Here is a 72,089-nt window from a genome sequence, read left to right as displayed (position 1 = left end):
AAGAGGCTGATGATATTATGAAACATGTACCTATGCATGAGACATTCATAAGCATATGCATGACGTTAAAAGTAATTTATGATTTACAAAGCTATTCAAACTTACAAGTTGAGTCATGTACTCTATATGTCTTCCATATCTCATGTATTTATTTATGTGCCTTACATACTCAGTACATTATTCGTACTGACGACCTTTTTGCCTGGGGACGCTACGTTTCATGCCCGCAGGTCCCGATAGACAGGTCGAGAGCCCTCCAAGTAGGCTATCAGCTCAGCGGAAGATGTTGGTGCACTCTATTTGCTTCGGAGTTGCTCGTTTGGTTAGTATGATTTAGACGTGTATTGATTGGTACTCTGTCCCGACCCTTATGACATTTATGTATTCTTAGAGGCTTGTAGACATATGTCGTGTACATAAAAGATTGTACGGCCTTGTCGGCCTATGTTTTGAGTTTATAAAGGATCATGTTGGCCTATTAGGCCCGTATGCATGTGTATATGATGATCTATTAATAAAGATACGTTACGTTGGTACTCACTTGAGTAAGGTATCAGGTACCCATCTCGGCCCATCGGTTTGGGTCGTGACAATTTACCACATATAAATCTATTGGAGGTGGAGTTTTCTTGATGGGCAACAATGCTGCTTGCAAAGTTATTGGAAAAGGTACTATCCGAATCAAAATTCACGATGGTGTGGTGAGAACTCTCACCGATATTAGACATGTTCCTCACTTGAAGAAAAATCTCATCTCTTTGGGCACTCTAGAATATCTTGGGTGCAAGTACACATGTGAAGGTGGAATTCTGAAAGTTTCTCATGGTGTTCTTGTGATCATGAAAGCAAGCAGATCTAATATTTTGTATACTTTATTGGGATCTACTATTACAGGTGATGTTGCAGTTTCAACATCAGATAAATCCGATTTTGACATCACCAAATTGTGGCATATGCGATTGGGGCATATGAGTGAAAAAGGTCTTTTCATCCTCAGCAAAAGAGGTCTCTTATGTGGCAAAAGTACTGGAAATATGGAGTTCTATGAACACTGTGTATTTGAGAATAAGAAAAGAATCAACTTCAAATCTCCAGCAATTCGTAGAACAAAAGCTGCTTTGGATTACATTCAATCAGATCTTTGGGTCCTTCACGTACCCCATCAAAAGGTGGTGCCAGGTATATGTTAAATTTCATTGGTGATTATTCAAGGAAAATTTGAGTTTATTTCCTGAAAAATAAAAGTGATGTTTTCTTAAATTTCAAACAATGGAAAGTTTTGATTGAGAAGCAACAGGAAAACAGGTTAAGCGACTTAGAGCAGATAATGGCTTGGAATTTTGTAATGATAAATTCAACGAATTTTGCAAGAATGAAGGAATTGTTCGACACCGTACTGTGAGAATGACACCTCAAATAAATGGTGTGGCAGAAAGAATGAATATAACTCCTTTAGAAAGGGCTCGCTACATGATTTCAAATGCTAGGTTGACAAACGTCTTTTGGGCATAAGTTATCTCTACAACTTGTTATATTATCAATCGTTCTCCTTCTGCACCCTTGAACTTTAAGACTCTAGAGGGAATGTGGTTAGGTACTCCTGCTAATTATTCTGATTTAAAGATATTTGGTTGCCCTGCATACATGCATGTAAATGATGGAAAATTAAAGCCAAGGGCTAAAAAGTACATTTTCCTTGGGTATGTATCTGGGGTGAAAGGATACCGACAATGGTATCTTGATCCGATGGCACCAAAATTTATAACTAGCACAGATGTAGCCTTTGATGAATCCTCAATGTTACATTTCAAAAAAGAGTCTTCTACTTCTTGTAATATAGATAAAGGGAATAGTACACAGAAGCAGGTGGAGGTTAAGATTGGCATTCCTTCTGAGCCAAGCTCATCAACTGTCACGATGCAATTCTAGTTTAGGCCGTTATGACGCCCAACACCGTTGTTAGGCAAGCCAACATTGAACAATCTAGTGATTTCCATTTTTAATAAGTTTTTCAAACAACTAAATTCCTAAATTTAAAGAATTTAATGAATACCATATTTTAAAATAATCAAAACGAAGAAACTAAATGAAATCATAACCGTAGAAATACATCCCAAAATCATAAGCCTACTAGTATGTGCCAAGACCCGGTATCACAAGTATATGGATTACTAGTAGAACATAAAAAAGATTTCTAATCTACTGTCCGAAATGGAATAGACAGAACAAATAAACAAAAGAAAGACTCTGGCTGCTGCAGAACGGCTCAGAAGGGAAGCTCACCATATAGTCTCGTAGAGGGAATCTAATATGTGCGCCAGACTAGTATCCAAATATACATGCCTTGGATCCTGCATAATTAAGTGCAGAAATGTAGCGTGAGTACATAAACAATATGTACTGAGTAAGTATCCAGTCTAACCTCGAAGAAATAGTGACGAGATGTCGACTTTGATACTTACTATGGGCTAACAATGGTATATCAAAATTTTATACTAAGCATGGATTTCATGAATAATACTGAAAGCTCAATAACAGGAAATAGTAAATTCTTCTTTCGGAACTATTAAAACCCAAGTTTAGTTTCATCATTTAACAGTTTGCATCTCTAGGCATTTAAGCAATATCAATTATGAATAGTTCAAGGTATTTATCATGCGCAAAATATGCTGAGGTTGTACGGTCCGATCCAACATAATATTTAAATTATGCGCTGCCGAGGGTCGAAAAACACGAACCGTAGATGCATATATCTGCTACCGAGGTGTTCGGCCTGCTCCACAAATAGAAAATATTTAAGAGAAACACAAATTTTCAATAACAATCAAGTGTTTCATTTACAACATCAAGTAAGTGAAATTTAACCTTTTACAAAGTTTCTTATAAATTTCAATATGACTTAAGTAATTAAGTTATCAAGTAGGGGCAACATTGCAAGTATAACATGATATGGGTCCTAGACTACCCCGATAATAGCATAATTAGTAGCTACGTACAGAGTCTCGCCATCTCGTATGTACGTAGCCCCCACAAATAGGTATACATATTTGTTTAATTCACATATGGGGTTAATTTCCTCTTCCAAGATTAGAAAAGAGACTTACCTTGTCCTACTTTCCTGTCCAAGAATTGTGCTCAATCCCCAAATTTGGTGCCAAACGACTCGAAACTAGTAAAATATCATACAAAGTAATCAATACATGCTCACAAGTTCATATCCCATAATCTATGTATTTAACTCATGTTGTGTAGAAATTACTTACATCAAGGTGCTAGGTGAAAAACCCCTTCCAAGAGCTCCCAAAATCGCCCAAGAGTTGAAAGAAAATGAGCTAAATGGTCTAAGTCTCGCAATTAATAAGTTGTGCACAGGACTCAGATGTCGCATTTGCGACACTTATATCGCAAATGCGAAAGTCACAAGTGCGAACAATGGGCCTCCAATGCCAAGGTCGCAAATACGGAATCTGCTGAGGTCGTAAATGTGACCAACTTATCGCAAATGCGAACTTTGCCCTAGGTTAGGCTCAATCGCAATTGCGAGGTTCACAAATGCGAATAAATTCCCACATTTGCGAGACCTGCAATTGCTGCTAAGAAACACTAGAAAACTGAAGTGTTTTCTCATCCTCCGGGACGTTCGAAACTCACCCGGGTCCTCGGATCCCCACACCAAATACTCGCACAAGTCTAAAAACATCATACAAACTTGCTCGCATGATTGAAATACCGAAATAACATCAAAAACCATGAATTGGATGCCAAAACGTATGGATTAACTCATGAACTCAAAAACTTCTAAAAATACTTACACGCGTCTGCTTCCTATCAAATCAACTCGGAATGACGCCAAATTTTGCGTGCAAGTCTTAAATGACATTATGGACCTACTACAACTTAAGGAACTAGAATCCGAACCCGATATCAAAAAGTCCACACTCGGTCAAACTTTCCAAAAACTTTAAATTCTAACTTTTGCCAAAAGACTCAGAAACAACCTACGGACCTCCAAATCCACTCCTGGATGCACTCCTAAGTCCAGAATCACCATACAGAGCTATTCCCAAGCTCGAATTCACAAAAAGGTGCCTAGAATGTAAAACTCCACTTCAACCCAAACTTATGAAATTCACTCAAAATGCCAACTTTCACTATTAGGCGTCGAAATGCTCCCAGGTCATCCAAATCCCGAACTAACCATCCCCGCAAGTCATAAAATAGTAAAAGCACATATCATAATCTTATTTAGAGTAAAGGGGTTCTAGAAAGCAAAATGACCTGTCAGGTTGTTATATTCTCCACCTCTTAAACAAACGTTAGTCCTTAAACGGGTTTATAATCATACTTGTAGTGTTGAATAAGTGTGGATATTTTCTCTGCATGTCCTCCTCGGACTCCCAGGTCGCCTCTTCGACTGGTTTCCCCCTCCACTAGACCTTTACTGCAGAAATCCTCTTGGTTCTCAATAGGCCATCATGTCTAGCAACAACGGCAACTGGCTCCTCCTCATAACCCAGGCTCCCATCTAACTGAGTCGTGCTGAAGTCTAACATATGTGACAAGTCGGCATGATACCTTTGGATCATAGACATGTGGAAAGACGGATGAACTCCCGATAGTCTGGGAGGTGAAACAAGCTCATAAACAAACTCCCCAACTCGTTTCAACACCTCAAATGGGCCTATAAACCTTGGGCTCAACTTTTCCTTCTTCTCGAATCTCATGATCCCCTTTATCGGAGAGATTTTCAATAGAACCTTCTCACCCACCATAAATGATAAATCACACGCCTTCTAATCTGTATAACTCTTCTATCTGGACTGTACTGTGCGAAGTCTCTCCTGAATCAACTTTACCTTTTCCAAGGCATCCTTCACCAAATCGGTACCATATAACTTAGCCTTGCCGAGCTCAAACCACCCGATAGGAGAACGACATCGCCGACCATATAAAGCCTCAAATGGAACCATCTCGATGATGGACTGGTAACTATTGTTGTAAGCAAACTCGTCCAAAGGCAAGAATCGATCTCACTGCCCTCCAAAGTCAATCACACATGCTCTGAGCATGTCCTCTAAGATCTAAACTATCCGCTCCGACTGCCCGTCGGTCTGTGGATGAAATGCGGTGTTGATCTCTACACAGGTCCACAACTCACTCTATACGGCTCTTTAGAAATATGAAGTAAATTGAGGGCCTCTATCTGATATGATAGAAACAGGCACTCCATGCAGCCGAACTATCTCCTGAATATAAATCTGGGTCAACCTCTTTGAAGTATACGCAGTCACAACTGGAGTGAAATGTGCCGACTTGGTCAACCTATCGACAATGACCCAAATTGTATCAAACTTCCGCAAGGTCCGCAGCAACCCAACTACGAAGTCCACAGTAATGCGCTCCCACTTCCACTTCGGTATAGTCATCTGCTAGAGTAGGCCATCTGGCCTATGGTACTCATACTTAACCTGTTGGCAATTTAGGCACCTAGATACATACTCAACTATGTCTTTCTTTATCCGCCACCACCAATAATACTGCCCCAGGTCACGATACATCTTCGTAGCACCTGGATGAATGGAATACCGAGAATTGTGTGCCTCCTATAGAATTCTCCCTTTCAAGATATCAACATTAGGAACACATAAACGACCCTGGAGTCGCATAACACCATCCTCGCCGATAGAAACCTCCTTGGCACCACTTTGTAGTATTGTCTCTCTGAGGACCATCAAATACGGATCATCAAACTGTCGAGCCTTGAGCTACTCCAATAGTGAAGACTGAGCAACAACGCATGCAAGAACTCGGCTGGGCTCTGAAATGTCCAACCTCATAAGTCTGTTAGCCAAGGACTAAATGTCTAAAGCTAGTGGCCTCTCCCCTCCCAAAATGAATGCCAAGCTACCCTTACTCTCTACCTTTCTTCTCAAGGCATCCACGACTACATTCGCCTTGCTCGAATGATAAAGAATGGTGATGTCATAATCTTTCAGTAACTCAAGCCATCTGCGCTGCCTCAAATTGAGATCCCTTTGCTTGAACAAATACTACAAGTTATGATGATCAGTGTAAACCACACAAGACACCCCATAAAGATAATGCCTCCAGATCTTAAGAGCATGAACAATCACGACTAACTCTAGATCGTGCATAGGGTAATTCTTCTCATGAATCTTCAACTGATGAAGCATATGCAATAACTCGCCCCTCATGCATCAGTATATAACCCAAACGAACGCGTGAAGCGTCGCAATAAACCATATACATCCCTGAACCAGAAGGCAACACTAGAACCGGTGATATAGTCAAAACTGTCCTGAGCTTCTGAAAGCTCGTCTCACAATCATCGGACCAACGAAATGGAGCACCTTTCTGGGTCAATCTATTCAAAGGTGCCTCAATGGATGAGAAACCCTCCACATACCAGCAATAATAACCTGCCAACCCAAAGAAGCTCATGATATCAGTCGCCGAAGTGGGACAAGGCCAACTATGAACTACCTCAATCTTCTTGGGATCCACCTTAATGCCTTCGCTGATACAACATGCCCCAAGAATGCCACAGAATCTAGCCAAAACTCACACTTGGAGAACTTAGCATATAACTTCTATTCCCGCAAGATCTGAAGCACCACTCTCAAATGCTACTGGTGCTCCTCCATACTAAGCGAGTAGATCAAGATGTCATCAATGAAGACAATGACAAACAAATAAATATAAGGCCTGAACACCTTGTTCATAAAATCCATAAATGCTTCTAGGGTGTTAGTCAAGCCGAAGGACATCACTAGAAACTCATAATGGCCATATCTAGTACAGAAAGCAGTCTTAGAAATATTTGAGTCCCAAATCTTTAACTGATGGTACCCTAATATCAAGTCGATCTTAAGAACACACTAAAACCCTGTAACTTGTCAAACAAATCATCAATACGTGGCAACAGGTACTTGTTCTTGATGGTAACTTTGTTCAACTGGAGGTAATCAATGCACATCCGCATAGTCCCATCTTTCTTCTTCATAAATAACACTGGTGCACCCTAAGGTGATATACTTGGTCTGACGAACCCCTTTGCTAGCAACTCCTCAAGCCGATCTTTCAACTTTTTCGTAGCCATATGGTATGGTGGTATGGATATAGGTTGGGTACCTAGAGCCAAGTCAATGAAGAAGTATCAATATCACGATCTGGTAGCATGCTTGGAAGGTCAAAAGGAAATACATCAGCGAATTCTTGGACTACCGACACTGAATCAATCACCAAAGTCTCTGCAGTAGTATCCCGAACATAAGCTAGATAGGCCAAACAACCCATCTCGACCATATGTCAAGCCTTCATAAAAGAGATAACCCGTCTAGATGTACTAACAGACGAACCCTTCCACTCAAATCTAGGCAACTATGGCATCGTTAAGGTAACAGTCTTAGTATGACAATCAAGGATGGTGTGATATGTGGATAACCAATCCATGCCCAGGATGACCTCAAAGTTGGTCATATCAAGCAACAGAAGGTCCGCTCTAGTCTCGTAACCATAGAATATGACCATATAGGACCGGTAGATCCGATCTACAACAACAAAAATGCCTACATGAGTAGACACATAAATTGGAGTACCTATGGACTCACCAGGAATATCCAGGAAATGAGCAAACAAAGATGACACGTATAAATCAGTAGACCCTGGATCAAATAAAAATGAAGCATCCCTACCGCAGACAAAAATAATACCTGTGATCACGACATTTGAGTCCACTAAACCTGGTTTGGCCGAAAAAATATAGAACCTAGCTGGAGCGTCGACTAGCTGTCCTCCGCCTAACTGAACAGTAGTTGGCTGACATGCCTCTGCCTGGCCTGCACTTCTAGGATGGCCCCTACCTACTTGCCCTCTGCCTCTTGGCGGTCGGATAGCTGGTGATGTAATCATAGGCTGATGGTCCTACTGCACTGCCTTGCCTCGAAGCCTGGGGCAGAATCTCTGCACATGACTGAGATCTCTGCACTCGAAACAACCTCTCGGTGCGATGATCTGTTGCTCTGAAGTCTGATCCTGATGGCCTGAAGACCCACTAGAAGAAAACTAAATAGCTGGTAGGCAATATGAACTCTCTGGCATGGTACTGAAATAGGAGCTGGAAGAACCTTGAATGGCTGGTGGGCGGTAAGAACTCTCTAGCATGGCGCTAAAATATGGTCACATCGGAGCACCCCGAGGAGGTGGTGGTGCTAGATATGTGGGCCTACTAGGCTGACCCCTCCCAAACTGACCTCGGCCCCTAGCCGGGGTGCCTCTAAACTTCCCAGAATAATGGACCCTCTTGTCCCTCTACATTTGCTCTCTACCTTTCAAATGGTAACCCTCATTCCTCTGAGCTATCTCTACTACTAGCTGATAAGAAATCCCCATCTCGACCTCCCAGACCATAATAGCCTTAATACTTGAGTGCAACCCCGTAACAAACCTCTACACTCGCTCTGCCTCAGTAGGAAGTATCATAAGTGCATGGCGAGACAACTCAGAGAATCTCGCCTCATAATCAGTCATTGACATCTTACTATGCTGGAGCTGCTCAAACTGGAACCGCAAATCTTCCCTCTGAGAATGTGGGATATACCTGTCCAAGAATAGACGTGTAAAATGGTCCCAAGTCATGGGAGGAGAACCTGCTGGTGTGCTAAGAAGGTAAGACTGCCACCATCTACGGGCCCTGCCCTCTAACTAGAAGGCGGTGAAATCCACTCCATGGGACTCCAATATCCTTATGTTGTGCAGTCTATCCCTACACTTGTTAATAAAATCCTAGGCATCATCATGAAGATCACCTCCAAAGATAGGAGGGTGTAGCCTAGTCCGTCTGTCCAAAAGCTTATGCGGCTCGCTGGCCGCAGCTGGTCTAGGCTCAGGTACAACTGTAGTAAGTGGATGGGCTCCGCCCACGGGTAGTGCACCCGAGGTTTGATGTACGGTAGTTGTATGCCCTGGAGCTTGGGCAGTAGGGCTCTGTGCTCCCCCTCTCGCCTCAGATGTGGCTGGGTCCGCTGGAAATAGACCAGCCTGAGTCATATTATCCATGAAACGCAACATACAGCCCATGACCTCCTGAAAGCCCGGTGCTGACATGAAATCTACCGGGGTTAGCTCTGCCGCGGGCACCTCGGCTGCTCCTTAACAATGGGATCCTTTACTGGATCTGCTGGTGTTACAACTGGGGAAACTCTGGGATGTCCTCATCCCCTGCCTCGGGCTGGTGCTCTCCCCCATCCTTTTTCTCAGCCGCTAGCAACAGGGGAACAACTCCTCCTAGGTTCGGAACATCTGTCATGCGTGTTCTCACCATCCGTGAGAGAATAAAAAAAAACTTAGTATACCATCAACTGCACGATATGAGATGAATAAAGGGTAGTTTCCTATTAGGTCTGCCCAAAACTTGTGAGACCTATGTGAACCTAGTGCTCTGTGACACTATGTTGTCATAATCCAATTCTAGTTTAGGTCGTGATGGCGCCCAACACTGTTGTTAGGCAAGCCAACAGTGAACAATCTAGTGATTTCCATTTTTAATAAGTTTTCCAAACAACTAACTTTCCTAAATTTAAAGAATTTAATGAATAACGGATTTTAAAGTAATCAAAATGAAGCAACTAAAAAAATCATAACCGTAGAAATACATCCCAAAATCATAAGTGTACTAGTATATACCAAGACCCGGTATCACAAGTATATGGGCTACTAGTAGAATATACAAAAGATTTCTAATCTACTGACCGGAATGGAATAGACAGAACAAATAAATAAAAGAAAGACTCTGGTTGCTGCAGAACGGCTCGGAAGGGCATCTCACCGTGTAGTCTCGTAGCGGGTATCAAATATGCACGTCGGACTGATAACCAGATGTACTTGCCTCAGATCCTGCACAATTAAGTGCAGAAGTATAGCGTGAGTACATAAACAACATGTACTTAGTAAGTATCCAGTCTAACCTCGAAGAAGTAGTGACGATGGGTCGACTTTGACACTTACTATGGGCTAACAATGATATATCAAAATTTTATACTAAGCATGGATTTCATGAATAATACTGAAAACTCAATAAAAGGAAATAGTAAATTCTTCTTTCGCAACTATTAAATCCCAAGTTTAGTTTCATCATTTAACAGTTTGTATCTCAAGGCATTTAAGTAATATCAATTATGAATAGTTCAAGAGATTTATCATGTACGAATTATGTCGAGGTCGTACGGCCCGATCCAACATAATATTTAAACTGTGCATTATCGAGGGTCGAATGGAACGAACCATAGATGTATCTATATGCTATCGAGGTGTTCGACCCGCTCCATAAATAGAAAATATTTTAGAGAAGCACAAATTTTCAATAATAGTCAAGTGTTTCATTTACAACCTCAAGTAAGTGAAATTTAACCTTTTATAATTTTTCTTATAAATTTCAATATGGCTTAAGTAATTAAGTTATCAAGTAGGGGGCGCAAGTATAGCATGATATGGGTCCTAGACTACCCGGACAATAGCATAATTAGTAGCTAGGTACGGACTCTCGTCACCTCGTGCGTACGTAGCCCCCACAAATAGGTACACATATTCGTTTAATTCACCTTCCAAGGTTAGAAAAGAGACTTTCCTCATCTCAAGGCCTACTTTTCGGTCCAAAAATTGTGCTAAACTGCCAAATTTGGTGCCAAACGACTCGAAACTAGTCAAATATCATATAAAGTAATAAATACATGCTCACAAGTTCATATCCCAACATTAAAGTGATTTTCCGAGCCTATTTGCAACATTTCTAAAATTCACCCCCGGCCCACATGCCCGGATTACGCAAATTTTCGAAGAAAGTTGTTACCCATAACCCCATAAACTCAAATATATGATTTTTACTAAATTCCATAACAAATTTCGTGGTTAAATCTCATTTTTATCAAAACCTAGGTTTTCATTTAAACCCTTGATTTTCACCAATTTTTACATGTTAATCTACCCATAATCTATGTATTTAACTCATGTTGTGCAGAAATTACTTACCTCAAAGTGCTAGGTGAAAACCCCCTTCCAAGAGCTCCAAAAATCGCCCAAACGTTGAAAGAAAATGAGCTAAATGGTCTAAGTCTCGCAATTAATAAGTTGTGCACAGGCCTCAGATGTCGCATTTGCGACACCTGTTTCATAAAATGCGACAAAACCATCGCAAATGAGAACATGGGTCTCCACTGCCAAGGTCGCAAATACGACCAAGGAGTCGCAAATACCGACTCTGCTGAGGTTGCAAATGCGACCAAGTTATCGCAAATGCGAACTCTGCCCCAGGTCAGGCTCCATCGCAATTGCAAAGCCTTTCTTGCAATTGAGAGGTTCGCAAATGCGAATAAATTCTTGCATTTGCGAGATCTGCAACTGCTGCTAAGAAACACCAGAAAACTAAAGTGTTTTCTCATCCTCCGGACGTCCGAACCTCACCAGAACCCTCGGGGCCCCATACCAAACACTCGCACAAGTCTAAAAACATCATACAAACTTGCTCGCATGATCAGAACACCAAAATAACTACAAAAACCACGAATCGGATGCCAAAACACATGGATTAACTCACGAACTCAAAAACTTCTAAAAATACATCCGCGCGTCCATTTCCTACAAATCAACTCAGAATAACGCCAAATTTTGTGTGCAAGTCTTAAACGACATTACGGGCCTACTCCAACTTCCGGAACTGGAATCTGAACCTGATATCAAAAAGTCCACCCTCGGTCAAACTTTCCAAAAACTTCAAATTCTAACTTTCGTCAAATGACTATTAAACGACCTACAGACCTCCAAATCCACTTTTGGACGCACTGCTGAGTCCATAATCACTATACGGAGCTATTCCCAGGCTCGGAATCCCAAAAGGACGTCTATAATGTAAAAATCCACTTCAACCCAAACTTATAAAATTCACTCAAAATGCTAACTTTCACTATTATGTGCTGAAATGCTCCCGGGTCGTCCAAAAACTGATCTGAACATATGCCTTAGTCCAAAATCATTATACAAACCTATTAGAACCGTCAAATCCCGATTTCAAGTTCATTTACTTAAAATGTTGACCGAAGTCAAACTTAACAACCTTAAGGAACCACGTGTTCTTATTTCAATCCGAACCCTTCCAAATCCTGAACTAAACATCCCCGAAAGTCATAAAACAGTAAAAACACGTATGAAAAGTCTTATTTAGGGGAACAAGGTTCTAGAAAGCAAAACGACCAATCCGGTCGTTCCACCAACTTTGGAGCAAAATACAGTTGGAACTCCTGAAGTTGAACCAGAAGCTGAAATTCCTGAAGTTGAGACTCATAAAGTTGAACTGGACGAAGAGGAGCATTCTATAGCCAAGCATAGACCAAGAAGATAAAGTAAACAACCATTAAGGTTTGGAGATTATGTTGCATTTGCCTTTTCAGTTGCATGGGAAACTGAAGAAATTGGAGAACCATAAAAATATTCAGAAGCAGTTTCTGGTGCTGATTCAGCCAAGTAGCGGATTGTAATGAATGAAGATATTGAGTCTCTCCACAAGAATGGTACTGTGTCTCTTGTGAAGCCACTATCAGGAAGAGAATTGTTGGTTGCAAATAGGTCTTCAAGAAAAAGGATGGCATTCTAGGGGTTGAATATGCGAGGTATAAGACACGATTAGTTGCAAAGGGTATAGTCATGTACAACTACAAGGAGTTGATTTTAATGATATTTTCTCATCTGTTGTTAAACATAACTTTATTCGTGTCTTGTTTGCCTTAGTTGCCATGTATGATTTCGTACGATTTAGATTTATCTTTTTGAATATTTAATCTTCTTTAGACTTTATTCTTGAATCCCAACTTGGTTAATATCTTTCGACTCGTGTGATTATGTTTTTTTTTGTATTTGCTTAGTTTCTTTTACACTAATGTAGAATAGTTGATGGATCTATACTCTAGCCATCTTTCATATTTTCTTAATTCATCACCTTTTAAATTAAAAAATGTTTAGAGAGTTTTTCTAAGTCCTATAAAAGTAGGTATGTTATTGCATTCTACTTCTACTAGTGACTTTTATATGATATTTAAAAAAATTACCGAAAATTTACCGAACCGTATAGATACCGAAGAGAAACTAACATGATTGGGACGATTTTGAAAAGTCTAATTTTGGTTATATACATAATAGAGTAATCAAAAAATTGGTATGACATACATTTTATAATATAACCATCCGAAGTGAACCATTGACACCCCTAGATGGTGGAAAAGACTTTGTTTAGAAGATCAACACTAGAGACAATCTTGCTGACATGTTCAGAAAGCCTCATCCAGTTGGTAAGTTCAAGCTCTACTTGTCACAACCCCAAATTTTCTCTATAGGATGTCGTGAAGGCACCTAGCCTCTAAGACTAGGTAAGCCTAACAACATGCAGAATAATTGAAATGATAATAAATAAAATTCTCGAACTCAACAATTATATATAACACAACGCTTCAACTCAATATATACAAATCCAGAGACCCAGTAAAAATACAAGTCACAAGCTCTAAGTACGAATACTGGATAACCCTATACATCATGTCTATATATAAATGATAATGAAATACGAGAACTAGAGAGAGGGGGACTCCGCGTCCTGCGAACGCCGGCAGGTATACCTTGAAGTCTTCGCAGAAGAATCCCGACCAATGCCTGGGCTGGTAAGAAGTACCTGGATCTGAATAAAAAGATGTGTAGAGTAGCATGAGACACCACAACGGTACCCAGCAAGTATCAAGCCTAACCTCGGGAGAGTAGTGACGAGGTCAGGTAAGGGCCCTACTGGAAATATATAAAAGACTGAACAATTATAGACAGTGTAATAAAGACAGTAATGAAATTAAAACAATGAATAACATAATAACACTAGCTACACATAACTAAGTAAATAGTGCAATATGGAGAAAGACAATTAATAATATGCTAAGGAAACAACAATCAAAGACAAGTACAAAAGAATGGAGAAATGTCAACAAACATCACTACCGAGGTACCGCATCGTAGTCTCAAATCACAAAAATAAATCACAATCTTCCCTTATATCACCGCGGGAGCTTTTATATTTAGTTTTGAAAATCATTTTTCCCGAAATAACATCACGCGTTTTAGCCCACCTTATCACATCGCATGGCTTCTAGTAGTTCCCCTACTAGCAATGCGTATCAAGCCCACCTTATCTCACTGTATGCGTTTCAACACCTAGACCTTATACCACCGCATGTGTTCAATATCACAACATATCACAAATCGTACCTCACGTTCCCAATATCACAATTTTCCAGAGAAACCAAATAATAACAGAATTTTACAATAAGGAGTCCACGGTTCAACAACAATATACACGAAGTCTCAACAAATAACCACCTGAAGAATAACTCAATAGAATGATATTTAACAATTTAACACTTTGCCTCAATAGGAATCACGACCTTTGCAACTCAATACCAATTTCAACAACAAAATATTCCAAAAAATAGCAATTTCAAGTAAAGAATTCAACAGTTAAATAATGAATACCGAATATGAGAAATAAGAATTTCAACTAAACATGTAGAGCAATTAGCTAGCAAGAGATAAGATAAGTAGACATATGAAATTAGACTAAGAAGGATGACTATAACATGTTAAAGTAACTCAATTAAGACATAAAAGGAATTTACATAGCAAAAAACTGGTAATTTCCACATATAGCTCATGTACACACTCATCACCTTGCGTACACGGCTCTTACACATCACGATTATCACATGCAATACAATCCTAAGGAAAAAATTCCCTACACAAAGTTAGCAAGCCACTTACCTCAAACCACGCTAAATCAATCCACTAGAAGGCCTTTCCCTCGATTTTCCAACTCTGAACGGCTCGATTCTAGACAAAATAATTTCATACTATAAATATAACTATATGTAACTAATTCAAACAATGAAATTACAATCTTTGCAAAGAATTAAAAAAATCGATCCAAAGAGTCAATCCGGGTCTGCGTTTCGAAACCCGACTAAAATTACATATCCGAACACGCATTTGATATCGAGTCCAATCATATAAGAATTACCCAAATCCAACCTCAATTCGCCTTTAAGAACTCAAAAATTTAGCCTAAGGAGTTTCAACCATCCCCCCCCCCCAATTTCCAGCTCCAAAACACTAATTTAATGATGAAATCATCAATAGATTCATGTAAATTAATAAAAAATGAGTTAGAATTCCTTACCCCCAAAGTTTTCTTTGAATAACCTTCGAAAATTCGTTTCCCATAGAGCTCCCTAAGCCCAAAAATGAATTATGAATCAAAAGCCTTGAATTTCCCTTTTCTGCCCAGTGACTTCCGCTTCTGCGGCCTTTGGGTCGCTTTTGCGACTCCGCACCTGCAAAAAAACCATCGCATGTGCAAATTTCACTTAAGTCCAAGGAATTCGCTTCTGCGTAAAATCGCTCACGTCTGCGCATGCGCACCTGCGCCGAAAGCGTCGCACCTACGACCACTGTCGCTCCTGCGCTTCTTTCCATCGCAAAAGTAAAGTCGATTCTGCGGAACATTTCCTGCTCCTACGACCCCAGCTTCGTATGAACAACTCCACATCTGTGACCAAATGCACACTTTTGCGAGCCTACACTTGCAGCCAATCCCTCCGCAGGTGCGATGACACCAGAATAGCCCAACTTCAGCAGTCTCAAAAATTCAAACTTGTTCTAGATTTGATTCGAATCACACCCGGGCCCCCCAACTGAATATACCATCTAGTTACAAAACAAATCATAGACCTACTCGAGGCCAAAAATCACAAACCACATAAATTCTATGAATCGCAACCTAAATTCAAGCTTAAGTAATTATGGACTTCCGAATCCAATGCCGAATCATACCAAAACAACTCCGATTGACTTCGAATTGTGCACACACATCATAAATAATACTATGTACCTATTTTAACTTCCGAAATTAGATTCCGGCCCCTATATCAATAAAGTCAACTCTCGGAAAAACTTTCCAAAATCTTCAAACTCTCCAACTTTCGCTAATTCACGCCGAAACGACCTATGGAGTTTCAAATCAACATTCGGATATGCTCCTAAGACCAAAATCACTATACGGAGCTATTGAAAATATCAAAACTCCATTGCAGAGTCGTCTTCATACAAGTCAAACTATGGTCAACTGCTACAACTTAAACCTCCAACTTATGTGTCCCATTTTACTCCGAAACTCTCCCGAGAACAAAACCAAACACCCCGTCAAGTTGCATAACCATTATATAGCATAGAAGAAGCATAATTTAGGGGATCAGGGCTAAAATACTTAAAATAACCGATCATGTCATTACACTGCTTGAATTTGACTGTTATTTATGAAGAATGATTTAGCCCATAAAGGCTTTTGCGGAGAGAGTGGAACAAATTTACTATATCAGCCATAATTAGGACAAGGTAAAAATTTGTAATATGGCCAATATTTTGGCTAGTGGAGTACATCTCAGATAAGCATAAGCCTATCTGAAAGTAACTTTGCTGGCAATATTCTTTGGGGCAAAGTATTGCATTGTGTGATGGATATCATTTGCAAAAGATGTATAATTTTTTTATTACAGCTTGGAGGCCAAGACTTTTTTGCCTATAAAAAGAAAGGCTATTCTTTCATTTTTAACACACCAACAAGATTTGAGTCTTCATTTCTTGTTTTTTCCTCCCCTCCTTTATTTATTGAGAGTTGTTTGTAAGAGAATTGAGTGTTGGAAAATATTTGTGTGATCCCCTTTCTTTGGAGTGATCTTGTGAGGTTATTTTTTCGGGGGTATTTAGGATTAATTGGAGTATTTACTCTAATCTTGTACTCTTATTAGTATAGTAAATTTGCTCCTCTCCACTTGTGCACGTAGGTCACTTTGACCGAACTACGTTAAATTTGTATCTTCTTTATATGCTATAATTGTCATTGCTATTAACTTGCATTGTCTTTGTTATTGTTATTTTAACATTGCTAAGGCTAAATTTTGCACTACCTGGGTTCTCGACCCTAACATAAACTAACTTCTCTAGAAGAGGAGGACTAAACTACTTGCTGAACAAACTCCTTGAATAAGGAGAATTATTTGAGAAAATAAAGAACCAAGAAAATCCTAACTACTAGCTAAAGAAGTGGCCAAGACAGTAAATTAGTAGGCAGTTAACTTGTACTCTAATAGGAATTATTAATACCAAAGCTAATACATGTATTATTTTCGCTATACACCCTACCAACTGACCCCTTAGAGGTTTATATGTTTGGACAATATATATCTTTTACTTTTTATTATACTCTCATAAAATTGGTATATGATGAGTTTAGATATATAGAATACCATGATTAGTGAGGTTTCATCTTGAGCTCAACTTGTTTGTAGTGAATCATAATTATTGTCTCGTATTGTTAAGTTCCACATCTATTTATAATTTTCTTCCATAATTGTTCAGATCCTGATCCAACAACAACAACAATAATATATCCAACATTATCCCATACCGTGGGGTCTAGGGAGGGTAGTGTGTACGCAGACCTTACCCCTACTCTGTGAAGATAGAGAAGTTGTTTCCAATAGACCCTCGGCTCAAGAAAGCATAAGCACCAAATTAATGAAAATATAAATAAGAAGGGATAGTACCAAAAAGCCATATAAAAGCAGAATAAAAACAACAAGACAATAATGTGATCAACAATGAAAGAAAACAACGGTTAGTCATAAAACCTACTACCCTAAGAAAGCAGGACTGCGTGCCAATACTAGTATTATGAACACTCTAGACTACCTACTCTACTACCCTAATCCTCGACCTCATACCTTCCTATCAAGGGTCATGTCCTCGGTAAGCTAAAGCTGCACCATGTCTTGCCTAATCATCTCTCCCTACCTCTTCTTTGGCCTACCTCTACCTCTTTGTAGTCCCTCCAATGTCAACCTCTCACAACTTCTCACCGGGACATCTGTGCTCCTCCTCCTCACATGACCAAACCACCTAAGTCGCGTTTCCCGCATCTTGTCTTTAATAGGGGCCACACCCACCTTGTCGCGAATAACCTCATTTCTGATCCTATCTAACCTGGTGTGACCGCACATTCATCTCAACATCCTCATCTCCACTACCTTCATCTCCTGGACATGAGTGATCTTGATTGGCCAACACTCAGCCCTATACAATATCATTGGTCTGACCACCAATCTATAGAACTTACCCTTAAGTTTTGGTGGCACCTTCTTGTCACACAAAACACCGGAAGCGAGTCTCTATTTCATCCATCCCGCCCCAATATGATGTGTGTCATCTTCATCAATCTCCCCATCCCCTTAAATAATAGACCCAAGGTACTTAATACTTCCTCTCATAGGGATGACCTGCTAGTCCAGCCTCACCTCCCATTCCCTCATTGAGTCTCGCCATTGAACCTACACTCTACGTATTCTGTCTTGGTCCTGCTCAACTTGAAACCTTTGGATTCCAAAGTCTATCTCCATACCTCTAATTGTGCGTTCATATTGTCTCGCATATCGTCAATCAATACAATATCATCTACAAATAACATGCACCACAACACCTTCCTTTAGATGTGGCGCGTCAGTACGTCCATCACCAAAGCAAACAATAAAAAGGCTGAGTGCTGACCCCTGATACAACCCCATCATTACCAGAAAATGGTTTGAGTCCCCACCCACCATCCTCACTCGGACATGTCCTTAATCAACCTAACATAGGCAAAAGGTTCACCCCTAGCCTCCAAACATCTCCACAAAACCTTTCTCGGTACTTTATTGTACGCCTTTTCTAAGTCGCTGAACACCATATGCAAGTCCTTCTTTCTCTCCCTATACTACTCCATCTATCTCCTAACAAGGTGTATGACTTGTGTAGTCGAACGCCCTGGCATAAACCCAAATAGGTTCTCGGAAATAGACACACTCCCCATTAACCTTAGCTCTACCACTCTCTCACAACTTCCATAGTATGGCTAAGCAGCTTGATACCCCCGATAGTTATTGCAATTTTGGATATCACCCTTGTTCTTGTACACAGGAACCATCGTGCTCCACCTCTACTCTTCAGACATTTTTTTTCGTCCTAAAAATGACATTAAATAACCAGTGAACCACTCCAAACCTGCCTTGCCTGCACTCTTCCAAAACTCCACCGGGATTTCATCCGGTCCGGTTGTGTTGCCCCTTCTCATCTTACGCATACCCCCTTCAACTTCATTAACTCTAATCCACCTACAATACCCAAAGTAACAACGACTCCCGGAGAGTTCCAAATCACCCAGTACAATGCTCCAGTCCCCCTCCTCGTTCAAGAGACTATGAAAATAGGTCTTCCATCTCCGACGGATAAGCCCCTCATCCAACAAAACTCTACCTTCTTCGTTCTTGATGCACTTCACTTGGTCCAAGTCACATGCCTTCCTCTCTTGTGCCTTGGTTAACCTGAACAACCTCGTATCCCCACCTCGACTCTCGAGTTCCTCATACAAACGAATAAAAGTTGCAGTCTTGGTCGTCGTAACTGCTAACTTTGCCTCTTTCTTAGCCAACTTATAATGCTCTTTATTCGCCCTCTTCTCCTCCTCGTCTACACTTTCCACTAGCTTCAGATATGCTGCTTTCTTGATTTCCACTTTTCCTTGCACCTCCTGATCCAACAAACTTTAATTTCTTATTTACTCGTCATATTGAATAGTGTTTCAGTCAAATACACGAAGGCAAGTTGTACACCAGTCTTCATATCTCCATATTTAGATATACTTTCGACGTTACACTCTAAAAGACTACATTATTATTTGCTATCAAACAATTATTGGTTGAATAGCACTATATTTCGTTTTAGTTATTTGTCTTACATTTAGTCTGTTTAAAAAGGACATCTATCTATATTTAAAAAACTTTTTATTACAACATTCTGATCTTCTTCTCAATGACACTTTTTTATAGCAATGATATGGCATGTTGGAGACAAATATTCAATAGGTATTTTAGTATGTTATTCATACTTTTAATTTAAGATCACGAGATTTAAAATTCCTTTTTTATTCTTAAAGTTTGAATCCAATTAAATTAAGTTATATAAAATAAAACAGAATAAAAGAATGACCTTTAGTAAAGATTCAAAATGTAGTTAGTGATTTCAACATAGCCATCTTGATTTTCTTAATATGAACGACTTCAAGGTTATATTGTAATGGATATAATAGTGTCATTGCTGAAGTTTTATGAAAATGATATGTTTTCAACATTAGTTTTAGAGATATATGTCACGCCCTTAGTTGTTAACTAAGTACACGTGCGGCACTTGATAACTCGCACACAATCTTGCACAACTTGCTCACGTTCTTGCTATGTCAAGTCAGCCTTACTATACTCAAGATCGCTAAGAGAATGGAAGAAATAACACAAGAGAATTGTTAAAGGAAGCTTTGTAATAGAGAGAACTTGAATTGTTTGCTTGATGAATTACAAATGAATGACCCCCTTTATATACTAGTCTCATAGGGGCTAGTGTGTAAATATTAATTATTACACAAGTCCTTGATATTTACAAGATAAGGGTTTTTTCTAGAATTCTCTACAAGCCTAGAAGATTCCAAGGACTTTCCTAGCAAATCCATAAGGATCTAGGTTCTTCCTAAGGAAATGTCCATACCTCTCTAGAATCTTCTCACAAATGCTAGCCTTCTTCTTATGTAAGCTTCCACATGACATTAATATATGTCAAATGGCGCCTATGTAGCATGATGACATGGCAGGTCATCACACTCTCCCCCACCCAATATAGCGACGATCGCGGCACAATGTTGCTGCATAAACTCTCGGATCTTATCTTTGAATTGCCACAAGTCTTCATATCGTTCCCACGTGGCCTCCTCCAGTGATTGTCCTTTCCAATGGACGAGGAACATAGCGGTGGCTTTTTGCCCTTGTTTTTGCCTGGCCTGGTAATCTATGATAGCCTTAATCTCTCGATCATGCGAGGCGGTGACAGTCATTGACGCCCGACTTGATTGGCCCTTACTCAGATCATCCTTATCTTCATGATATGGCTTAAGCATGCTGGCATGGAAGACAGGGTAGATCTTAAGATACGATGGCATGTCAAGCTTGTATGAGATCTTGCCTACCTTAGCGACGATCTTGAATGGCCCCTCATACTTGCGAATCAGATTCTGATGCATGCCCTGTAGTGCCTTGAACTGTCTTGGGTTAAACTTCACCATGACCATGTCCCCAACTCTATAGTACGTGGAACGCCGCTAACGGTCCGCAAACTTCTTCATTTTCTTAACTGCCTTATCCAAGAAGGACTTAGTAGTATCGAGCTGCTCCTCCCATCCTTTGGCCATATGATAAACCCCCAAACTCTTTACCTCGAACGCGGATGGTAAGGAATGTGGAGTTTGTGGTTGTTGTCCTGTGGCTAGCTCAAATGGTGCCCGTCCCGTGGACTCACTCCGCTGCAAGTTATAAGAGAATTGGGCGATATCTATGAGCCTTACCCAATCTTTCTGATGTGCGCTTACATAATGCCTCAAGTAGCATTCTAGTAAGGCATTGACTCGTTCCATTTGTTCATCCGTCTGTGGGTGGAAACTAGTAGAAAAGTGCAGCTCCGTACCAAGTATGTCAAACAACTCTCTCCAAAAGTTTCCAGTAAAGCGGGGGTCTCGATCACTGATTATATGCCTTGGTAAGCCCTAATACTTCACCACGTTCTTAAAGAATAGCTTGGCGGCTTCCTTGGCTGTGCAACCTGGTGAGGCGGGCATGAAGGTGGCATATTTGGAAAATCTATCCACGACCACCATAATAGTACCATAACCATCGGACCTTGGTAGGCAAGTGATAAAGTCCATAGTCACGCTCTCCCATGGACGCTCTACAACTGGTAGTGGCTCCAAAAGTCCTCCGGGCTATTGTTGCTCAACCTTGTCTTGCTGACATACAAGACAAGTTTGCACATAACATTCTATATCATCTCGCATGCATGACCAATAGTAGACTGACTCAACCAAGGCCCTGGTGCGACGATGGCCTGGATGACCAGCCCACATTGTATCATGACTCTCCCTTATGATCCGCCCTCTAATGTCTCCAAACTTAGGCACGTAGACCCGCCGACCCGTGGTAAGCAATATGCCTTCTTCTACCCAAAACGTCTCGTCTTGCCCTAGTTGGCTAACTCGATAAGTTGTTTGGCTGCTGGATCATGTTGCATGCCTTCTTTTATAGCCTCCCGAATATCCCATCTCGCTGAAGTGATTGCAGTAAGCTCAGCTTTCCGGCTCAAGGCATCGGCTACAATGTTACCTTTGTCTGGATTATACTCCAGTGCATAATCAAACTCGGCCAAGAAATCCTTCCACCTAGCCTACTTTGTGTGAGCTTCTTCTGTGTCTGAAAGTAGCTAGTAGCCACATTATAGTTTTGACCACGAACCTCGACCCGAGCAGATAATGTCTCCATGTACGAAGTCAATGCACAATGGCAGTCATTTCCTTCTCTTGTACCGTGTAACGCCGCTCCGTCTCATTTAACTTGCCGCTCTCAAATGCTATGGGATGCTTATCCTGCATCAGGACACCCCCAATGGCAAAGTCTGAGGCATCTGTGTGCACCTCAAAAGTCTTGGCAAAGTCAGGTAATGTCAAGACTGGCTCCTCTATTACAGCTGCCTTAAGGCTTTCAAACGCCTTTTGACAATGCTCCGTCCAAACCCATGGCTTGTTCTTCTTTAACAACTCAGTCAATGGTGCGGCCTTTGCTGAGTATCCACTGATGAACCGACGATAGTGGTTAACAAGGCCAAGGAAGGATCTCAACTCAGTTACCTTTATGGGTGCCTCCTACTCCTAGATATCACGTACCTTAGCCTCGTCCATGCGTAGCTCGTCATTGCTAATGACATGGCCCAAGAAGTGCACCTTTGATTGTGCAAACTCGCACTTCTCTCTCTTGATGTATAGCTCGTTCTCCCGCAAGACTTGGAAAACCTTCCTTAAGTGCTCCATGTGTTCCTCCAAGATGTTGTTGTAGATGACTATGTCATCTAGGTAGACTACCACGAGCTGATCAAGGTAGGGATGGAAAATCTTGTTCATAAGGGTGCAAAATATGGCCAGTGCATTGGTTAAGCCGAAGGGCATCACCAACCACTCAAAGGATCCATATCTCGTTACACATGCTGTCTTTGGCTCATCCCCTTCCGCAATGCGAACCTGGTAGTAGCCCTTTCGAAGATCCGTCTTGGTGAAGTACTTGGCTTGCCCAAGTCTATCGAATAAGTCAGCAATGAGCGGGATCGGGTACTTATTTTTCACGGTGACCTTATTAAGTGCTCGGTAGTCTATGCATAAATGCAACGATCCATCCTTCTTCTTCTGGAACAATACTGGTGCGCCAAAAGGTGCCTTTGATAGGCAAATGTGCGCAACATCTAGCAGCTCCTTCAATTATTTCCTGAGCTCCTCTAGCTCGGGAGGTTCCATACGATATGGGGCAAATGCGGGTGGCTTAGCCTTGGCTCCAACTCAATCTTGTGATCCACCTCTCGCCTGGGCAGCAAGTGCTTAGGCAACTCCTCGAGCATGACATCTTTGTTTTCCTTAAGCAACTTCTCTATGCAAGGCGGCACTGTCTCTTGAAAATTTTTGTCTTCCTCTAGACTTGCAATGGTTGCCACGAACATCGGCTCCCCCTTCTTGATCCCCTTGACAACCTGCATAGTTGAGAGTTGTGCTTGGATCTGTCCGTGTGGCATAGTCACTGTAGGTACCATGTAAGCTCCTTCTTCGCTTCATAACCAAGAGACGTTGGAGGTAGGGGTCGATTAAAGTATGACAATGTCTAAAGAACTCTTGCCCTAGTATGATGTCAAAGATATCCATAGCAGTTACGGTAAAGTTTGTCATACCTTTCCAAGTTCCCAATTTGACACCAACTCTATTAGCTACCCCACGAGCATTCTGTATCTCGACATTAGCGGTCTTGACGCGAGAGTTGGTTGGAGCAAGCTTTAATTCTAGTCTCTTTGCGGCAGCCTCAGTCACGAAATTATGAGTTGCTCCAGTATCCACCATTGCACGAGTGTGCTTGTTATTGATGGTGAGATCCACGTACTGATTGCCATTCTCGGTAGGTTGGATAGCTTGCTTCATGACAACACCACATAATCCGATCATACCCAACTGTGCGGTTCCTGGACTCTCTCCTTGTGGTTGCTCTTTTCGCTCACATACCATGACACTAAGGCTCTTGAGGTCAGGACAATTCCTGAAGTCATGTGGCCCTCCGCATATATAGCATCCCTTCTTCTCGACCTGCGCCTTCTTCTCGGTGTGGCCCTGATGACCACTCGAATTTTTGAAATCTTGAGTCTTGGAGTATTGTCGTTGTATCTCCTTAACTTTGCCACGGTCTCCCCCACTTTTGGAATTAACCTTTGACTCATTGACATTGCCTTTTTCGTGCTTGTCATGCCTGAAATCCATCAATGATTCGGCCTCCACTATGGCTTGGTTTATATCAATGATTTGTCGGCGTTGCAACTCCTGCTTAGCCTAATTTTGCATCTAATCCATGAAGTGGAACAATAAGTCATCATTGGTCAGGTTGGGGATTTGAAGCATAAGGGTAGTGAACTCCTTGATATAGTTACGTATGCTCCTCGTTTGTTTCAATTCCCTAAGCTTGCGCCTTGCCTCGTACAAGACATTGTTTGGAAAGAATTGTCGCTTGAACTCCGTTTTGAAATGATCCCATGTGCTAATAGTACATAGACCTTTATCCACGTCGGCCATCTTTCTTCTCCACCATAGCATGGCAGTCTCTGAGAGGTACAATACCGTAGTGTTGATCTTGGCCTCGTCATCTCTCACTTTGCCGTGCCTGAAGTAGTTTTCCAAGTGCCAAAGGAAGTTTTCCACTTCTTGTGCATCACGAACACCTTTGAACATCGGGGGTTTGGGAGCCTCGATCTTGGCCTCCCTCGTCACCACAACATTGCTGGCTACCTCGGTCACGCCAGCATTGACATGCTCCTCGAGTGACTCTATCTTTGCCTTCATAGCATCGATAGTACTCAAAGCCTCCATGAATCTGCACTCTAAGGCAGTGATGGTTTGCCTTAGTTCCATCTCAGTCTGTGTACGTCCCTCCAAGTCATTTTGGATATTCTCAATCTCTTCAAGAGTGTGCCCTTCAAGAACGTTAAGGGTGCCTTCCACCTTCCCCAAGCGTTGGCCAAAGATCTCCACGGCGTTAATCCCCGCGTTCATCTTCATCACCCACTCTTTACCGAGCGAGACGTCCTCTGGAAAGACCTCCACTTCATCCTCGCTCGCCTCAGCGACAGATGGTTCATGGGATGTAAGCCCTTTGTTTGACACAACCTCAGGTGGCACCTTCTAGCTCTTGTTGGTGGCATTCCTCTTTTTGTTACGACCGCTCTTACCAGCAACATCCGGGATGATGTTGGCTTGGGTGTTGGCAGCGTTAATTTCTCTGTCGTTCGCCATTCCCTTAGTTGAAACCTTCGCTCTGATACCACGTTGTCACGTCCTTAGTTGTTAACTAAGTACACGTGTGACACTTGACAACTCGCTCACAATCTTGCACAACTTGCTCACGTTCTTGCTATGTCAAGTCAGCCTTACTACACTCAAGATCGCTAAGAGAATGGAAGGAAGAACACAAGAGAATTGTTAAAGGAAGCTTTGTATAAGAGAGAACTTGAATTGTTTGCTTGATGAATTATAAATGAATGACCCCCTTTATATAATAGTCTCCTAGGGGCTAGTGTGTAAATATTAATTATTACACAAGTCCTTGATATTTACAAGATAAGGGCTTTTTCGAGAATTCTCTACAAGCCCAGAAGATTCCAAGGACTTTCCTAGCAAATCCATAAGGATCTAGGTTCTTCCTAAGGAAATGTCCATACCTCTCTAGAATCTTCTCACAAATGCTAGCCTTCTTCTTATGTAAGCTTCTTTATGGCATTAATATATGCCAAATGACGCCTATGTGGCATGATGACATGGCGGGTCATCACATATAAGTTCAAAAAGAGAAGGGTAAGATTTTGGAAGAAGTTTGATAATCATAGAGAACTAAGAATGGGAAAGAGAAATGGCATAGTTGCATGCTAAATATAACACGTAGAGTTTGTTAAATATTTAACATGCCAAACATACTTATAACCTTTTGGTAAAATAAAGGTAAAAATTGCACGGGGCGGCCTATTTGGTCGCTCCCATTTAACCTATACCCATTTTTTAAAAACTTTTAACTTGTACCCATTTTTTTAACAATTTCAGCTCCCTTTCTCCTCCTTCTTCATTTTCTTTTTTCTTCTTCTACAACGATGACTTCAACATTGCTCTATTTGATTAATGAAGCTAAAGCAAATATACTGAGGACTTCCATTTGGATTATTATAACATTAAAAACTAGTTTCCTCATTGTCTGGAAACACAACTCCGTCATCCATTGCTGGAAATTTACTTGATACCGTGAATGTTTCTGCTCCAGCCTCTAACGGTAAGTTTCAAATTCATTATTTCCCATGCACATGGAGTTTGTTCTTCTTTTTCTTTTCTCTTTTCTTTAGGATGTCATATATTCAGAAAAAATAATATCTTCTACAAAAAACTTAAAAAATAAATAATTTTACTGGCTTGTTCAGACGCCCCAGATTCGACGTTGTCTGCCTTGGCATCATGGTTTTGCGGATTGATCAATCGAAAAACATCAATTACCACATTCCTTTTAACACTCTGAATTGGATCCGATTACATAAAATTTGGGTGACTTATCAAAAACTAGAACATCTTGATAGTGGGATTCCCCAGTTATAAAGACAAAAACTTCAGTTCTAGAGCTGAAATTTTTCAGTTACAACACAAACTTCAGCTCTAGAGCTGAACTTCAGGCCCGTCTACTAGAATGCTGAAGTTTTGCGTGATTGCCTTTGTTACTTTAGCCCCGTGTGTTGAAGTTATGCGAAAAAGCAGGTACACTTGTAATTTTTTTTGCAAAACGGGCACAAGTTAAAATGTGATACAAAAAACGGGTATAGATGCAAATGTCCCAAAATAAAGGACTAAGAGCTCATTTGTTTGCAATTAATGAGGGTCTGAATCTGAATGAATCAGATCTTAGCCCATTAAGTATATTTGTTTTTTATTTTTAATAAGTCTGGATAGGTCTGGTTCGGTCAGACCTTTAATTGAGTCTTCATTCCGTGCAGAGGTTAAAAACACGCCTCTTTTTTCGGCGCTCCTTTTTTCTCTCTTGACATCAGGCTATTTCTTCTAAACCCAAAACAAATTTCATCCTTCACACGTCTCTCTCTTCAAGGATCAAGCAGCCGCCGAATCTTTTTCTGGATAAGATTTTGAAAATTATACTTGGAATTCTCCATCTTCTTTCCACTTTTCTAATGGTAAATTTCAGTTTCGAGTTTAGGGTTTAAAAACCCCCCTTTTAAAATACGATTGAGAAGGGGCTAAACTAGAAGGTTTTGCTTGTGTCTTGTTCTCACTTTTGGATATTCTATTTTGATTGAATCTCTGAATTTTCTGTAATTTTTCTTGATTTTGTTGACATCCCGATTCTCTAAATCGTAAATCTTAATTGGGACGTGTTCTAAATTGTTAGCAATGTTTTTTTCTCTTTTGCAGATTCACATAGTCCCTTTTGAACGTTCTTTTGTTTTCTTCAAGAATTGCATATTAGTTACTGAAATTCAATTTCTCTAGTTGAAATATAAACCTTAATTGGTGTTTATGAAGCTCGTCCAAAATTAAGAAACTTTGCTATGGCTAGAATTCGGATAATGAAGTTCTGTGTTGTTGAAATTAGAGCCGTTATAGTTTCATATTTGGCTAGAATTCTGATTATGTATACATAAGTAAGATTTATATTTCAGTGCTTTCTGAATATTTATGTGCTATTGATCTTGAATTATTCGTCATATGTTACATGTTTTATAATTGAACCATGCTTTCTTTTGTTTATTCAAGAATAGCTTCTTTACTTCCTCAATTTTTTTCCTATTTTGTGGTTAAGATCATACCATTTACTACATCTTTGCAATCTTCAAACAGATTATTATTTGCTTAGAAATATACAACTTATCTTCATGGGTGGCTCAAGAGTGAGGCTAGTAAAGCCTTCGCTTTAGGCCCCAAAAATTTTGAGGCCCCAAAAGTGTAATAATATTTTGACTTAGACAATTCTGAACTTTGTAGAAAAAAGTATAAAATTCGCGTAAAAAAAGGTTTTAAAAAAACAAAGAATATTTACTTTTTAACATAAGAAATATTCTAGAACTTCAAATTAAACTACTCAAATCTTTGTATTAGCAAATAATTTTTTTTACATCAAGATCCAAGGTAATGCATTGCAAACATATGGCTAACATCTTACTAATTTGAATTAACAATTGATAATATAAATAATAATATTACTAAATGAAGCTAAAAGTCATATATCTTGTATGAATACTTTACGTTCAAAATATTTTTTTGGTTACATTTCGTTACTACAATTGTTGTTATTATATATAATTTTCATTTATAGTTCAAATAGTTTAACAATTGGATCTTACATAAAATATTAATTTATATCTTATAATATTTCAATTTATCTCAAATAATAACTTTTTTTGTTCAAATTAATATTTTCACTAATTGATGTAATATTTAATCACTTTTTTTGAATTGTATATGTTTTTATTTTGAAATGTATATTTTTTTATGTTGAAATATAAATATATTATACGTATTCAGATGTTGAAAAACAAACAATCTTAATCATTCAGTGTTCTCTCCCAAGTTTTTCCCTTATAGTCCCTCACCTTCTTACCATATGCTTACGGCTAAATACAGGGAAGAGTTTAAATTTGACTTCAAATACTCATTCTTATCTAAGGGGGGAAAACAGCAAAGCACAGTCCAAATATGTTTTGAATAGTTTTTTGGACATTCTGATAGACTTGATACTTCTTTTTTATAAAACAATTTTGGTCACCATGTTTGAATTACTTGGAGAATTCCAGCTATGTTCTTTCTTGTTTTTAGTCCCTTTATTTGGTTATTGTTAATTGATCTGTCTCTCTTGTCAGTGTCCCCTGATGTTTGTTATGATAGGAGTTCTTCATTTAAAAAAATGGAATTCAGACAAGCTTGGAATTATTTTTTGATCTCTCTTCTTTCTTACTGTATTATTCAATCATATTTCTGTAATGCCTCAGATAAATGTTACTATCTCTACTAAGCTTTCTTGAACACAGACCCACAACGACGGTGTATTACTCCCTCCAGAAACCTCAAATCAAACTTCTCCATCTTACTTGTGAGCCTATAAACCCCAATTTGCTGCTTCACGAGTCCTTATATTTTTTCGCCATGGACGAAGAAGAAATAGAGAAAGCAGTGGTAGCGTATTTGAAGAAGAAGGGTTTCAAGCAAACTGAGCTTGCTTTTCAAGAAGAACAACAACTTAATAAAAACACAAATTCCCAGCTTGACCCTGACATTACCAAAAAAATCCTCTCTTTCTCTGAGTAAGTCTCTTCTTTTCCGTAATTGTTACTGTTTGACTACCTGGATCATTTTATATATGAGGTAAATAATTGGACTATGTAGGCTATAAATTATACGTTGTTTATCTCTGATAGTGGTTAGAAAATTTGTCAAATATGCAATTCAGCTGTACTTTTTCTATATAACCGTGGTGTACTTTCGGGCCAGCTTGCGCGCACCTCGACTAATTCCATAGGGTACTTGCTACCCCAGGTCTACCTAGGTTTGGACATATGGAAAGAAATCACCTTGTGTTTTTGCCTCTACCGGGATTGGAATCTGAGACCTCATGGTTCTCAACTCCACTTCATTCCAATAAACAGTTTTAAATGCTGTTTATTTGGACCTTTTTACCAACCTCATATAACTGCTTATTTTCAGCTTCAACATTTCTATCCTGACATATAATTGCTTATTCATGAAATCAACTCCAGTACTTAGTGCTTAAGAGTACTTTTATTCAATTAAGGCAAAACAGATTCTTAGTTGGTTGATATATAAGGGGTCTGCTAGTTGTTTTTACAGTAAGAAACTGCAACATTATGATCTAGAACCAATCTTCCAAGTAATGATGTATCCCTTTCATTTTGAACTTTTCTTGATACTGCTTCACAATTTTTCTGTTGACATGTATCATAATATGTTAGTGATAACATTGTACCATTTTCCTGATTCCTTTAGGAACTTTGGATTTTCAATCTAGTGATTGTGCTCGCTAAATGAAACGAACACATGGAAAGGGTTGTTTTACTATAACTTCTCGTTTAACGCTGACCGACTCTAAGTGAAAATCTTGGATGTTGTAATAAAGCAAAGCTTTTCTGGAAGTTTTCCTACACGCGTCTTTGATAGCATTGTGAATCTAATTTTCATGATTTCAGATTTGAAACTGGTCCTGAACGGTACCAAGAAGAATATAGCAAGCTTCGATCATGGGCTTATAGTTCACTTGATTTATATAAGGTTGGTCCCTTGAATTGTGCTGAAGCAGTATACATAGGAGGTATTTGATGTAGTATAATGATGGTTGTTTCCTTGATCAAATCACATGTGATGCACTAATGTAAGGCCTGTCACCAATTTAACCCCTATGTACACTCTTAAAGCTGGGTGTTTAGTTAGTTTTTTTTGCTGGAACAATTTACCCTGTTGAATTTTTGTACTTTATTAGCTCCGTGGTCATAGCATAGTTTTTTGTCCTCATGTATTGGAGCTAACTTTTGCCTATCTTTTGTACTCATTTGCATCTGCTTGATGCCTATTTATGAAACACCCTTACTTCATAAAAAATAAAAATAAATAAAAGGCCTGTCACCAGTAAAAAGCATTGGCAATAAATACATATGGAAAAGACCTATCAAAAAAATTAAAGTAAAATAAATAAAAAATGAACACATATGTAGAGGCCCTCTGTTATTTAAGCATTTCTATTCCTCAATATAATGTATTGGGGCGATTAAGTGAGCATCTTGACCTCTTAATTCTTAAGGTGCTATGTCTTTCTGGCAGTGAGGTCTTTGGAATTGAGTTCACATATTTCTGATTCTCATCTCTGGTTTATTGCCTGTGCTATAAGCGTAGCAGTGAGTCAATTTAGAGTTTCGGTAAACATAAGCATTCCAAGGCACCCAAGGATATGGCTTAGTGGTTAATGAAGTAGATTGAGAACCATGAGGTCTTAGGTCAAGTCCCAGCGGAGGCAAAAACACAAGGTGTTTTCTTCCCATTTGTCCAAGCATTGTTGGATAGAGTTACTTGGTACCTATGCTGTTGAGAGCTAGTAGGTACCCGGTGAAGTAGTCAAGGTGTACGCAAGCTGACCCGGACACCGCGGTTATCAATTAGGAAAAAAAAGCATGACAATTATATTAGGCTGTGTGATTGTACAAGGAAGATCCTTTCTGTTGAATTAATCTCTTTAGGCTTCATTATTCTGTGTTTTCAGTTAATCATTGAAGCTACCTTCAATTTATTGTCCATTTTTGTTTGCCTTTTAGGGTTTGTTATCAGCTCTTTCTGTCATTCATCCATCTCTCTCCATAAAATCCTTTCTGTTCAAATGGAAGGAATTTCATATCCTAATATAGGAGCTATTACAGATACACATGTAGCAATGTTAATGGCGAGTATTCTGTTTCCTTTTGGTCTTTTCTCTTTCTGGAAGGGGAGCCTTGGCGTAACTGGTAAAATTGCTGCCATGTGGCCAAGAGGTCACGGGTTCGAGCAGTGGAAACAACCTCTTGCAGAAATGCAGGGTAAAGCTGCGTACGATAAACCCTTGTGGTCCGGTTCTTCCCCGGACCCCGCGCATAGCAGGAGCTTAGGGCACTGGGCTGCGCTTTTTGCCTCTTCATGCAGTGCGGTTACGGGTTACAATACATTTCTGATTCGCAGAGTTGATATTTAACCTTTGTTAATTCTAACAGGTTGACCATTTTTTACTATATCGGGATTGTCAGCCTTTATCTTTCAATATGTAGACTCAAATTTTCAATGTGTAGGCTCATTTAAGATAACCTTATTTTTGTTAATTATTGTTATCCTCTTTCATTCGTTAAATGAGGGATTCATCTGAACATTTATATTTCAATCTTGCAGCACGAGTTGCTTCGTGTTTTATATCCTGTGTTTATTCATTGTTTCATGGAACTTGTCGCTAGAGGTCATATTCAAGAAGGTATACTTTATCAGTTACGTTTTGGTTGTTTCTGTATCATTGGGAGAAAATTATAACACAGTTCTTCTATTACCAGCTCGAGCCTTTTTTGATAGTTACCGTGAAGACCATGAGATGATGCATTTGCGTGATCTGCAGAAGTTAGAAGGTGTTCTCTCACCGTCCCATCTAAAGGTACATCACTATCCTAGCACCTATGCAGGCATCCTTTTGCATGCTTAAGTGTGTTATATGCTTACTGAATATCTTAAAATGCAGGAAATGGAATTTGCTCATTCTATACGGCTTAGCAAAGTGAACATAAAGATGTGCCAGGTACTCTCTTGATCCCTCTGCTTTTTCAGGCTGAAATTATCATATGCTGCTATAGTGCCTGTTAATGTCTCAACTGTGCAAGCCAAGCGTGTCTGGGGTTGTTAGCAACTGCTGACAAATGCATATTGTATTAAAAAGGAGGGAACAAAACGAACTTGTGTGATATTTTAATTTAGATTGTGTTCTCTTTTACTTCCTGATTTGGACCACCTTTATTCTGCTGTGAAACAACATGATTTAAAGATCTGTATTTTTTTTTGGGAACATTAAAGCATGAAATTCATAACAACTTGATCTAAAAAGAAAGAGCGTGAAATTGTAACATTTGCCATATTCCTGGTTCGTGCAGTAGCAAAACTCCTATTCATTAAGTTGATAACATAGTGAAGGCCACTACTTTAACTTACTGAGAAATATGATGGAAAGGATGGGAGGGTTGGGGTGGGGGTGGGGGGGAGTGACTAGTTCATCTCAAGGTCATGTATGTTTGTGGAACTGAACTATGATATTTTATGTGCTATTCTCATGACCAAGAATTATTATCATTATGCACATTAAAGGAGAAGTCATCTGCCTAATAATTTGTCTAGTGTGGTGGTTTTACGTGCAACTTGATAACTGTTTCTTGGCGAATGAGACAGATCTAACACCATTTGATATTTAACTTTTAACTTCTTGCCCAATTCAAAGAAAATTCTTAACTTCTTGTATGTAGTGTAACACCTTAAACATATTTATTTTTTGAGTATTTCAGTCTTTGCACCATGCACACATGTAGATTTCAACTTGATTAGCTTTTTGATTTGCTTTTCTACTCTGAACAGTACTCGTATGACCTTTTGCTGCAATACTTGCACAAGACAGAGTCTATTACAATGCTTGGAATCATCAATGAGCGCATAAATTTTCAAGGTGCAGTTCCCATCTTCGTCTGACAAACAAAGTTCCCACCTTTTCTGCACAACTTCATTCGTCCTTTCTATTTTCAGCTGTTTTAATTTGACCATTTTCATTTAGTTTAATATTTATTTCACCATTAAATGCTTAAAGAGGAGCAAAAACATCTTTCTATCTTCTTTGTTAAGGTAACCCAACCGAATGAGAAGGAAGAATAGAAAAAGTTGCGAGAGAACTGAAGCCTTCCACATTTAACCCCTCTTTTCTCTGATCCCTTTCCCCTGATACAACAAATGCCCATTAGTGCATCCACTGAAGAAAGACAGGGAAAAAGAAAAGTGACAATTCCAAATCACCTCCTTTCTTTCAAATCATTGTTTGTTTTGTCCCTCCAATGATCATTAACCATCTTTACCCTCGAAAACCACACATGTGACAGAACCCTTTACCTTGTTCTTCAATCATTATATAATCATCTACTGTAGTTTAGAGTTATGTATTTATTAAATTAAGTACAATATTAAGCTCATTTCTATCAAATGGCAGTTTCTCCTGGACAGCCTGGCTCCATATCTGATGATGCAGAAGTTGTAACTCTCGTTGGAAGTGGCCCTGATGCTAGCCTCTTAAATCAGAAAGAAATTCATTGGGGGGTAAGAAAACGATCGTACCAATAAAGCAATCTTATGCTTTTCGATGGAGGATGTAGTACTATCAGCTTAGACTATTTTATCTGTCAATACCTCGAGCTATTTGATGAATATTCTTGTTTGTTGGTTAGCTGCCCATGAAACAATAGCTGAGAAATCTTCCCATGCTAATGTGGAAGACTGAAATAAAAAAAAACAAAAAAAAAAAAAACAATATAATCAAATTCCCTTACCAGCAGATAGTGGAGGGACTGCATTGAGTTGTTGAGAGGAGGGTAATTAGTGGGAGAATAGCAAAACCAGCAGATAGTGGAGGGCTGAGTGCATTGAGGTGTTCTTCCAGGATTTTTTTTGGAAAAAAGTGCCCTATAGTTCATCAAAGTAATCAGAGACTATTTGCATTCAGATCTGGACCCATTATTAAATTCTTTTGGGTAAAAACCGTGAGAGATTAGAGTATAGTTCTGAACAGAGACAAAAATACTTGGTGATTGCATCTCATCTGCCTAAGTATTGATGTATAGGGTTACATGAACATGTGCTAGTGGGAGGTAGCAGATACTCGGTGGAATAGTCGTGATGTGCGCAAGTTGGCCCAAATAACATCATTAGTGAAGGGGAAAACGAGAGAAAAAGAAGAGGGTGGAGCACGTGATTTTTCTCATTTATTTAAGCTTTGGTAGATAGAGTTATCCAGTGCCGGTGGGAGGTAGCAGGTAATTCGTGGAAATAGGTGAGGTGCGCACAAGCTGTGTCATGGGCGGCTTTTCAGCCGTGCCCCATGAACCCTTGGGCGCGCCCCGTGGCGTCCTAGCAAGCCTTCCAATGCCTAGCGCTACGGACGGCCCGTGGTCTTGGCCGCGCCAAGTGACAAGCGCGCATGTGCCTCTGTCGCCCCACCGATATCTCTCGCCAGCGCCCAACCGTAGGCAGATGCCAACAGCGCCGCGTGCGCAGACCCGGATGCCAAAGACTATGCTGCTGACAACGGACCTGTTTCTGCCTTATAGCAAACTAAGTCTTTTTCATTGTAAATATAGAGTAGTTTTATTCCATATACTTCCATTATGTTTCTCTAGCTTAATCAAGTCTAGTCTTGTAGCTTTGAATTATTTTTTTTAAGCATTATTAGGGGGATAAAGCAATCAAACTTTCTAGCAAGCAAACAATTCTCTGTACTGGTGTCTCTCCCCCTCGACACCGTGTTGCCTTTCTGTAATAGCTTTCATTAATGCAATCAAGCTTTCTTTCATTCTCAATTCTCATTCCTGTTCTCTCAATTGCTCTTGGCATTGGTTTTTCCGTACGACACTGACAATCTAGTCTAGCTTACGGAGGGGACCTCAGTTGGCGGACATCAACTGCACTGACATCAGTTGCTTAGCCTTACGTCGCCCTTCCAAGGAATCTCAGGAAGGCGCCGCGTAACAGTTGGTATTAGAGCCTAGGCTCGACATCGGATGAGGGAACGCATTGCCATTACCACCATTTCTGACCATGGTGAATCATGGGGACCGCATTGCGGCCCTTGAACAGACGGTTGACGGATTACTGCCCATCATGGATACGGTGCCTGAACTAAGAACCAGTCTAGGGCAAAGGTTGGACGACCTGGACCGCAGGGTGCTCCAGGCCGAAGTTGACATAGAAAACATCAGTCGTGACTCCGAGGTAGATCGGCAAACGGCAGCCACAAAGGCACCCGAAATTTTTGGCAAATTCGAGGGCCTCCAACAGGAGCGTGCCGAGGATTTAGCTTACAGGGCACAAGAGGCAGACAGGGTGACTGCCATGCAACAAACTATTGACGACTTGACAGGCAAGCTCAATGTCGTCAATGCTGCTTTACCGGGCCTGCTGCGAGGCGGTGGAAACCAGATCGGGGGCGCTGCAAACCCCACTTCCGCGACACAAAAACTGAAAATTCCCGAGCCAAAGCCATACAGTGGAGCTAGGAATGCCAAGGAAGTGGAGAACTTCATCTTTGATGTCGAACAATATTTCGATGCTGTTGGGGGCCTAGAAGAAGCTAAGAAGTTAGCAACTGCTGCCATGTATCTTCAGGGTGATGCTAAACTCTGGTGGCGGGTGAAATACGAAGCCATCAAGGCCGGTGAAGATGCTCTCGAAGCATGGGCAGAACTGAAGGCAGCCATACGCCTACAGTTCTTTCCCGAAAATGTTGAATACAATTCAAGGAGAAAACTACGGGAGCTCCGCCAGACCAAATCCGTGCGGGACTAATTGCGGGAATTCTCCGCGCTCATGCTAAGCATACGCGACATGGGGGACAAAGACAAGCTCTTCACTTTCCTAGAAGGGCTAAAACCTTATGCCCGTATGGAGCTACAAAGACAACGGGTAGATACCCTGCCCAAGGCGATCCAAGCAGCTGAATGCCTTGGGGACTATCAAATGGAAGCTCGGAAGGATAGGCCTCAGCCGCCTGCCCGAGCGGGATTCAAAGGGGGCCAGTCTAGCAATGGTGGCCCTAGCAGAAGCGGGGGAGATCGGGGCTCAACCAAACCTAAGGCTCCCTCCACAGGTAGCAACTGTGCTGCGTCTAACAACAATGATCGGGGGAGGAAGCCTCCTTCAGGATGTCGTCATTGCGGCAGACCACTTTGGAACAATGAGTGCCCACATGCACAGATGAACGCCCATCAGACTTATGATGATGGGACTGATGACGACTCAGACGATGCAGATCAGACTGAACCAGTAGGTGCCTTCAATGCAATTGTTGGCTCCATTTCTGAGGCATTAGCAGAGACTAGTGCTGGTATCCGTAAGAAGAAGGACCCACGTCCAGTCATCAAGAAAGGGAAAAAGAAGGCGGATGATGAGACTCCTCTTAAGCACGAGAGGACCTTAATGTTCGTTGAGATGAAGGTGAATGGCAAGCCCATTCGGGCCATGGTAGACACGGGTGCTACCCACAACTACTTAGCCTCGACTTAGGTGGAGCGCCTTGGTCTAGTTGTAGGGAAAGGTAGAGGCCGTGTCAAGGCTATCAACTCACCTCCCCAGCCAGTGGGTGGAATAGCCAAAGAAGTACCGGTGAAGCTTGGCCCTTACGAAGGAAAATTCAACCTGCGCGTGGTGATCATAGATGACTTTGAGTTGATAGTTGGATTGGAATTCCTGAGGCAAACCAACACCATGCCTGTACCGTATGCTGACATGTTACTGATGATGGGAGCAAACGGGACCAAGCCCTGCATTATCCCGTGCATGCCCATGAAGATGGCCGTTGAAAACATCTCGGCCTTGCAATTGAAGAAGGGGGTCAAAAGAAATGAACCCACGTTCCTGGCAACCCTCTGCATTGAAGATGTAGAACGCTCCTCGGGCCCCATTCCTGAGCCCGTGAAGGAGCTACTACTAGAGTTTGAAGATGTCATGCCACAAGACATGCCAAAACGACTACTGCCTAGGTGCACTGTGGACCATGAGATTGAGCTGATGCCAGGTGCGAAGCCACCCGCCCGGGCGCCTTACAGAATGTCACAACCCGAACTCACCGAGCTTCGGAGATAATTGACGGAAATGCTAGACACAAGGATTATCGTGCCCTCCAAATCCCCATACGGGCCCCCTGTGCTATTCCAAAAGAAACATGATGGTAGTCTACGACTCTGTGTGGACTATCAGGCTCTAAACAAAATTACTGTGAAGAACAAGTACCCTATTCCGCTAATGGCAGACTTGTTCGATAGACTGGGTGGTGCGACGGTGTTCACCAAAATAGACCTGAAGACAAGTTATTGGCAAGTTCGAATTGCAGAGGGTGATGAGCACAAGACGACCTGTGTGACAAGATATGGGTCGTACGATTTCCTAGTTATGCCATTCGGCTTGACTAACGCCCCAGCTACGTTTTGCACTTTGATGAACCAAGTCTTGCGAGAGTATATTGATGAATTCGTGGTGGTCTACTTGGATGACATTGTGGTATATAGCCAAACATTGGAGGAATACCTGATGCACTTGCGGAAGGTCCTAGCTCGATTGCGGGAGCATGAACTATATGCGAAGCTATCTAAGTGCTCCTTTGCTCAAAAGCAAATTAACTTCCTCGGACATGTCATCGAGGAAGGGCGGATCAAGATGGACCAGCAGAAGATTCAGGCAATCACAGATTGGCCGCCGCCTAAGGATATCCACGCCTTGAGGGCGTTCCTTGGTCTATGCAATTTCTATCGACGATTTGTGAAAAACTACTCCCTCATTGCAGTACCATTGACAGAACTCCTCAAGAAGGTCACGCCTTGGGAATGGGGACCCAAGCGAGCGGAGGCCTTCAACGCATTGAAAGCGGCTATGTCTAGTAGCCCCGTCTTGGCCCTTCCTGATCTGGCCAAGCCATTCGAAGTACAAACAGATGCATCTAACTATGCCCTCGGTGGAGTCCTGCTACAAGAAGGGCATCCTGTAGCGTACGAGAGTCGGAAGCTGAAAGATGCTGAGCGGCACTATGCCGCCCATGAGAAAGAATTATTAGCTGTCGTCCACTGCTTGCGCCTCTGGAGGCACTATCTGTTGGGGACCCCGTTCGTGGTCAAGACAGACAACACAGCTGTTAGCCATTTCATGACCCAACCGAAGTTGAATGGTCGACAGGCCAGGTGGCAGGAACTCCTAGCTGAATTCCACTTCAACCTGGAGTACCGAAGTGGGAAGACCAATCATGTTGCTGATGCGCTCAGTCAGAGAGCTGATCTAGCATCGGTGTGCCTACTCGCCACCCTAAGGGGGAGCGAAGTAGCCACCTCCATCAAGGACCAGATACAGGATTTACTCATCAAAGATCCTGCTGCACAGTATTTGGTTGATTTGGTAGGACAGGGCAAGACTCGCCAGTTTTACATGGAAGATGGTTTTCTGAAAGTGAAAGGGAACTGACTTTATGTTCCTAAAGGAGGAGATCTGCGAAGGACTCTTCTGGCGGAATGTCATGATACTCTGTGGGCCGGCCATCCCGGTGAAGAACGCACCATGGCATTACTTCGCCGTGCATATTATTGGCCTCAAATGGCCGATGACGTGCTCAGTATGTGAAGACTTGTCTAGTATGCCAGAAGGACAATTAAGACCGCTTAACGCAGGCGGGACTCTTGGAACCACTAGCTGTCCCAAAGAGACCTTGGGAAAGTGTTTCCCTGGATTTCATCACCGGATTGCCCAAGGTCGGAGATCTAACAACTATCTTGGTTGTGGTAGATCGGTTTTCCAAGTATGCTACCTTTATTGCTGCCCCACAATATATATCAACAGAAGATACAACTCGACTCTTCTTCTCTCATGTCGTCAAATATTGGGGCCTGCCCAAAGACATTGTTAGTGATCGTGACTCACGCTTCACTAGTAACTTTTGGACCCAACTCTTTAAGTGCCTTGGGTCGAAGCTGAGTCACAGCTCAAGTTTTCATCCGCAATCTGATGGCCAGACGGAGCGGTTCAATGGTATGTTGGAGGAATATCTCCGTCATTTTGTAACCGGATCGCAGAAGAATTGGGTGAAGCTTCTGAATGCTGCTCAATCGTGTTTCAATTCACAAAAGAGCTCTAGTACAAATAAAAGCGCTTTTGAAATTGTTATCGGACAGCAACCGCTACTCCCACACACAGTCAATGCACCAAATATGTCTAAATCTCCTCGAGCTGCTAGCTTCTCTAAAGAGTGGAAGCAAAATTTGGAGATAGTGGGGAGCTATCTTGTCAAGGCTCAAAAGCGGATGAAGTGGCATGCTGATCAGGATCGTCGCTTTGTTGAATACCAAGTAGGAGACAAAGTGATGGTCAAAATTCCAAAGCGTTACTTATTTGCGGGGGTCCATGACCCTCGCCTATTGCAAAAATACATTGGACCCTTGTCCATTGAAAGGCGCATTGGGAAAGTTGCATACCGGGTGGATACCCCAGCTTGGTGGAAAATTCATCCTGTCTTCCATGTCAGCCTCCTGAAACCTTTTCGGGAAGACACGGAGGATCTTTCAAGGAGCTAGCTCACAATACCCAATATTCGAGGGCCCAATTCAACCGGGAAAAGGCGTGTTGAAGCTATCCTTGATGATAGAGTGATTCATGCCTCAAGGAAAGATCACCAAGAGTTCTTGGTGAAATGGCAGGGCTGTGATGCAGAGGAGAACACTTGGGAGACGGGAACAAACCTCAAAGCCTACAAGAGCCTAATTGAAGATTATCTTGCAAGTAAGGCGCCGAGGACGTCGCCAACTCAGGTGGGGGAGAATGTCATGGGCGGCTTTTCAGCCGTGCCCCATGACCCCTTGGGCGCGCCCCGTGGCGTCCTAGCAAGCCTTCCAATGCCTAGCGCCACGGACGGCCCCGTGGTCTTGGCCGCGCCAAGTGACAAGCGCGCATGTGCCTCTGTCGCCCCACCGATATCCCTCGCCAGCGCCCAACCGCAGGCAGATGCCAACAGCGCCGCGCGCGCAGACAACGCCGCGGACTATGCTGCTGACAACGGACCTGTTTCTGCCTTATAGCAAACTAAGTCTTTTTCATTGTAAATATAGAGTAGTTTTATTCCATGTACTTCCATTATGTTTCTCTAGCTTAATCAAGTCTAGTCTTGTAGCTTTGGATTATTTTTTTTAAGCATTATTAGGGGGATCAAGCAATCAAACTTTCTAGCAAGCAAACAATTCTCTGTACTGGTGTCTCTCCCCCTCGACACCGCGTTGCCTTTCTGTAATAGCTTTCATTAATGCAATCAAGCTTTCTTTCATTCTCAATTCTCATTCCTGTTCTCTGAATTGCTCTTGGCATTGGTTTTCCCGTACGGCACTGACAATCTAGTCTAGTGTACGGAGGGGACCTCAGTTGGCGGACAGCAACTGCACTGACATCAGTTGCTTAGCCTTACGTCGCCCTTCCAAGGAATCTCAGGAAGGCGCCGCGTAACAGCTGGTCCGACACCTTTTTTATATATAAAAATGAGCTACTAGTTGTTGACATGTGATAAGCTTACTCCTTTGCGTACTATCTACTAATATTGGCTAATGAGAGAAGTCCTGGGTGATCATTGCTCCGATGCTTCGGGTGAAACCAATTCCCAAGGTGTGACAGGCGGCGTGTACAAGGCCCTGGTACATATTCACCGAGGCATGCTGATTGTAGCTATTCTAGGTTCGTGTTTTGTGATATTGAGGATTGCTTGGGTTATGCTTTTGAAAAATGTTGGCTTAAATGAACTGTTAAGAGAAAGTGTTAGCTTAAATGTGTTAGTATCTAGTGCTGCTATGTTACTTGGACTAAGCGTTTTGGCCAAATGCCTGGTGTTGACATGACACCTGGTGCGGGTGGAATTCATGTTGGATCTGGTCAAATAAGGTGAATAGTTTGACTTTCATTTGGCAGATGAAGAGACTGGAGAGAGTCAAAAGATAAAGAACCTAGTGATGGATTTTCCCCTTCTCTTTCCCCTCATTCTCTTTTTGTTGTTATTGGGGATGGTAGCTTTTTCTTCCTTTAAGAGGGGCTTTTCCACATAACTTTTGGCTCAAATATGTGATAGGCTTAATAAGTTATGCAAAAGTATGGTAGCAGCCCTAATGTGATGATGCTTCATAACATGACCTACCTTTGATATTCCATTGGTATCCACATATCCTAGACAGAACTTTTCGAGCCTGACACCTTGACATGAATCATATCTCACGCTCTTTCAAGAATCTGTGTACTGTAGGTCTTCTGTGTTTTAAATTTTTATTCCCAGGAGATGTGTTAACAATTTAACTTGTGGCAGCTGCTTGAAGACTCTTTAGAAGAACGGTTAGAAAAGACAGGAGGTATGGTTCCAGATTCGGAAAAGTTTGATGGAGATCCTAAGGAAGGAGAAGTGGAAGAAAACAAGGTATTGAGTTCCTGTCAGTTCATTTCCCACTTAAATTAATTGATAAGTATTTCCCACTTAAATTATTGTTTATCTTATATTTCATTATTGGCGTAAATTTAATTTGGTGTACATCCTTCCACATTTTTTCTTCTTCTGAAAAGATGACATCCTTTGTCATTTACCGTTTGTATCTGCTTTCTTTTCAGAAGAAGTCAGTTGAAGGTGGAAAGCAAGGCGCATCTCTTAAAAAGCAAAAGAAGGACAAAGTTGGGGTTGCAACAGGAAAATCTTCTCGTACAGAGGGCAGCACAGTGACAACTGCACCACGTGTCAAACCGGAACTTGCTTTACCTGCTATGTATTCCTCAGATTGTCCTCTTATTTTACTTACCAAAAGAAAAAAAGAGGATGCCCTATTATTTTTTCTCTCACTACTACATTCCCCTTCCCTCACTTGGAAAAGACACTCTTTCGGAGGTCGTAATTTTATTTCAAATACTGTTATGATCTGTTAGGGAAACATGCCAGTAAGGATTCGTATAGTTGACTCCAACTTGTTATAACTGAGGCGTAGTTGTTGTTGTTGTTGATCCGTTAGGGAAACATTTATACTGCTAAGGAGTTGTATCAAAAAGGAATATTGCATAGGATGAGGAAAATAAGATTGACCAGCAATCCGCTGCAGCATGTCATGCTCATAGTATATTTCCGTATGTTCATTCACATTCTCTTCCAATATATAGTGGTCTTTAAGCATGAAAAATATGGATGCAAGGGAACAGATAAATAAAGTGTTTTCTTGTATGCTTGTACCAACCATACTATTTGTCATATCTTTGGAAAGGGGAGCATATTTCCTGAAATGAAATTATATTTTACGTATGTTATCATTCTCAAAAAAATGAAATTATATATTAGATGGTCTTTTGCTCTTGATTCTTTCTCTTTGTTTTCTTTTCCCAAAAATCCTACTTTAGTTAAAGCTTTCTCTGAGACTTTTCCTTGATTTGAAGTTGGTAAATCTTTGACAGAATTGATCTAAAACATATGCTGCTTCCTATTTCTAGGATCTTGGATCATTCTTATAACTGAGAAAATATTTGTCACAGTCCTGCAGAGGTAGAACATTCTATTCTGGAAGACTTGAGGAACCGTGTGCAGTTGAGTAATGCAGCATTGCCCTCTGTTAGCTTCTATACATTTGTTAATACACATAATGGGTAAGTTTCAGGATCTTGAATCTTGTGTAGAATTTCTTTCCAGTTGTCCTGTTCTTAGTTGAGTTTACCTGTAAATCTTTGTAGACTAAACTGTGCATCAATATCACACGACGGATCACTCGTGGCTGGTGGATTCTCAGACTCGTCTTTGAAGGTGTTTGTAGCTTCTGAATAGCGTTGATATTTTGTTATCACAAAGTAATGTGTCTGTTGATCCTTGACCACCTTCTTATCTAAGTCCACATTTTACAGGTTTGGGACATGGCAAAGCTTGGGCAACAAACTGGTCCATGTAAGTCCAACATGATAGTCCTTCCCAATGCTATTGCTATTTTCATGTTTCAAGATGTATATTAGTCAATAGAGGTGGTATGGGTGCCTTGTAATACCTCGGTAAGTCAGAGTACAACTGGCAAACCAGACAGCAATTTTTCTTGTCCTTTTTTTGATTTCTTTGATAAGTAGATAAAATATTATTTCACTGTAAAACTGCAGTAGGGTTGTGAAGTTAGTTACATCACAAAGACTCTTGGTGGGAGGGATAGGGGACACTAAAGCTTAACTACCTCTAAGCTACTGGATTTGATAGCTCTTATTCACCTTGCAGAAGGGATATAGACAGATATCTCATAGTTCCCTACAAAATCCTGTGAAATCAGCTGATACACTATTCTTTATGTCACATCAGCAGTCGAGATTAATTCTTAAACTGATATCCACTAGATAAGAAATTACGCTCTCCAGCCCGTAGGGCTTTGGTCTAAGTGGTAAGAGTGTTGCGCGCCATGTGTCTATTAGGCGCACGTCACTAGTTCGAACCTTAGCAGACAAAAGCCTGGTATTTAAGTCGAGAGGGGGAGAGGGATGGACCCATTATCTACCGAGTTTCGAACAGGTTCTCAGCTAGCCCTCAAGGATTTCTCAGTCAGCAGAAAAGGAAAAAGAAAAGAAACTACTATCTTCATGCTAATTGTTTTTTGAGGGCGAATCTAAGCCACTTTAAAGGCTGCTAACTTTGAATAATTCATCTATCAAAACTAGAATCTACATATTCAGAGACTATATGAAAGGCTACTGTTTTTGATTGAGGGAGTAGTCGTCGTTGTTCTTGCCATCAAAACCATATGAAAGATTACAAGTTGCTATTCTTTCATTTCAAAGCTATGAAAATATATAAAAGTCTCAATCAAGGATCGATTTGTTTGACTCTCTAGTAGCAAAATAGGACTACTTTCGGGCCAAGGCAGTATTGTTCTAGGTGCCTTTGCGGCCCAGCTTTTTCAAGAACAATTAAAAAGACTTGGTCACGAACTACCCATTGACCTTTGTTCTCCACTTTGTCCCCTGCTTCCATGCGTAATGTCTAGCAACCTTCTGGAATGGGATTAATGTTAGATATCTCATGCTCAACCCCCAAATATTAATTGAACAACCTTCTGGTCTAATAGATGTCCCACTCTTTCTTGCTGGTTCTATAACCAAAGACGGTCTTACTTCTTCCTTAGACAAGCACGCATACCTGTTTGCAGCTCTTACCTGCTTTGCCATGAGCATTATCATGTATAGTCATGGTAATGTAGGGTGGAACTCATTTTACACGTGCAAGTGCATGTATTAACTTGTGACACCCAAGTCTTGACCATGCTAACGCCATTACTTGGTGATGATTAAGATTTCTTTTTGAGCTGAAAATGTACTCATGCATAATTGTTGATTACGTAAAAGTAGTATTTAGATGCCAGGAAGGGATTCTTTTGTGGAGCTCATTTTACACGTGCAAGTGCATGTATTAACTTGTGACACCCAAGTCTTGACCATGCTAACGCCATTACTTGGTGATGATTAAGATTTCTTTTTGAGCTGAAAATGTACTCATGCATAATTGTTGATTACGTAAAAGTAGTATTTAGATGCCAGGAAGGGATTCTTTTGTGGAGCTCTAGTTATGCTAGCTATAATCGAAACTTGGAAGTGTGTGTTATTCTCAACTCTATGATGTCCTAAATTAGAATAAGTAACCTTGTCTCTTAGCAGAGTGTAAACTTGTACGCATTTAAGATATTACAATAGAAGTCATTGTTAATGCCCCCCCCCCCCACCCCCCCAAAAAAAAAAAAACACACACACACACACACACAACGAAAAAGGAATAGTTGATGAACAGTACTAGAACCAGCTTTTTTGCAGGGGGAAACTGATTCACCTTCTAGTGAGCATGTGCTTGGCTCAAGTGGTGGAAGAAGATGTTATACATTATTTCAGGGCCATTCTGGCCCTGTTTATTCTGCGTCCTTTAGTCCGTACGGGGATTTTCTTCTATCTTCTTCATCAGATTCAACAAGTATGATATCATATAACTCTTCTTGCTATTAGCTCTATGTCGTTTTTTATTCATTTAGATTCTGATAGTTACTGCAGTTTTGGTGTGCACACTCTAACCATGAGCTCGTATGACACCCTTTTGCTAAATATTTCTATGCAGTTCGCTTATGGAGTACAAGGTTAAATGCTAATCTTGTTTGCTACAAAGGCCACAATTACCCAGTATGGGATGTTCAGGTTGGTGGCTAGTTTGTCATTTGTTAAGTTTGGTATGATGATTCCTTTTTTGACTGTAAATGTGGTAGTAATATATTTGCAATCACTTTGAGTAACTCACCTAAAAGACTATATTCTTCTGGGCATGTCTTATTCCACTTTGTTTTATTGGTCGTCAAATGAAATACAGCCCAAGTTTAATGGATTTTCTATGCATTATTGAAGCCATGTTCTAATGTCAAAAATTATAAGTTTTCCCTTGGAGATAAATGACAGGAACCCATGTTCTAGTGTCAAAAAGAAGTTTCATAGTGTTATAGCTACCGCTTATTGCAGCTTGAGCTAGCTAGATTACCATATTTCTATTGTTAACATGTTTTAGTTGTCTCCTCTCTTGAGCAGTTGGTGCTTGCTCATGGTGAGTTATAGTTTTCACTTCACGTTTTGTGTGCAGTTTAGTCCAGTTGGTCATTATTTTGCCAGTTGTTCACATGACCGCACTGCAAGAATCTGGTCTATGGACAGAATACAGCCTCTGAGAATAATGGCCGGACACTTATCAGATGTGGATGTGAGTACCTATTTTGTGCCCCATTCACTGGTGACTATTTTCTGATCTGATCTATGTAGGCATCCATATCACTCTATGTGGCTGGTATTATACATCTTAATTTACTTGACCCACTTTCATATTTGTCCCCCATAGTTACTTGGCTACTTCTATAAAATGGCAAGCTTTACATGTTCAAATAACCAAATTAGTACTCCCTCACATCCCGATTTATATGATATCTGTCTGTTTTGGGATGCCCCAAAATGTTCGACATCATACCAATGCTAATATTGCTCTATATAGCTTTTACAAATTACAAGAATCCAAGTTTGTTTAACTATTCATATTTTAAAACTTTTTTTATGATGTTTTCTAATGGGACAGAGGTAGTATAATATTTCTTTTCGCGTTGATTTGGTATATTCTCAACAATAATTGACTCTTCATCATGTGAACTGTTATTTCTAATGTATCTCTAACTCCAATATGATAATCCATCTATCTTTATTTTTATAGTCTCTGCAAATGGAACGGGGAGAGTAACTTTTACCTTGGTATCAAGTAGCTTATAAACAAGAGCAACTTTTTTTTTTAAACTTGGATAACATTTGGGGAAGTGTTTACCTAGTTTGTACCATGTATACGAAGGGAAATTTATTTTGTGGGATGAATTTTAGCAGAAATGGTTGAGTTCTATGAAGTAGCATTGGAGGTGCATGATAGACATCCATATTGTAATTTTTCTATTTAAAATAAATGGCAATTATTTAATGTACTTAATTAATTCCAAACAAGTCATCATGCTTTACTAAATCACTCTGAGTGTTACGCTTAGGAGAAAAAGTGATTTACTCTTTTTCCTTCTCCGTTGGTGGCGACCACTATTATACTAGAAAAGGAATGAAGGTTGAATATTTTATTTGGAGAGATTGGGCACTAATGAAATGCTCTTACTATAACCATAACAGAATATTCTGAATTTGGATTAAAAACTATATTTCATTAGCATAATGAATTTACAATTGATCATTAAAATGGTCTAAGAAGGTATAGTAAAATACCGGTAGGATAGAACTGTTCAGTTGCTCTGCGATGTTGCCTGGAAGCATTTTCAATTAGTAATTTCCTTTCAATGAACATAAATCTAAGAACATGTTGAATTCACCATGTAGTGTGTGCAATGGCATGCAAACTGCAATTACATTGCAACTGGATCAAGTGACAAAACTGTACGCTTGTGGGATGTCCAAAGTGGCAACTGTGTCAGGATTTTCATTGGTCATAGGAGTATGATCCTGTCATTGGCAATGTCTCCTGATGGTCGATATATGGCATCAGGTGATGAAGATGGAACAGTCATGATGTGGGATCTCTCAAGTGGACGTTGTATTACTCCTTTGGTTGGACACTCCTCCTGTGTATGGTCACTTGCTTTTAGGTAGGGAAGGACTTTCAGTTATAGAACTAAACCTTTTCTCCGTGTACTTTCAGAGGTGCACTCAAGTATGAAGTTCATGAAAGATGATTGATATTTCAAGCTTATTTGTCCTATTTCAGTGGTGAAGGTTCACTTCTTGCATCTGGCTCTGCTGATTGCACTGTGAAATTATGGGATGTAACCACAAGCACAAAAGCGCCACTGAAAGAAGAGAAGTAAGTTTGACTTAAGCAAACATATACTCTGGCATTTACTTTCTTTTAGATTGCTAATACCAAGTGCTCTCTCTCAAACAGCAAACCTGGAATTAACAATAGGCTTCGATCATTGAAGACCCTGCCGACAAAAGCTACTCCAGTCTATGCTCTGCGCGTAAGAGTTATCATGATTCTTTCTTTCTATGGTTTTATTATGGGATCCTCTAAAAGTTGCTTGTTATACTCTGAGAGCAGTTTTCTCGAAGAAATCTTCTATTTGCTGCTGGAGCTTTCTCGAAGGGTGCATGAATCCCTTGCTATAAAGTTTCTTGATGTGAGATCACATCATTGTGGCCTTGCAAAATTTGGTATGTCATCTCAATGGCAAGCCATCCTTCTCACACCTCAGTTCTAATAAACTTATGTTAGAGGAGCAACTCATATTGGTGATACCTGTATCTCACTTACAATCTTGTGTCGCTTGGTGTATTTTAAGCATGCGGTGGGGAGTTAAAAAATTTTCTGTTTCTATGGTGGATAAACATTAGATATGTAAATGCAAGACATCTTTTATTTGTTGTGGTGGATAAACATAAGTAAACTCTAATCTAGTATATTGTTCTTAAAATGCTAATGGTCCTTTTCTATTGTAATTTCAGAGATGGAGTCATGGCTAGTCAGGTCGTGCAATTGCCGATAATCATAGTTACTATCTGCTAGAGCTCTCTTTGTGGTGTGACTGCTCAAGCATTTGTAGTCTAGTGTATTTTCACCATGGTAGTTTACAGACCCTTTCCTAGTTTCTACTTTTGTGGATTATATGTAATATTTTGCTGAACTAGAAAGTGTTTAGCACATTATAGCTTGTGAACACTTGCTTCGAAATTTTCTGTATTTAGGGGTTTTAATGAATTTTACTGATTGCTTCTACTATTTGAATGAAGCAACTACAACTGCCAGTTTTCAGAGACTTGATCTTTTTCGGTTTAAGAGCACATTTCTCTCTACATGGGTCAAGGGATATTGAATTTTATTTGCAAAGATAGTAGTTTGTTAATTTTAACAAGCGATTACAAACATAGCCACCATAAGAAGCTGGCTTTATATTTTTAGGAAAACCAAAAATAAAACAGAAAATGAAGGGAGATTAGACCAAATACATAGACAGCCCCTTATAACAAACTAGTTGGCATTATTTTCATTTTGACACTTTTAGGCTCTTATCCATTTTCCTTGGCGACTGTCATATGAAAAGGTATTAACATTTGATAGAAAATAGATATAAAGGAGTTGATTAACAGGAATTATTAGTGGTGATTCTGGACAACATCTTATCGCATGTTTCTTCTAGTAGTATGGAACTACATAGGACACAATCTTAGAGGAATTTCTTTTTTGATCAACTTAGCTGCAAATATACATTGGGCATAAAAGGTAGCAGTACCAATTCAGAAGAACTTGAGAAGAAACCAAGTAGAGGAACTCGGAGATAATTGTATCTCCAACACCTATTTTTATAGAAATTGATAAGTCTTTTAGCAACAGATCCTTCACTTTCGTACTTTGACCGACCCTCTATAGCACTTGGTAAAAGGGGATAGTTTCCAGATGCTACTCATGCAAATATTACAACTCCCAGTAAATTTACCTTCACGTGCTCAACTTGATTAACTTAATCTGCAAAACATTCAACATATTTTGTAGCTTTGAGCGTGCAAGACATACGTGCAGTAAGGAAGTGTGAGTAGACTTAAACCAATATATCTACTCTTTAGACTGGCAAAGATGTTCATTCTGGCAAATAGTACAGACGTGTTATGAGAATTGACTCCCCTCAAGCTGTAACTAACCAATTACAGCTACCAATATGCTTTACTGACAGACTACGCAGAAAACTAGTACCAACATAACTAAGAACCTAAGACACATTTGCAAGCTGTGACTCCAGATTGTGCCAGAGAGCAAATAGCATACAAGGCATACTTAGGCTCTATAGCCTCTTCAGTGAGCTGTAACAGGTCCAAGAATATAGCATAGGCACTAACAGAGCAGCTCCACTATTACAGATGTGCATCAAATTATCAGTTCTTTCCTCTCCCACGCTTCTTTCCACTCTTTGCCTCATTTTCTCGATCCTTCGACGCACTAGAGAATTTTCCCTTAGAGCTGCTATCAGGGTCTTTTGCCAAATTAGTTGCTTTTTCCTTCTCGTTCCCACTTCCTTTAACCTTCGACGAGCGAGATTTTAGCTTCTCCATGCCATTGGCACTGGGCTTGCCGCCATTTTGAGGGGTTTTATTTTTGGACTTGACGGCAGCTGTAACTGTTTCTTGCTTGGACTTGTTGCCAGTCGCTGACGGGGTATCTTGCTTGGACTTGGATTTGGGAGTACTACTGCTAACATCTTTAGACCGAGCAGATGGCTTTTCAGTATCATCAACAGATTTGCCACTGCTCTTTTTAGATTGGGCCCTAGATTTACTGCTGGTTGTATCGTCAGTTCTCCTGCCAGATTTTGAGGTGCCATCTTTTAAGTTGTGCTTAAGCTTACCATCATCCTTGGATTTCTGTCCAGATTTTGTTGTCGTGTCTTTTGACTTGCTGCAGAAAGAGATCCATCACTGAAACCGTTAGGCTTCCCAACAACATGTTAATACATCACACAAGCACAAGGTTAAGGAGAGTATACAACCTTTTAGGTGAAGCCTCCAATCTTTCATGCTTCGCTGATGATCAGCATTTCTAGGTTTTTTCTTCTTCTGCCTGGCATAGCGAAACCAGAGTCAAAGAAACACAAAGAATTCTCGTACTGCTAGAATATGAAGAAAAGATCATTTTTATAGAGGATTAACACCAAAAGTTTGTGGTGGAGTGGCAAATACTTACCTATCCTTAGCCATGAGGTAAATACTTCCCATCCTTTGCCATGAGGTCAGAGGTTTGAACCCTAAGTACAGAGTTTCCTTTGGTAGGGAGCGCTTTACGCCCCAAAGTGGGACTTCCTGGCACGAATCCGGGTTAGTCGGGTCCCAAAACGGGTAAAGGATACCAGGTGGTAACATTAAAAAAATATTTTTGTAATATATAGAAATACTTACACTTTATCCAATGCCCACCAAACTTTGATTTTTTTACAAACCAGGCTCTCGCCATGTTGCACAGTCTCGTTCACCTGACAAGTAGAAGCAGTACAGTGGGGCAGTGTGGTTAGGTATTAATCTCCCAGGCAAACAACTTGTTAATCACACAGGAGTACTGTAGAAGCTAAATGAATTTAATCTAGAATAAAGCAATTTGTCAAGATAAAACATGACTAACGATAACCGTCATCCTAAGGCGCCCACGAAGGTGTGCTTTTTTGCATGGCTAGCGGCGAGGGGAGTGATCTTGATTGCGGAAAATCTGCGAAAGAGAGGAATTACACTTGTTAGTTGGTGCTACATGTGTAAAAGCTTAGGGGAAGAAGTTGATCATCTTTTGTTGCATTGCCCTGTGTCCTCGGGTTTGCGGAGGGCAATCTTGAATCTTTTTGGTGTTCAATAGGTGATGCCAAGCACTGTAAAGGAAATGTTAAATAGCTGGGCCGGTTTCCATAGAAAAAGAAAGTAAAAGGCATGGAAGTTCGCACCGTTAGCTCTCATGTGGATAGTTCTGGGGGAGAGAAATAGAGAGCTTATGAGGGGATTGAGTCTCCTTTTTCACATCTTAAGAGTAGTCTTTTATCTTTGATCGCTTTTTGGTGCACTCATATAACCCTTACTTGTATAGAAGATTGAGCTTCATTTGTAGAGAATCATGTTCTGATGTAAATTCTCTATTTTTTGGTATACTTCTTGCATACGGGAGTTTTATCCCTTGTGATTAATACAATTTACCTTATAAAAAAAGAGTGAATTCAAATAAAAATAAGCAATCAGAAATGAGTGCCAACAAATGTCAGTAACACAGAAGAGGGACGGTTGGAGAAAGAAGCGCAGTAGTCCCCTTCCCATAAGAGCAAAAAATTTAAATACGCATTCAGCAAGATTAAGGTGACATTTGCATTTGGCTTTTGTTGTTTCCTAACACAAATGTTAGGTTTTGAAACAAACAGCTATTTTAAAGAACAAGCAAAATATGTGTGTGTGTATACAAGCACTTAACAGGTGGCAACAAGTGGTAAGTCTATACTACTTGCTAACCACTATCGACTTTTATAACAAGAATTAGTTGGAAGAATTGCAGCATAAAGACAATTTACATTTGCAAAATAGAACAAGAATAGCACAGAGCATTAGTATGATAGAAACACACAGAATAAGAAAGGATTAAACAACATGAACAATGATTTAAAATGCTTACCTTGTCCTTGCCTGAAGCACGCTGCTTTCTCTTTGCACTTGTCCTGGGTGTTTCCTCTTCATTACTTTCATGTTTAGAAGAGTTATCAAGAGACTCTGGCGAAGGTACTATTTCCTGCACAACAAAATGATAACGCGAGACAGGCATGGAGGGTCATGCCGTCATGGAAAGTCTAACGCAGAAATAAAGTCTAACAGGCTCGCTTGTAAGAACTACACAAACAGGACAAAATCCATATTTGTAAATCCCCGCTCTCATGCTGATGGACTTGGAAGATACAGAAAGAACTTTAAATTAAAATATATATATATATATATATATATATATATATATATATATATATATATATATATATATATATATATATATATATATATAATATATAATAGGATACCATATAGCACAACTGCATGAGTAAACAAAAGCATGAATGACATGCCCCAAAAACAATTGAAGCATGACAAAAACAAACAGCTCAAGAACAGCTGCTGTATCCTGAACACAGTTCTCAACATATATAAACAGAAAAAAAAAATCAGAAAAATGTTGAAGAAACAGAAGATCATTTAGGCCTGAGGTTGATGAAATATGGAAGTTACATCACCCAGTGAGCTGGGGTTAAAAAAAAGGCTAGTTATAGTTCTGGAGAGAATAAAGCTGTACCCATATACTGATAGATGGACCCTTCCATGTCATTTGACTGATGTGCTAAAAGATCGCCTACACAATAAGGAGAACAAATGATGAGAGATCGCCTACAAGAGAAACGTTTAATCCTATAAAGAATTATTATTCCTAAGACAAAGCGGCTAAGTATAGCAAAGTCAACCTTCACTTCTACAACTTCAACATCAGAACCCTCAACTGAGATCTCAGTTAACAGCTTGCCATGTATCCAATAGATTAGTGATGTTTCATACGGAAAGATCTAGATTCTTGCAAAAGTAAGACAAACCACCACAAGTTTTCGTATGCTTTATCACTCATGTAGTAAATAAATATTGCAATAAGTGAATCTCTTCATGAACTAATTTCTAGAATTCCTTCTCGAACAACACTAGAAGGAATTCACTGGTTTTTTTTTGTTGTTGTTTTTGTCTACTCGAACAACAGATTTTACTGAGCTGAATCTCTACTTCTGTCCCCAGACCTGTAGCACTGACACCTAAACTGGAGTTCGTATCTCGTTACAGTTACAGCTAGTTAAGGACAGAGAGGATGTGTGAATCCTTCCTTCCTGCATATCTGGTTTCAATTTCAGCTAGTTAAGGACAAGAGCAGAACTTTGGGATCACTGTGACAGCAAGTTAAGTATCAGCATTGGACTGTCAAACATTACTGTACTAATTAAGCACTTTATTAACTTTGATTGTTACATTTGCTGGTATAATTCTTCACCATCTTGAAGCTAACTTAAGGCTCAAGAATAGCTAAAAAATACAGCAGGGAGAAATGTGCAAGCCCAGTAGCTGGAAATGGCTTCTCATTCCTGCTAGTTTGGAGGAGAAGGCAATACCTTAGGTCAAGCAAAGAAAACATTAAACGGTGTAGAGGGGAAAAAGAAAAGAAAAAAGAAGAAGCAGCAAAACAATTACCGCAAATATAGAAAGGATTAAGTTGCAGAAGTGGGGCAGAAAGCAATAGAAGAAGGGGAGAAGGAAAAGTGGTGCACCAGTGGAAATACCATTCAGTTTTCATAGAAACCCACCTTTCACAATGGATCAAGACAACACAATCAAGCAAACCCACCTTTCACAATGGATCAAGACAACACAATCAAGCAAAACATAGTGTCATTCATAATTTGCTCAAGAGGCTGGATACAAAGCAAGACTTACAAGTAGTACGACATAGTTGAATGATCACCTGAAGGCCAATGATAATAAGCTGGAAATTATTACTCACTTGGCAAAATGACTGAGTAGACTCATTGAAATTTATTGGACTTCAGACTAGCTTTTCTTATCAATTGGAAAAATTCGATGAAAATAGATTGCTCTAGGAGAGTTTTTCCTGTACCCAAAATTGAACTGCTCCGTTCTTAGTTACAGTTCTTGCTTAATGAGGAGTTCCTTCTTTGATCATGGATAAGGAATTAAAGACACACTTAGACCACATGAGCTTCTGATAGACACCTAGACTAAAAATAAGCTAACAGTTTACTAGAATTAAAACAGACAAATAAATTTACAAAATTAGAATAGACACAAATTAACTTAAACACAGCTCCTGAGGCACGGAGACGTTTTGCTGATCGTCGTGAACCCATAACCTCACTTTAGACCTCCAACAGCTACTCTCTACCCAGCTACTAGCTTCTGCATCACGTGGGGATGTAGAAATATCAGATTACACCTTAAAAACAGTAAGAAGGCCTAGAATATGAGAACCCAATTTGTGCTTGCACATTCTACTTTCTATTAAAACAATATCTGACCAATAATCAGAAAAATGTGCAGAAGAACAACTACTACTATGTCTAAGTCCAAGCAAGATGGGGAATCAAAAGAATGTGTCACGTGTCTAAAGAAAACTTTTAAACCTGTATCATTACTAGTATGACCACGATATAATATGCCAGAAAGTCCACTATAGGATCAAAGAAATACATGAAGATCTGATACTACCTTGACAAAAAACTAATTGTTCAGACAAGCTTCTTTCCTTCTTTTTCCTTCTTACATTTCTGTTTAAAGCAAAAGAAATACATAGAAGGGATAATTGTGCTTTTATTATGGCAAATTCTAGTTTTGATTTCTGGCATACTTGACACTAGAAACATTTAGATCCTTTTATTAATAATACAGTCAGCTATTGGTCCCCTCCATTACCAAATTTCTGCAAATGCAAAAGATATTATCATAAAACAAAAGGTACTAAAAATTCTCCAAGGCATAAAATGAGTAATCTCATGATATAATAATTAAAAACACAGAATCTTGAAACATTTATCTGTAGTAGGACTAATAATTGAGGGACCAAAACAGCAACCTTGCACCACAGGAACTTTTAGATACTATACATAAATTTAAACTTAAAATTTTTTTGGGAACAAATTCAAAATCTAGAACAGTAAGAAAAAGTTAAGAAAAGAATGATTGTACATCCTACCTCCTTGTACTTCTGCTGAATGAAATGAACAAGTTGGGGTTAGCCAAAGCTACCCAACCAACACTTGGTAGCTTTGACCCCAAAAAAAAAGAAGGAGAAAGATTGTACAGAGGAAAGTGAATTGTGCAAAGCTCTAACTCTATTGAACCCTAATAACTCCATCACACACCCAAGTTAATAGCAGAGATTAGACCGTCAGATACTGAAGCAGCCAGCAGAGATTGAATTGAATTGCAATGGCTCTGCTGCAACGCCTTAATATTTGGTAGAAGCGTTATGTGAATGTATGTAATTTGTTAGAATAGTTATGTAATTTGTCCTAGTCTCTTGTGTAATACAAGTAGCTTATGTGTTATGTATACATATAAATAGGGCATATGGTAACATAGAATATTAATTAATAATATTTTTATCCATGCTTTCTCACATGGTATCTATCACGATCCGGAATTCTCACCCTCGGAAGTCGTGATGGCGCATACTCGTAGAAGTTAAGCAAGCCATGAACTTAGAAACCACTAATTCATTCGTTTTTATACATGTTTCACCAGTTAAATTAATGACAACGGAAAATAAAATTTAGCGAAAGTCTTAAATAAATATGAAACCCAAATATCTAAAAACCAATACATATCTCTACCCAGAACCTGGTGTCACATCATCCACGGACTACTAAGAATACTACATACATCAATTTGAAAGAAAGATAACACTGTTTGTCTCGAATACATGAGATAACAGAATATAAAATAGGATAGAGTAGACGCCGGGCCTGCGGACGCCTGCAAGGCTACCTTGATGTCTAGGTGGACTGAAGGCTGGCTCTCGAGCTAATGTTGCTGCTCAAACGCTGCTCTGGTATCTGCACATAAGTGCAGAGTGTAGCATCAACACAACCGACCCCATGTGTTGGTAAGTGTCTGGCCTAACTCCGATGAGGTAGTGACGAGGCTAGGACCAGACTCTAGATAAACCTGTGCAGTTATATAATATATAGCGGAAAAAGTAAACAGGTAATAAGCAATCAAAGCTAGGGAAGGGGAACATGCTTCGGGGGTAGCAGATAAAACAGAATATCAAAGAATAATAAGGAAAGTACAATTTAACTTCTAACACGGATAAAAAGAAATAAGGCAACTTTCACTTTCAGTTTCATCTTGTTGCAGACGTGCAACCCGATCTCATTTCTCATATCTTGTGGTAGGCGTACCACCCGCTCCCATTTCATTATATTTTGTGGTAGGCGTACCACCCACTCCCATTTCATTATATCTCGTGGTAGGCGTACCACTCGCTCCCATTTCATTATATCTCGTGGTAGGTGTACCACCCGCTCCCATTTCATCGATCTTGTGGTAGGCGTACCACCCGCTCCCATTTCTTCATATCTTGTGGTAGGCATACTACCCACTCCCATTTCATTATATCTTATGGTAGGCGTACCACCCGCTCCCATTTACAAGTCATCACAAAATTTTAAGAAATTCCGGCAAGGGAACAAAAATAATATAATAACTTCCTGGCAAGGGAACAACAATATCGAAACAGTCATACCGGCAAGGGAGAATCAGCTATAACCAAATCCTAACTCATTTTGTACTCAGCTCAATTAATGACAATACTCAATCATAACTAAGATCTACGAAGATAAAATCAATCTTTACTCAATATAGGAGATCATTAATTAAAGCATCCGAAGTGCCATCTAAGAGCATGACAACGTTCAAATTTAAAACTCACGGTCATGCTCGACAGCAACGTATATATACTCGTCACCATGCCTATACGTCACACTCAACAAGAAGCAAGTAGCAAATAGGACTCAACTCCTAATCCCTCAAGTTGAGGTTAGACCGAACACTTACCTCGAACTTTCACGACCAACTCAAGCCTCGAACACTGCTTTTCCTCTCAAATTCGGCTCCAACCCAATCGAATCTATACATAATTGACTCAATATCATCAATAAGTGCTAAACAATCCAATTCCAATGTTCAATTATAACTTTCCAATCATTCTTCCCAAAATCCCAAAAATCGACTTCGGGCCTGCTTGGTCAAAACACGAGGTTCGGACCAAAACCCGATCACCCATTCGCCCGAATATATAATTTGTTTTCAAATCTGACCCCAAAACGAGGTCTAAATCACAAATAATCAAAAAGCCCTAACTCTACCAAAATCCCTAATTTCTACCCTTAATTACATGTTTTAGGCCTAAAAATTTAGTGGGTGTTGATGGAAAATGAAAAAAACAAGTTAAAGATTACTTACCCCAAGAGATTATGGTGAAGAGAAGTTTCGCCTAAGAGCTTTGGAGAAGAAGATGTTTGTGAAATTTTTATAAAATCCCAAAAGTGTTCTGTTTTTGGCCTTTTTAAAATCACTAGGCGAAAATGCCCTTCGCGTTCGCGATGGTCAGGCTGGGTGAGCCTTCGCGTTCGCGTACACGGGCTCACGTTCGCGGAGAGTAATCTCCTCGAGCCCTCGCGTTCGCGTTCGCGTAAGACAACTACCCCACCCCCTGCCCAGTCCCATTTGGCCTTCGTGTTCGCTTGGGCAGGACCGCGTTCGCGAAAGATTATCCCCCCCAAAGCCTCGCGTTCGCGACCTGAGCTACGCGTTCGCGTAAAAGGAAATTCCTTCAGCAACAATTAACCCATCGCGTTCACGTGGGTACTCCCGCAAACGCGAAGAAACAGGTACCAGAAACCCAACAGCTCAGAAACCTGCAACATTTTCTTAGTCCGAAACCCTTCGAAACACATCCGAATCACACCCTAGCCCTCAAGGCTCCTAACCAAACACACGTGCTATCTCAACAACTTCATATGAACTTATTCGTGCGATCAAATCGCCAAAATAACCTCAAAAACAATGAATCAAACCTCAAAATCAAAGGATTTTTCTCAAACTTCATTAAACATCAACTTTAGCAATTTAGGTCCGAATCACGTCAAACGGATTCCGTTTTCAACCTAATTTTACAGAAATGACTTAAACCATATATAAGTCCTGTACCAGACGCCGGAACTAAAATACGGGCCCGATACCATCGCTTTCTAATCAGATTTCATTTCAAAATTCCTTAAACATCTTCAAAAAACAATTTTACTTAAAAATTAATTTCTCGTGCTTGGGACCTCAGAATTTGATTCCGGGCATACACCCAAGTCCCATATTTTCCTACGGACCCTCCGGGACCATCAAATCACGGGTATGGGTCCGTTTATCCAAAATGTTGACCAAAGTATTCATTTTAAACTCAAATTTCATTATTTTCACAAAATTTCATATTTAAGCTTTCTGGCTATGCACCTGGAATGCACACGCAAATCGAAGCAACTCTAAATGAGGTTTTCAAAGTCTCAGAAGCACAGAATGCAATTAAAAATAGGCAATAACCCTTTGGGTCGTCACATTCTCCACCTCTAAAACAACCGTTCATCCTCGAACGGATAGAAAAAAGAAGTACCTGAGTCGGGGAAAAGATGAGGATAATGGCTCCGCATATCATACTCGGAATCCCAGGTCGATGCCTCAGGAGGCTGAACACGAATAGAAGGAAAACTCTTCGACCTCAACTGACAAACCTGTCGGTCTAGAATAACCACCGGCTTCTCCTAATAAGACAAGTCCTTGTCCAACTGGATAGTGCTGAAATCTAACACGTGGGATGGATTGCCGTGATACTTCCGAAGCATGGACACATGAAACACTGGATGCACGACTGATAAGCTCGGCGGCAATGCAAGTCTATAAGCTACCTCTCCCACTCGATCAAGAATCTCAAACGGGCCAATGAACCTAGGGCTAAGCTTGCCCTTCTTCCCAAATATCATCATGCCCTTCACAGGCGACACTCGGAGCAATACTCGCTCACCAACCATGAAAGCCACATCTTGAACATTGCGGTCTGCATAACTCTTTTGCCTAGACTGAGCTGTACGAAGCCTATCCTGAATGATCCTAACCTTGTCCAAGGCCTCCTGAACCAGATCCATACCCAACAATCGAGCCTTTCCCGGATCAAAACATCCAACCGGAGATCGACACCGCCTACCATATAAAGCCTCATAAGGAGCCATCTGAATACTCGACTGGTAGCTGTTGTTGTAGGAAAACTCTGCTAAAGGCAATAATTGATCCCACGAACCTCCAAAGTCAATAACACAAGCTCCGAGAATATCCTCCAATATCTGAATAGTCCGCTCGGACTGCCCGTCCGCCCGAGGATGAAATGTTGTACTCAACTCAACCTGGGTGCCCAACTCTCGCTGAACTGCTCTCCAGAAACGTGAAGTAAACTGCGTACCTCGGTCCAAAATGATAGATACCGACACACCATAAAGGCGAACAATCTCCCGGATATAGATCTCAGCTAACCTCTTGGATGAATAAGAGACTGCCACAGGAATGAAATGCGCTAACTTGGTCAGCCTATCAATAATGACCCAAACTGCGTCGAACTTCTTCCGAGTCAGCGGAAGTCCAGTAACGAAGTCCATAGTGATCCGCTCCCACTTCCACTCGGGAAGCTCAATCCTATGAAACAATCCACCAGGCCTCTGATGCTCATACTTAACCTGCTGACAATTCAAACACCGAGCTACATATGCTACAATATCCTTCTTCATTCTACGCCACCAATAATGCTACCGCAAATCCTGATACATCTTCGCGGCGCCCGGATGAATAGAGTACCTAGAGCTATGGGCCTTCTCTAAAATCAACTCTCGCAGCCCATCCACATTAGGCACACAAACTCGACCCTGCAGTCTCAAAACTCCATCATCACCTAAGGTAACCTGCTTGGCTCCTCCACACTGCACCGTGTCTCTAAGGACACACAAATGAGGATCATCATACTGTCGATCACGGATACGCTCCAATAAAGAAGAACGAGTGACCGTGCAAGCTAATACACGACTAGGCTCAGAAATATCCAACCTCACAAATCGATTGGCCAAAGCCTGAACATCCAAGGCAAGCGGTCTCTCACCGACCGGAATATAAACAAGACTGCCCATACTGGCTGACTTCCTACTCAAGGCATCGACCACCACATTGGCTTTCCCGGGTGATATAAGATAGTGATGTCATAATCTTTTAACAACTCCAACCACCTCCTTTGCCTCAAATTCAACTCCTTTTGCTTGAACAAATACTGAAGACTCTTATGATCCGTGAACACCTCACACGCCACGCCATACAGATAGTGCCTCCAAATCTTCAATGCGTGAACAATGGATGCCAACTCTAAATCATGAACCGGATAGTTCTTCTCATGAATCTTCAACTGCCTCGAAACAGAGGCAATGACCTTGCCATCCTGCATCAACACTGCACCAAGCCCAATGCGAGATGCATCACAATAAACTATATAAGGCCCTGAACCTGTGGGCAAAACCAACACCGGTGTCGTAGTCAGAGCTTTCTTGAGCTTCTGAAAGCTCGCCTCACACTCATCCGACCATCTGAACTAGGCACCCTTCTGGGTCAACCTGGTCATCAGGACTGCAATAGATGAAAACCCCTTCACGAACCGACGATAGTAGCCTGCCAATCCCAAGAAACTCCAAATCTCTGTAGCTGATGCTGGTCTAGGCCAGTTCTTGACTTCCTCAATCTTCTTCGGATCAACCTGAATACCCTCTGCTGACACAACATGACCCAGGAATGCAACTGAACTCAACCAGAACTCACACTTTGAGAACTTAGCATATAACTGACTATCCTTCAGAGTCTGAAGAACCACTCTGAGATGCTACTCGTGCTCCTCCCGACTGCGGAAATATATCAAACTATCGTTAATGAAGACTATCACGAACGAGTCCAAATAAGGCATGAACACCCGGTTCATCAAATCCATAAAAGTTGTTGGGGCATTTGTCAACCCGAATGACATAACCAAGAACTCATAATGCCCGTACCAAGTGCGAAATGCTGTCTTAGGGACATCGGATGCCCTAATCCTCAACTGATGGTAGCCAGATCTCAAGTCAATCTTTGAAAATACCTTGGCACCCTGAAGCTGATCGAACAAATCATCAATCCTCAGCAGTGGATACTTATTCTTGATTGTAACCTTGTTTAATTGCCGATAATCAATGCACATTCTTATCGAACCATCCTTTTTCTTAACGAACAACACCGGCGCACCCCAAGGCGAAATGCTGGGCCTAATGAAACCCTTCTCAAGCAAGTATTGCAACTGCTCCTTCAACTCTTTCAACTCTGGCGGGGCCATGCGATATGGCAGAATAGAAATGGGTTGAGTGCCTGGAGTCAAATCGATGCAAAAATCAATATCCCTATCGGGTGGCATCCCTAGTAGGTCTGAAGGGAAAACCTCAGGAAACTCACGAACCACGAGCACAGAATCAATAGAGGGAACCTCAACACTAGAATCACGAACATAAGCCAAATAGGACAAACACCCCTTCTCGACCATACGTCGAGCCTTCACATATGAAATAACACTGCGGGTAGAATGACTATGAGTCCCTCTCCACTCTAAACGGGACAAATCCGGTAAGGCTAAGGTCACAGTCTTGGAATGGCAATCCAAGATAGGGTGGTACGGGGATAACCAGTCCATCCCCAATATAACATCGAAATCGACCATGTCTAGAAGCAACAAATCCACGCGAGTCTCAAGACCCCCGATCACCACAATACAAGAACGATGGACTCGATCAACCACAATAGAATCACCCACCGGTGTAGACATATAAACAAGATCACTCAATGAATCACTAGGCATGATCAGATACGATGCAAAATAAGACGACATATACGAGTACGTAGACCCTAGATAAAATAGCACCGAAGCATCTCTATCACAAACCAGAATAATACCTGTAATGACTGCATCTGAAGCCTCAGCCTTGGGCCTGGATGGAAGGGCGTAACATCGGGGCTGGGCCCCACCACCTTGAACTACCTCTTTGGGACGGCCTGCTGCTGGCTGGCCTCCACCTCTAGGACCTCTACCTCTACCTCTAGCACCTCTACCCCTACCTCTAGCTGACTGGGTGGCCTGTGGAACACTTGGGGCCTGAACCATAGCAAGAGAACCCTGATGCGGAGAACTGCTCGAAGCTCGAGGGCAATACCTAGCAATATGCCTCGTGTCGCCACAAGTAAAACAAGCCCTCGACTGCTGGGGCTGACGAGCCTGGAAACTCTGAAGCGGTGGTGGACTTATAGGTGCTGGTGGTGCATTGAAGGACTGCTGATCAGAATACTGCATCGGCGGACCACGACTACCTGAAGCACCGTGAGAAACCTGAAAGCTAAAGGGCCTAGGAGGATGGCCTCAAACCATATGAATCTCTACCTCCAAACGAGGTACCACTGAATCTACCTGAATGACGGGGCCTCTTATCTGACCCATGACCACCTCCCTGCGACAGAACCATCTCAACTTTGCGGGCCACATTGGCCGCCTCCTGAAAGGTGATCTCACTCCCAGTCTCTCTAGCCATCTGAAGACGAATTAGCTGAATCAGACCACTAATAAATCTCCTCACCCTCTCTCTCTCTCGGTAGGAAGTATGACAAGAGCATGGCGAGCTAAGTCAATGAACTTGGTCTCATACTGGGTAACAGTCATGGAACCCTGCTGGAGGTGCTCAAACTGACTCCAATAGTCCTCTTTCTGAGTAATGGGGAGAAACTTCTCCAGAAACAACACTGAAAACTGCTCCCAAGTCAAGGATGGCGAACCGACTGGTCTAGCTAAGCAATAATCCCTCCACCAAGTCTTGGCAGATCCAGAAAAGCGAAATGTAGCAAAATCAACCCTATTGGTCTCAACAATACCCATGTTCCTGACAACCTTGTGGCAACTGTATAGAAAATCCTGGGGATCCTTAGAAGAAGCACCGCTGAAAGTAGTAGTGAAGAGCTTGGTGAACCTATCCAGCCTCCACAAAGCATCGGTAGACATGGCTGCTCCGTCGCTGGTCTGAGCTACTACACCCGACTGGACTGCCCCAACTAGCTGAACCGTTGGAGTCTAAATCTGAGGAGCCACCTGCTCCGAAGTGCGAGTAGCAGGAGTCTGAGCCCCTCCTCCAGCCTAAGAGACGACTGGTGCTACAGGAAGTAAACCTGCTCGGGTGACACTCTCCATGAGGCCCACTAATCGGACCAGAGCATCCTGAAGAACTGGGATAGCAATAAACCCATCCGGGACCTGAGCTGGGCCCACCGGAACCTCCTCGTCAAAATTAGCCTGAGGCTCCGCCACTGGTGCTGCTGCTCGGGGGTGAGATCTTCCCCTACCTCGGCCTCTAGCACGGCCTCGGCCTTGCCCTCTGCGCCTCATAGGAGCTGCTGCTGGGGGCTCGGGCTGCTGAGCGGTAGATGAGGAAGTGCGTGTTCTCGCTATCTACGAAAGAATAGAGTAGGAAGGCAATCAGTATTCAGAAACAAAACCGCACAACAGGAAAGAACAAATGTGAAATTTTCCTAACTCTGTAGCCTTTGGGGGATAAACACAGACGTCTCCGTACCGATCCCTCAGACTTTACTGAGCTTGTCCGTGAATTGTGAGATCTGTGTAACCTAGAGCTCTGATACCAACTTGTCACGACCTGGAATTCCCACCCTCGGGAGTCGTGATGGCACCTATTCGTAGAAGTTAGGTAAGCCATGAACTTAGAAACCACTAACTCATTCGTTAAATTATCCATGATTAAGCATTTAAATGACATCGAAAAATAAAATTTAGCGAAAGTCTTAAATAAATATGAAACCCAAATATCTAGAAACCAATATATGTCTCTACCCAGAACCTGGTGTCACATCATCCACGGACTACTAAGAATACTACATACATTAGTTTGAACGAAAGATAACGCTGTCTGTCTCGAATACATGAGATAACAGAATATAAAATAGGATAGAGTAGACGCCGAGCCTGTGGACGCATGCAAGACTACCTCGGTGTCTAGGTGAACTAAAGGCTGACTCCCGAGCTAATGTTGCTGCTCAAACGTTGCTCCAGTATCTGCATATAAGTGCAGAGTGTAGCATCAGCACAACCGACCCCATGTGCTGGTAAGTGTGTGGCCTAACCCCGGCGAGGTAGTGACGAGGCTAGGACCAGACTCCAGATAAACCTGTAAAGTTATATAATATATAGCGGAAAAAGTAAACAGGTAATAAGCAATCAAAGCTGGGGAAGGGGAACATGCTTCGGGGGTAGCAGATAAAACAGAATATCAAAGACTAATAAGGAAACTACAATTTAACTTCTAACACGGATAAAAAGAAATAAGGCAACTTTCACTTTCAGTTTCATCTTGTTGCAGGCGTGCAAACCGATCCCATTTCTCATATCTTATGGTAGGCGTACCACCCGCTCCCATTTCATTATATGTCGTGGTAGGCGTACCACCCGCTCCCATTTCATCGATCTTGTGGTAGACATACCACCACTCCCATTTCATCATATCTTGTGGTAGGCGTACCACCCGCTCCCATTTCATTATATCTTGTGGTAGGCATACCACCCTCTCCCATTTACAAGTCATCACAAAATTTCAAGAAATCCCGGTAAGGGAACAAAAATAATATAATAACTTCCCGGCAAGGGAACAACAATATATCGAAACAGTCATCCCGGCAAGGGAGAATCAACTATAACCAAATCCTTACTCATTTTGTACTCAACTCAATTAATGACAATACTCAATCATAACTAAGATCTACGAGGATAAAATCAATCTTTACTCAATATAGGAGATCATTAATTAAAGCATCCGAAGTGCCATCTAAGAGCACAACAACGTTCAAATTTAAGACTCACGGTCATGCTTGACAGCAACGTATAAATACTCGTCACCATGCCTATACGTCGCACTCAACAAGAAGCAAGTAGCAAATAGGACTCAACTCCTAATCCCTCAAGCTGAGGTTAGACCGAACACTTACCTCAAACTTTCACGGCCAACTCAAGCCTCGAACACTGCTTTTCCTCTCAAATTCGGCTCTAACCCAATCGAATCTATACATAATTGACTCAATATCATCAATAAGTGCTAAACAATCCAATTCCAATGTTCAATTATAACTTTCCAATCATTCTTCCCAAAATTCCAAAAATCGACCCCGGGCCCGCTTGGTCAAAACACGAGGTTCGGACCAAAACCTGATCACTCATTCGCCTACGAGCCCGAATATATAATTTGTTTTCAAATCCGACCCCAAAACGAAGTCTAAATCACAAATAATCAAAAAGCCCTAACTCTACCCAAATCCCTAATTTCTACCCTTAATTACATGTTTTAGGCCTAAAAATCTAGTGGGTGTTGATGGAAAATGAAGAAAACAAGTTAAAGATTACTTACCCAAGAGATTATGGTGAAGAGAAGCTTCGCCTAAAGGCTTTGGAGAAGAAGATGTTTGTGAAATTTTTATATAATCCCGCCTTTTTAAAATCACTAGGCGAAAATGCCCTTCGCGTTCGCGACTGACCCTTCGCGTTCGCGACTGACCCTTCGCGTTCGCGACTGACCCTTCGCGTTCGCGATGGTCAGGCTGGGTGAGCCTTCGTGTTCGCGTACATGGGCTCGCGTTCGCGGAGAGTAATCTCCTCGAGCCCTCGCATTCGCGTTCGCGTAAGACAACTACCCCACCCCCTGCCCAGGCCCATTTGGCCTTCGCGTTCGGGTGGCCAGGACCACGTTCGCGAAGGGTTATCCCCCCAAAGCCTCATGTTCGCGACCTGAGCTACGCGTTCGCGTAGAAGGAAATTCCTTCAGTAACAATTAACCCATCGCGTTCGCGTGGGTACTCCCGCGAACGCGAAGAAAGAAGTACCACAAACCCAACAGCTGAGAAACTTGCAACATTTTCTAAGTGCGAAACCCTCCGAAACACATCCGAATCACACCCGAGCCCTCGGGGCTCCTAACCAAACACACGTACTAACTCAACAACTTCATACGAACTTATCCGTGCGATCAAATCGCCAAAATAACCTCAAAAACAATGAATCAAACCTCAAAATCAAATGATTTTTCTCAAACTTCATAAAACATCAACTTTAGAAATTTAGGTCCGAATTACGTCAAACGGACCCCGTTTTCAACCAAATTTTACAAAAATGACTTAAACCATATATAAGACCTATACCAGGTGCCAGAACCAAAATACGAGCCTGATACCATCGCTTTCTAATAAGATTTCATTTCAAAATTCCTTAAACATTTTCAGAAAATAATTTTACTTAAAAATTCATTTCTCTAGCTTGGGACCTCGGAATTCGATTTTGGGCATATGCCCAAGTCCCATATTTTCCTACGGACCCTCCGAGACTGTCAAATCATGGGTTCAGGTCCGTTTAACCAAAATGTTGACCGAAGTCAAATTTATTTATTTTAAACTCAAATTTCATCATTTTTCACAGAATTTCATATTTAAGCTTTCCGGCTACGCGCCCGAACTGCGTACGCAAATTGAGGCGACTCTAAATGAGGTTTTCAAGGCCCCGAAAGCACAGAATGCAATTAAAAACAGGTGTTGACCCTTTGGGTCATCACAGTATTAGAGCATTGGTGAGATAATTGTCGTTGTGCATCATTCCAACGACATCCGGGAAGAAATCAGTCGTCACCGTGCACTTTTCCAATAACCTGAGAAGCTGTTTGTGTCAAAACAACCTTTTTACTGGTGTTTTACATAAACCAACACCACCACAGTGTTCTCCATCCACGAGCATCAATGAGAAACTCCGAAAAGGTCAGACAATCATTGTGCATCAATTTCCGGCAACTGTTTTCCAGATCTGATTACACCACCTCTCTATTAGTGAGTGTTGTGCTAAAACCAACACCACCAACATACTTGGAAGGCTGCGACGACCAAACCCCAAGAAACCACCCCGGCAGAAACCCTAACATGCGCCATCACGCGCGTGTTAAATCACTGACACTGGCGATGTATCTGTGCGCGTGGGCACTATTCCGGTCAGTTTTTGCACAAGTTCCTTTGGACAGTGTGTTCGACTGTCAATCTGAGCCTACCCATTATATTTTCTTTTTATTCTGATCACTTTAAACTTTTTCTAGCAGTTATAGTGATTTTTTGCTAGGAACAGTGAGTTTTTCGGCAAGAACAGTAATTCCAGGAAAATTTGTGCTCTCTCCGGCGCAATATTATAATGACATTCGTATCAGAAGCCTTTAACTCATAATCCGTTGGATCTAATGCATTGAATTCAATCCAGATGGTTTCTTTACCGGATTATATTGAATTCCTTCAGTACAAAGCACGAAAACAGACATCTTCGGGATAGCCTCCGTTGTTCCAATAGATAGTAGCGTGACTTGTGTCTCCTAATCTTCAGCCTCTTGAGTCTTGGGTCATTGATTCAGGTGCATTTGATCATTTTTCTGGTAACAAATCTTTTTTCACTAGTATTTCATATTCTCAATCTCTTCCAACTGTCACATTGGCCAATGGGTCTCAAGCCATGGCAACTGCAATAGGTCAAGCAAGTCCACTTACTTCCTTACCTTTAGACTATGTTCTTTATGTTCCCGGTAGTCCTTTTAATCTCATAGTAGTTAGTCGCTTGGCCAAATCACTTAAATCTGTTGTTTTATTTCTTGATGACCTTATTTTTATACAGGAACGCAGTACAAGGTGGATCATTGGTACCGGACGCGAATCAGATGGACTTTATTACCTTATCCTTGCAAAATTACATAGACTCGCATCTTGTCTTCCTTCAATAACTTGTCTCGTTAGTGATTCACCAGATTTATTACATAAACGGTTGCGACATCCCAATTTGTTAAAACTTCAGAAAATGGTACCTGGCTTATCTCACTTGTCCACTCTAGAGTGTGAGTCATGTCAGCTCGGTAAGCATACCCGCTCCCATTTCTCGCGGCATCTTGATAATCGATAGAGTCACCTTTTACTTTAGTCCATTCAGATGTTTGGGGTCCTAGTCGGGTCAGTTCTACCTTGGGATTCCGCTACTTTGTCAATTTCATTGATGATTATTCCAGGTGCACTTGGATATTTTTGATGAAAAATCGATATGAGTCGTTTTCTATTTTTCAGACCTTCCACGCTGAAATTCAAAATCAATTTAGGGTTTCTATCTGCACATTTCATAGTGATATTGCCCTAGAGTATTTGTCTTCCCCATTTCAGCAGTTTACTCCCATGGGATTATTCATCAAACATCTTGTCCGTACACATCCAACAAAATGGGGTAGCTAAAAGAAAGAATAGACATCTTATTGAAACTGCTCATACCCTACTCAACAATCTCATGTTCCGCTGCGTTTTTGGGGGGATGCAGTTCTTACATCTTGCTATCTTATAAATCGTATGCCATCTTCAGCTATCCAGAATCAAGTTCCATTCTTTGCCCTGTTTCCCCACTTACCTTTATTCTCTCTTCCACCTCGTTTCTTTGGGAGTATGTGTTTTGTTCATGACCTTACTCCAGGAAAAGATAAGTTAGTTCCTCGTGCTCTTAAGTGCATATTTCTGGGTTACTCGAGAACACAAAAAGGATATCGATGTTATTCTCCTGACCTCCAGCGATTTCTTATGTCTGCTGATGTTACCTACTTTGAAACCCAATCATACTTCACAGGTCCAGTTAATCACTTAGATATTTCTGAGGTGCTACCAGTTCCGTCTTTTGGAGATTCAGTCACTATCTCCCATTCATCTTCCTCCATAGCTCCAGTTGCAGCTCCACCACCGAGTCCAATGCCACTAACTATAGCTCCAGTGCCACCACCTAGTTCAGTTCAACCTTCTACAGCTCCACCATTCCTGACTTATCATCGTCGCCCGCATCCAGCATCAGGCCCAGCTGATTCACGTCCTGCACCTAACCTTACTAATACTGCGGATTTGTCTCCTCTTAATCAACCGATTGCACTACGAAAAGGTATACGGTCCACACTTAATCCTAATCCTCATTATGTCGGTGTAAGTTACTATCGTCTATCATCGTCCCATTGTGCATTTGTGTCATCTTTGTCCTCTGTTTCCATCACTAAGTCTACATGTGAAGCACTGTCTCATCCCGGGTGGCGACAGGCTATGATTGATGAGATGTCTGCTTTACATACGAGTGGTACTTGGGAGCTTATTCTCTTCATTCGGGTAAATCGACTGTTGGTTGTCGTTGCGTGTATGCGGTTAAAGTTGGTCCAGATGGCTAGGTTGATCGACTTAAGGCTCGTCTTGTTGCCAAAGGGTATACTCAGATATTTGGACTCGATTACAGTGATACTTTCTCTCCCGTGGCTAAAATAGAATCAGTCGCCCTTTTCTATCCATGGTTGCTGTTTTCCATTGGCCTCTCTATCAGTTAGACATTAAAAATGCTTTTTTCACGGTGACCTTGAGGATGAGGTTTATATGGAGCAACCACCTAATTTTGTTGCTCAGGGGGAGTCTAGTGGACTTATATGTCGGTTGCACCGGTCCCTCTATGGTCTAAAGCAGTCTCCTCGAGCCTGGCTTGGTAAGTTCAACACAGTTATTCAGAAGTTTGGCATGACTCGTAGTGAAGCTGATCACTATGAATTTTATCGACATTCTGCTTCAAATCTTTTGTATTTATCTGGTCGTTTATGTTGACGATATTGTTATTAACGGCAATGATCATGATGGTATTAGTAAGTTGAAGCAACATCTCTTTCAAAACTTTCAGACTAAGGATCTAGGCAGATTAAAGTATTTTCTGGGTATTGAGGTCGCTAGTCTAGCTCAGGTATTGTGATCGCACAACGAAAGTATGCCTTAGATATTCTTAAGGAGACAAGAATGACAGGTTGTAGGCCTGTTGGCACTCCGATGGATCCGAATTCTAAACTTCTGCTAGGACAGGGGAACCTCTTAGCGATCTTGGAAGATATAAACGGTTGGTTGGTAAATTAAATTACCTCACAATGACTAGACCTGACATTTACTTTCCTGTGAGTGTTGTGAGTCAGTTTATGAATTCTCCCTGTGATAGTCATTGGGATGCAGTTGTCCGCATTCTTCGGTATATAAAATCAGCTCCAAGCAAAGGCTTATTGTTTGAGGATCGAGGCCATGAGCAGATCGTTGGATACTCAGATGCTGATTGAGCATGATCACCTTTTGATAAACGTTTTACGTCTGGATATTGTGTCTTAGTAGGAGGAAATTTGGTGTCTTGAAAGAGCAAGAAACAGAATGTGGTTGCCCTATCTAGTGCAGAAGCAGAATATCGAGCAATGACTATGGCGACATGTGAGCTAATTTGGATCAAAAAGTTGCTTAAGGAGTTGAAATTTGGTGAGATTAGTCAGACGAGACTTGTGTGTGATAATCAAGTTGCTCTTCATATTGTGTCAAATCCAATGTTCCAAGAGAGAACTAAACACATTGAGACTAACTGTCACTTTGTTAGAGAAAAGATACTCTCGGGAGATATTGCTCCTCAAAGTTTATGTTTTTATGTGATCGCAACATCAAAAAGAAAGTTTAAGTTTATGTCTTTATTCCAGTTTAAAGACATATATGAATAATTCATTAAAAATAAATAATTTTTTCGATCACTCTTAATACTAATCAAATTGACCTTAAATTGAAGCATTACAGTTTTTTTTCTAGTTTCATTTGATATGATTGAGATACTATTGGGTGTAGTACGAGATACTCTAGGAGCAGGCCGTTCGCCTTGGCAGGTTAATAGATGCATCTTGATACGTGTCGTTCGACCCTCAGCAGTGCAAAGTTTACTTTTATGTTGGATCGGGTCGTATGCCTCATCATTTCCTATAAAATATTCTCATGGAATCGTGCGTAATATTTGGTAAGAAGCGAGTGTAGTTGTGGGTTTTTACCCTGATTTGAATTATGACAACCTTTTTGATGAAATCCACTATATATATATATATATATATGTATGTATGTATGTATATATATGCTCTGGTTAAGGAGGAAATTTTCTAGTTGAAAGCTTGAGTTAATTGTAAAGAGGGAAATTTTACTACGTATTTTATACTTGTTTCTTTTATTTATTTATAGTGTCTCACATTTATTTACCTCTTTACTGTACCTGACATTATTGGACCACTAGTAAGTGTCGAAGTCGACCCCTCATCACTATTTCTTCGAGGTTAGACTGGATACTTACTGGGTACACGTTGTTTTCGTACACATACTACACTTGTTGTATAGGCATATATATATTTTGTGGCCTTGTCGACGCAACAACGTGGTTGATACGGGGACTTGAGGCGAGCTGCATCTTGTGTACGATCCACAGCCAGCAGAGTCTCGTTTAGAGTATTTGTATTTTCTTTTCTGTCCAAATTTGTATTTCGAACAATTATTGTATTTTACTTTATTCACTAGTAAATGTTTATCACGACCCAAAATTCACTAGTCGTGATGGCACCTAACCCAACCCATTAGGTAAGCCAACTAATAACTATCCAATTTTAATAACTTTAACAAGTCAATTAAACAAAATAAATTATGTGGATCTATTACATTTTTCAAGGACTGGTAGTACAAATCATGAGCTTCTAAGAGTAGAGATTTCAAAACTGATAGGAAACAAATACATCTTCTATTTGAAAAGTACATAAACAAAGTTATATAA

At 40.9% G+C, this 72,089-nt stretch overlaps 2 protein-coding genes across 9 annotated transcripts; one reads left to right on the top strand and one right to left on the bottom strand.

The window, feature by feature from the left end:
* The first annotated feature begins 27,274 nt into the window (after positions 1–27,274).
* On the top strand, positions 27,275–48,961 carry LOC107829673 (transcription initiation factor TFIID subunit 5-like). Of its 5 annotated transcripts, none has more exons than XR_012693955.1 (21): positions 27,275–27,519; positions 29,371–29,643; positions 30,544–30,625; positions 32,261–32,339; positions 32,416–32,513; positions 32,598–32,654; positions 33,479–33,566; positions 34,098–34,204; positions 41,973–42,080; positions 42,272–42,420; positions 43,172–43,282; positions 43,367–43,436; positions 43,535–43,574; positions 45,459–45,623; positions 45,765–45,841; positions 46,275–46,391; positions 47,546–47,811; positions 47,931–48,026; positions 48,108–48,183; positions 48,264–48,376; positions 48,668–48,961. XR_012693955.1 is itself a non-coding variant. In XM_075219199.1 (20 exons), exons 2-20 carry the CDS (start codon positions 29,486–29,488, stop codon positions 48,683–48,685), a joined length of 1,965 nt encoding a protein of 654 aa, XP_075075300.1. In that variant the 5' UTR covers positions 27,275–27,519; positions 29,371–29,485; the 3' UTR covers positions 48,686–48,961. The 5 variants fall into 5 exon arrangements, 1 of the variants encoding a protein (XP_075075300.1); XR_012693954.1 differs by having other exon boundaries at positions 42,269–42,420; XM_075219199.1 differs by lacking the exon at positions 48,264–48,376 and having other exon boundaries at positions 42,269–42,420.
* Positions 48,962–49,753: 792 nt separating this feature from the next.
* Positions 49,754–55,799, bottom strand: LOC107829674 (uncharacterized). 4 transcript variants are annotated; one of them, XR_012693958.1, is made up of 8 exons: positions 55,461–55,798; positions 53,179–54,667; positions 53,013–53,069; positions 52,350–52,463; positions 51,181–51,410; positions 50,895–51,010; positions 50,701–50,771; positions 49,754–50,609 (listed from the first exon to the last, which is right to left on the bottom strand). XR_012693958.1 is itself a non-coding variant. In XM_016657133.2 (7 exons), exons 3-7 carry the CDS (start codon positions 53,043–53,045, stop codon positions 50,539–50,541), a joined length of 405 nt encoding a protein of 134 aa, XP_016512619.1. In that variant the 5' UTR covers positions 53,046–53,069; positions 53,179–54,667; positions 55,461–55,798; the 3' UTR covers positions 49,754–50,538. The 4 variants fall into 4 exon arrangements, 2 of the variants coding, with proteins under 2 accessions (XP_016512619.1, XP_016512618.1); XR_012693959.1 differs by having other exon boundaries at positions 51,327–51,410; XM_016657133.2 differs by lacking the exon at positions 51,181–51,410.
* Positions 55,800–72,089: the final 16,290 nt, after the last annotated feature.

The sequence above is a fragment of the Nicotiana tabacum genome, chromosome 8 (assembly GCF_000715075.1).
Source record: "Nicotiana tabacum cultivar K326 chromosome 8, ASM71507v2, whole genome shotgun sequence".
NCBI lineage: Eukaryota > Viridiplantae > Streptophyta > Magnoliopsida > Solanales > Solanaceae > Nicotiana > Nicotiana tabacum.
The sequence above is the reverse complement of the archived record's forward strand: the minus strand, read 5'-3'. Positions and strand labels throughout refer to the sequence as shown.

Coding starts and splice junctions, on each gene's coding strand:
- LOC107829673 (XM_075219199.1), top strand. CDS start 29,486: ATGGACGAAGAAGAAATAGAGAAAGCAGTGGTAGCGTATTTGAAGAAG. Junction 32,655..33,478: donor TGAACATAAAGATGTGCCAG/GTACTCTCTTGA, acceptor TACTCTGAACAG/TACTCGTATGACCTTTTGCT. Junction 47,812..47,930: donor GTATGGTCACTTGCTTTTAG/GTAGGGAAGGAC, acceptor GTCCTATTTCAG/TGGTGAAGGTTCACTTCTTG.
- LOC107829674 (XM_016657132.2), bottom strand. CDS start 53,045: ATGACATGGAAGGGTCCATCTATCAGTATATGG. Junction 51,011..52,349: donor GTGCTTCAGGCAAGGACAAG/GTAAGCATTTTA, acceptor GATTCGTGCCAG/GAAGTCCCACTTTGGGGCGT. Junction 50,772..50,894: donor TACCTCATGGCTAAGGATAG/GTAAGTATTTGC, acceptor TCGCTATGCCAG/GCAGAAGAAGAAAAAACCTA.